We start from the raw sequence: 72,089 nt of genomic DNA, 5'->3' as shown, positions 1-72,089 counted from the left end.
ATGACTGGCTTGGGTCTGTGCCAAAGGTGACTGTGTTATAGACACGATCATCTTAAGCCTTATCCAGTGCAGTTAGAGTATGTAGCGAGGACGGTGTGTTCCAAAAAGAGGATCCATCCCCTTTCAGCACATGATAGAGGTATCTCCCACACACTTGAAGATGTGTTAACTGTATATAAAACCGTGGTCACAGTTGTTAATCGAATAGAAAAAGCTATTTTCTATGTCGAGAAACTTGGCGTAATGCGATCTCAAGTATTAAGCATAGACGCTTAGTCTAGCATGGGACCCGACACCTAATTCCATGCCCTAGACCAAGGCCAGGAGGTGATAGACGGAAGGACTATACCCGTATGGACTCGAGAGCCTAAATGTTCACACGGTAATTCACCTAATCTCTAATGCCATGGACCATTGCTAGACGGCCACTCATAGTGACGGGCTTTCTTGATTAAGGGATAATCAAGATTTATGAATTAAATAGGATTTAATTAATAATAGTCTTAGATACTAGCCCAAGTCTAGCTGAAAGGTGAATCTAAAGAGTCACACATAAATCACCGAAAAGGAACAAGAAATTAATTTGGAATTAATTCCACAAGTAATCGAATTACTTAAAAGAGAGAAAGATCCATTGGATCGAAAAGGGCCTAAGAATAAATTAATGACATTAATTTATATTTGGACTTGTCCTTATAATTTAATAAGTTGGATCTTATTAATATTAAGGATAATTTGGGCTTATGTATTTAATTAGATTAAATACAAATTGGGTTCAATCAAATTAAATTTTTATTAAACTGGGTTTAGATAAAAAATTCATTGGGCTTGTGATTTTTAAAGGTAAAAATCGGCCAACCCACTAATTTTGATCCTATGGAAAAATCCATGGAAGGAAATAAATTGATAGCAAATTGTATTTTTGGAAGGTGCAATTCTAGCCATTTTGGGGAACTTTTTATTTGGAAAAAGAAAAATATGTAGATAATAGAATGTATTTAGAAATATTTTTAATTATCAAACAAGGTATATATATATGTGTAACATAATTATTTATGAAATAATTATAACTACAATTACACAATACAAAAAAAAATCCCTCCTCTCTTCCTAGCCATCCGGTCACCCCTCTCTCTCAATGCACTTGGTGTATTTTTTTTCTCATTCTCTTCTAACAAAGAGAACGTAGAGATTCCAACTCCGGTATGCCGTGGACAAATTAGAGGGCTGCTACGTTGGAGCCTCAAGTGAAGGATATTTTAAGCGACCGTGAAAAACAAAAGGTATCTTTTTTTTTCACCCTTGTGTTTTTCGGTTTTGATACTTTTTACATCAGCCCCATGTATGTTTTTATTTTTGTACGTTGAATGCTCAGGTACTCCAAGGGTACAACCCTTAGATTCGTTTAATTCTCTCATATATTTTGCGTTATTGTGCGTTATGTTTTATCACTTCCGCTAGTGTGTTCCTGGGTTGTACCACGCGATCCTTCAGCACGCACGCAGGCAGGGAAGCTAGCGCGTAGCTTGGGCCGCGCAGCAGGCAGGCCGTGTGTGCAAGTACTACGAAAGCGCGTGCTGCAAAGCCGACGGTCGACGGTGGGCCATTTTTCACTGTTCTTCGAAAATTTAATTTTCTGGAAATTTTTTTTCATTATTAATTGTGCTGATTTGAATTTATTTTGGATAAAATTGTATTTTGTTAAAAATTGATTGCAGAATTAATTGGATTTATTATGTGCATTGGATGCACATATTTTTTATCATCCTTTAATTGCAAATTGTGAACTTGTATTTTCTTCATATAGTTTATTTTGTGATATTAGATATATTGGATTGTAATATTACGTGGGATGTATATTATGAAATGTATGGATGGATGATCACGTAGCCCACGACCTCTTGTATGTTTATATTTATGGTTGGAATGTTGTCTTCTCTCTTTGTCTCGTTTTTAGCCTTGGAATAATAAGGTTTGCTATCTCCCTCCTTTTGTACTCACCCCGAATTCTGATCAGGGTTTCTTTTTAAATATAATGAGAGTAGTATAGGAATTTTGGTGAGGTTTTTATTTTAAAGCAAGCCCATGGAGAAGAAGGTCCACGGAGGAGGAGGACCATGGAGAAGTTACAAAGCCCATCTACATATTGATGGGTAAATTACTTTTGTAATAGCATAGGGCCATCTTAGACTGACCACAGACTCATCGCGGGCTCAGTGGGTTGCATAGGTTGGGCTCGTGATTATCCCACAGGAGTATGCTTAATTATTTTGTATGCGATGCATTTAATACTTTCTTTTAAATGCATTTATATATTTGACATTTGTGCATACAAACAATAATGTGTTTAGGTCTCAATCAACACTCAAAATTAACTCTCACTTGGTTGGACCAAGTTAAAGATTTCCATCCACAATAATGTGGTGGGAAGCTGCCACTATCCAAGTGTGGTCTCACAAGTCGCGGCATATTTAGACTAGAGGCAAGCTGTACCATTATTGTGAACAAAGAACCACACTCACTGTTTCCCTATCTCACGAGTCGTGGAGGGCGATAGTTGAGGTGAGATTTGGTTGTTGCATTTAGCCCAATGCTAATCAAATATTAAGCCCACAATAGACTTAGATCGAAATGGCATTTTGATCTGTCCAGGCCTTCCATCCATAACAATATCATGAGGATGCTACCGCTATCCAAATATGGTCTTTAGAGTCGTGGCACATTTGGAATACAAGAAAAGCTATACTATTGTTATGAACAAAGAACACACTCATTGTTTTCCTGTCGCATAGGTCGTGGGGGGTGACAATTGAGGTGTGATTTGGTTGATGGGTTGGGCTTAACACCGAGTTGTATGATTCGGTTGGAGTCCTTGAGATTCTATGAAGAAGTGAGGCAAAATATCTAGGAAATCTCATGGAATGAGAATATCATCAGTTGCCCCCCACAAGGCGTTTTCCATGTGAATCGTAAAAGCAGGCATGATAAATTGTTCTTTTGGATTTCAAGCCCACTAAGAAAGGATTTCTCAAAACCCTATTTGATAGTAGTGGGATTTTGTAGAAATAGTGGGTGGGGTTAACGACTAAAAGACCAAGTCTTAACTCAAACTCAATATACCATGATCTATTTATTGTTTCTGCTCTATGTTTAGAGTGCACGTTTTAGATCCGTTTTCCAGTTTTATATTTTAGATTTATTTGATGGAACACAATCAATTAAATTGGCTTCGAAAATCAAAGGATTGCCCTCAATTTTCGAACCTAGCTTATGTTATAAAAAGCCACTTTCATTGGACTTGCGAAAGGAGTCCTTACTTAAAGAACGTTTGACGTTCGGGATTAATGAAAGAATCGGTATGGCCCGGGAACGCGGCGGAAGCGTGAAATAAAAAGTTATTTAAAACTATTCAAAGGGGCATTCACTTTGAAATTCCCTGGAGTTTGGTGTTTGTCAAAAGTATAATAATAAACAAATAACAATGCTAGACAAGTGGCTAGAGGATGAAACAAAAACATAGAAACAAAATTGAAACCTTACCTTTTGTTTCTATAGTTGAGCAGCAACGTGCATTGTTCCCTTTACGTTCTTCCGTTCACTTTAGGATCCAAATTAGAATCCCTCTAATTTGTCCACACCACACTAAGAAAGAGATATAGTTCTTTTTCTATTGCTAGATAGAACAAAGAACTAGAAGAAATAACAACTCCAAAAAAACACTATTGATTAGTGCATTTGGAATGTTTTATATTCTAAATTTAATCCAATTCAATATAGAACAAAAGGAGAACATTTTTGGAGAGAAAAAGGGAGCAAAATTTCGTGGCTAATGTTATTGGTTATGCATGATATGTGTGTAGTTTTTATATATTACGTACAATTGAATTCAAAATTGAATAACCACCAAGTTTGCCTCCAAGACAACCTATACACACACATGCACATAACCTTCAACCATGATGAAAATAACCACTCCATTATCTTCATCATGGTTAGGAGTTTCAATTCCTCCTTAACTTGCTCCAACCACCCTCAAATGGGCTTGGACTTCAAATATGCACCGGGCTCGATTTAATCAAATTAAATCACGTCCAACCAAAGTCCATTAGATAATAATTAATTAAATTAATTTTAGCCCAACTAATTCCAAAGATTTATTTAATCCAATTAAATAATTCTAAGCCCAAACTTTAATTAATTGATCCAATCAATTAATTAAGCCAAACCAATTAAATTAATCTAAATAATTTAAAGGTGTTAAACCCAAAATTAAATAATCTAATTAATTAATTCTTGAGCCATCCATCAAATGGATTATTACATAAATGATCCAATTATTTATATATATTCTCTTTGAATTAATTTAATCCAATTAAATTAATTTGTTTCTTCTCGAATTAATTCCACCAATTCCATAGTGATTTGTGTGTGGCTCTTTAGGTTCACCTTCAGCTAGACTTGAGCATTATGTCCAACACAAATAATTAATTAAATTATTTTTAATTAACCATTAATAGGAAACGCCTATCACCATTGGTGGCCGTCTAGCAACGACTACATACTAGGTGAATGCTGGCGTGAACAATTAGGCTCTCGAGTTCCATACAGGTACGGTCCTTCCGTCGACCATCTCCTGGCCTTAGTCTAAGGCATAGAATTGGGCGTCGGTTCCCATCCTGGACCAAGCAACTATACTAAATACTTGAGACGCATTAATCAATTGATCGACAAAGGAAACCATTTCCTATTCGACCAATCATTATGGCCATAGACTTAAAGAGTCTAAATCATCTTAAAGCGCATAGTAGATATATACATCATATACTGATAGAGGATGGATTCTATCTATAAATCCACCATCCTCAATACATAATCCGACTATACTGGAAAAGACTTTTAATGACCATATCGAAGATATAGTCATCTCTCGCCAGATCCAAGATATCGCCATCATATGCATGCGACTGCCATGATTCCTCAAGTCCAAGGACTAATCCTGTGCTATCGGAGCCGAGATTTCAAGTCATACCGATCAAGCCTCCAAGACTTCCATATGACGTTTCCCGCGAGTCAGTTCAATCAGCTAACAACCTTGTCAACTAATCTACTAAAATTGTATAGACATTCCATGTCTGTCGCCCATGAAACACGACACTCATCCAATGAATTCAATACTTAGTGCAAGTCTCTATAGGACTCTCGATGCCTAGTCTCGGGGTCCTCGACTTGGAACGTTTCAGACCAACCCTCAAAAGTTGGTTTCATAGCTGCTATCGAATGCGCAACCCAACTACATGGGTTATTCAATTGGTCTGTGGGCATTTGTTGTGACGTTAAAACACCTTTCAACATTAATAGTAAGCACAACAAATACACGATGCCACAAATGAATGCTCACTACATTCATCAACATTATATCACATTAATAAAGATTGTTAAATGGTTTTCAAAACCGCCAATTGGATTGGCGATTTTGGTAACCATTTAGCAATTTAGTGGGAGTTGTTGAAAAATCTAACCAGAATGGAATTCTCACTCGTTGGAGTTCTTCCTCACAGTGCAACAATTGAACGGTGTCTCTGATAAGGGAGGGATCGAACCTTGTTGGACTTGGTTCGATTGATCTTTCACTGACGTGAGGAGTAGCTCCTTGAGGAATCAAGTGAAGAGACACCTTAGTCAAATGTAGCAAACATCATTTATAATCGAATTCTTCCGCTAACTCACTATATTCCAGCCTCTTAAGGGATGACTAGAATACCTTAGTTACCTAATAGGTACAGGTTTCTTAGTTTGACTAATCAATTGGATTATGATTCAAAGGCATAAGGAGAAGCGATGTAGGACATCAGGTTGGATGAATGGCTTAGAGCCATGAGATTCGACATGGAGTACAAACTAAGTTTGAAACTTCCTATATCTAGAATATTCATGTAGACAAGGTCAGGCAGTATGGCTCAGGTCGAGAATGAGTTAGAAGGTCAGTGGGAGCTTAGTTGTGTTTCTAGTGTTTTAGGTGTGAATGTCTTACTCATTTGGAATGATGTGAAGATGTTGGTAAACACTGAAGCATAAACATTATTCAAGCAATTCTCCATGAAGGAATTGGATTTCATTCCTTATCATAGGGTTAAGCCATCCAAGAATCAGTCTTCGAGGACTGATGAGGAGCTTAGAAAGATGTTTGACATCCTTTATGTCTTTTGCTGTTGACAACATGGGTATGTGGTCTGATGCACTAGGCCGAATATTGTGTGTGCTTTGAGCACAACCATGGATATGGGGATTGTATCGATAAGGCATTGCGTAGGAGTCAAAATTACTCTTTAGTACCTGAATAAGGATTAAAGAAATGTTATTGATGCAAGTCAATAGAGAGTTGATTCTGGAAGGTATGGCGACACTAGTTTCCAGTTATATGTGACAGGTGGCTAGTCTCAATTTGAATGTACATTCAGACTTAATGGTGATGTGGTGGCTTGGAATGATTTCAAGCGGGCTGCCACAATGATTTTCACCATGGAAGTCAAATGTATAGTGACTTTAAAAGTTGCTCAAGAAGTTTTTTGAATGAAAATCCGCATCTAATGGTTCAATGTGGAGCCTAGCACGACCAAGCAAGTAGTTTCGTAAAGGATAACAACTAGGCAATGGAACAAGGAGAAGGGCCGAGATCTCATCACTAATTCAATGAATATTCTTAGACTCCACCATCAGGTTGGACCGATAGTAGGAAGAGGTGACGTGCTGTTGGACCGCGTCATTTCAGCAGAAAATATGGTAGACCCGTGAGACCAAGCAAGTAACGCATATTGCTCACTCACATAAGTCTGAGGGATATGGGCGATTGACTTTAGGTCAAGTGGGAGATTGTTATAAAGGGTGACCAGAAAGCCAATTGTTGGCGGTTTTGGGAACCATAAATGTGATATTATCTTGATGAATATAGTAAGCATTCATCTGCGGCACCATGTATTTGTTGTGCTTACTATTTACATTGAACGGTGTCAAAACGTCACAACATATACCCACGACCAATTGAACGGTGTCAAAACGGTGTCAAAACGTCACTTACTATTTACTATTTGTTGTGTAGTTGGGTTGCGCATTGAATGGCAGCTATGAAATGAACTTCTGAGGATTGGTCTAAAAAGTTCCAAGTCGAGGACTTCGAGACTAGGCATCGAGAGTCCTATAGAGACTTGCACTAAATATTGCATTCATTGGATGAGTGCCGTGTTTCATCGGCGACAAATATAGGATATCTATGCAATTTTAGTAAAATTAGTTGACAAGGTTGTTAATTGATTGAACTGGCTCGTGGGAATTATCATATGGAAATCTTGGAGGCTTAGTCGGTATGACATGAATTTCTGGCTCCGATAGTACAGGATTCTCGAGCAACCATGGCAGTCGCATGCATATGATGGTTGTATCTCGGATTTGATGAGGGATGATTGTGTATTCGATGTAGTCGTTATAAGCCTTTTCTAGTGTAGTCAGATTATCTATTCAGGACGGTGGTTTTCAAAATAGAATTTTTCCCTTATCAGTATATTATGGATATATCTCCTATGCGCTCTGAGATGGTTTAGACTCTCTAAGTTTATGGTCATAGCGATTGGTCAAATAGAAAATGGTCCTTTGTCGTTCAATTGAGTAAACAAATTTCAAGTACTCAGCATAGTTGTCTGGTCAAGGATGGGAACCGATGCCCAATTCTATGCCCTAAACTAAAGTCGGGAGATGGTCGACGAAAGGACCGTACCTGTATGGAACTCGAGAGCCTAAATGTTCACGCCAATATTCACCTACTCTCTAGTGTCATGGACCGTTGCTAGACGGTCACCCATAGTGACGGGTGTTTTTGATTAATGATTAATTGAAAATAATAAATTAAATTAAATTTAATTAATTATTTATGTTGGACACAATGTCCAAGTCTAGTTGAAGGTGAATATAAAGAGTCACACACAAATCACTATGTAATTGGTGGAATTAATATTGAATTAATTCGAGCATAAATGAATCAATTTAATTGAATTGAATTAATTCAAGGAGAATATATAAATATTTATATCCTTTATTTAATAATTCATTTCATGGATGACTCAAGAATTAATTAATTTTGGGCTTAAGACCTTTAAATTAATTGGGTTAATTTATTTCGTTTTCCTTAATTAATTGATTGGATCAATTAATTATTAATTGGATTAAATGAATCTTTGAACATAATTTGGCTAAAATTAATTTAATTGATTATTATAATGGACTTTGGTTGGGGTCGATTTGATTTGATTATATCAAACCCGGTGCATACTTGAAGTCCAGGCCCATGTGAGGGTAGTTGGAGCGAGCTAAGAAGAAGTTGGAACTCCTCACCATGATGAACACTATGGAGTGGTCATTTCATCATTGTTAAAAGTTATATGTATGTGTGTGTATAGTCACCTTGGAGGGCAAACTTGGTAGTAATTGAATTTTGAATTCAATTGTACGTAATATGTAACCCTACACACATCATGTAAGACCAGCGCCTAAGCCACAAAATTTGCTCTCTTTTTCTATCCAAAAATTCTCATCTTTGTTCTACATTGAATTGGATTCAAGTTAGCACATAAAATATTCCAAAAGCACTAAAAAATAATGTTAGTATGGAGTTATTTTTTTTCTTGTTCTTTGTTTTGTCTATCAATAGAAAAGAACTATATCTTTTCCTTAGTGTGCTGTGGACAAATTAGAGGAGTTCTAATTTGGATCCTAAAGTGAACGGAATGGGAGAACGTAAAGGAAACCAATGCACGTTGCTGCACAAGTATAGAAACAAAAAAAGGTAAAGTTCGATTTTGTTTCTATGCTTTTTGTTTCATCCTCTAGCCACTTGTCTAGAATGTTTATATATTGATTATTATGCTTTTGACAAATACCGAATGTTCGAAAATCTCAAAGGGAACACCCCTTTGAACCGTTTTAATTATTTTTTATTTCACGCTTCCAACGCGTTCCCTTGCCATACCGATTCTTTCAGGTATATATATGTGTATTAGTTATTTGGAATAACTAATAAATTAATACATACTACACAAAATAATTTTCTACATCCTAATTCACCTCTCGGCCGCCCCTCTTGAATACACAATTGGTGTGTATTTTTCTCCCTAATTTTCTTCTAGAAAAGAGAGTTGAGGGATTCCGATTCCGGTGTGGTGTGGGCGCAACATTAGAGAGTTACTACGTTGAAGCCTTGGCTGAACGGATGAAACGAAGGAGGTGCGAAATAAATCAAAGAGGTAATTTTGATTTACAATTTTTGAAACTCATTTTTATTCAACCAATAGGCCCGTTAATTTTATTATTGTTGTTTATTATTATTAACTACATCGAACGCCCGGGAACTCCAAGGTTACACTCCTTCGAACTATTGTTTTATTATGTTTCCATTTTAATTTACGCATTTTTATCACTGCTTTCGCTTGCGCGTTCCCAAGCCGATCCACTCGCACTTTGAGGTGCCTTTCAATTGTGTCACAAACATGATCATCATAAGTTTTTGTCCAGTACAGTTGGAGTATTTAGCAATGACGGTGAGTTCACGAAGAGGATCCGTCCCTTGTCAGTATGTGACAAAGGTATCTCCTATGCACTTGGAGATGCATTCATGCTTTTTGAATCCATAGCTATATTCATTCATCCAATAGGAAAAGGAGGTTCCTATGTCGAGAAACTTTGGCGTAACGCGATCTCAAGTATTAAGCATAGATGCCTAGTCCAGGATGGAAAGCCTAAGCTAACTGCATGTCGTAGACTAAGGCCGGGAGGCGGTAGACAGAAGGATCTCATCCGTATGGACTCGAAAGTCTAAATGTTAACATAGTAATTCACCTAGTCTCTAGTGACATGGACCGTTGCTAGACGGCCCCCATGGTTACGGGCTTTCTTGAATAAGGGTTAATCAAGAATTATTTTAAATTGGATGTAATTATTAAAAGTGTTAGACACTAGCCAGAGTCTAGTTGAAATGTGAATCTAAAGAGTCACACACAAATTATTAGAAAGAAACAAGGAATTAATTTGAAATTAATTCCATAAGTATTTGGATTACATACGAAGAGAGATCCATTGGATGAAAAAAGGCCCCAGAATGGTATTAATTTCTATTGGGCTTGTCCTTATAATTTAATAAGCTGGATCTTATTAAGTAATAAGGATAATTTGGGCTTATAAATTTAATAGATTAATTACATGTTGAGCTCAATTAAATTGATTTTTTATTAAATTGAATTTAAATAAAATTCACTGGGCTTGTATTTTTAAGAAAAAGAATTGGCCAAGCCTAATTGTTTTGAGCTCATAAAAAATTTCATGGAAGGAAATAAATGGCTAGCAAATTGTAATTTTGGAAAGTGCAATTCTAGTCATTTTGGAGTCTCTTTATTTGGAATAAAGAGAAATATGCCTTATAGATAATAGGATGTATTTAGAAACATTCTTAATTATAAAACAAGGTATATATATATAAAATATAAATATCGTGAAAATAATTATGATCATTGTTACACAACCAAAAAAATGAAATCCCTCTTCCACCAAGAGAATTCAGCCGCCACTCTCTTTGTGCACTATGTTGCAATTTTCTTCTCTTCTATCAAAGAGGACGTAGAGATCCCGACTTCGGTATGGTGTGAACGAATTAGAGGGCTGCAATGTTGGAGCCTCAAGTGAAGATCAAGCGATAGTGAAAAACTTAGGTATCGTTGTTCACCCTCTTTATATTCGGTTTTATAGTTTTGTATCAGCCCCACGTTCGTTTATTTTATATTACATCGAACGTTTGGGAACTTCAAGGGTACACCCCTTGGATTCGTTATTTCTATGCGCTTTAATTTTTGTTATTATGCTGTTTTATTTTACCGCTTCTACTAGCTAGTTTTTCGGCCATACCATGCGATCCTTCACATTGGACCCGTGCTATTTTCTCACACATTACTCCAAAATTAACTCTCTTCTTTTTTCTTTCTTCCCCCTGGCTACTCAGCGCCACCTGGGCCACCCTCCTTCCTCTTCACTTTTTCTTTTTCTTCTCCTCTTCTCTTTTTCTTTTTTCTTTCTCTTCTCCTCTTTTCAGTTTGTTTCTTCCGCAGTCGTTGACCCACCACTGCCGTCAACCATTCGTCGCCTCAGCCGGCTTCCTTCCTCTTCTCTTTTTCTTTGCTCTTTCTCTTCTCCTCTTCTTCTCTTCTCTCTTTCTTTCCGTTGCCACCGTCTCTCTGCCGCCCCAGGTATTTATTTTATAGTTTTTTGTAATTTTCTTTACTTTTACAGATTTTAAAATTTTTTTATGAGCTTTTAGAATTTTTACACATTTTAGGTTTTTATAGTTAATATGTACTGATTTAATTAACCTTTTACACATTTTATTTTTCATTACAATTTTTTTTTCTGACTCCATCATCGTCCATGTATTTATTTTATTTTTACTACTCTTTATAGATTATGAGTTGTTATGTATATTGAATTACTGGTATATTAAGTTGTTTGGTAAATTGATATGTTGGTACATTGATTTTTTTGGTATATTAAGTTGTTTGTATATTATGAGTTGTTTGTTATATTGATTTTTTGGTATATTGAGTTGTTTGATATTTTTGTTTTTTAAAAAACCACCCGAAGGTGAGGGGAGGTTTTTGGAGTCCCCTTCCCTTCTATATTAAATCAAATGACGCTCCAAATTTAAAATGGGGAGAACTAACTCCCTAGAGATGCCTAGAAAACCATAAATAAGGAGTACTAATTACAAATAAGAATTGTCAAAATGTGAACAAGGAGTACTACTTCCTTCCAATGGTAGATAAAGAAAGCGTAACTAAGAGTTCTACGCCTAAGCTCGAAGACAAAAGTTAGTGACCTAAGCTTGAAGATAAAGCTTCAAAGTGCCAAAAGAAATTAACCATGTCCTAAATGAGCATTAGTCAGGAGTCCCTTGCAACAAGAGATCAACCAAAGCAAGACAAAAAAGAGGGTACCTCTAACAAACAAGTTCTAATTACAACTAATCAAAAGAGGTGCAAATAAATGATACTATGGCAAGCAGTAGGAGGGAGAGCAACTCCTTTATGATTGTAAGCAAATGACCAAAAGCATGGACTACTGAGTATCATTTTGCAAGAGTGCATCACATGCTTCCACGAAACAGCAGAAGGATATGGTTTCATAGTACTTTTAGTTTCAGCTAGTAGGTAACTGAAACTAGAAGTACTACGAAAGCCAAAAACATGGGCAATTAAGATGATCAAGTTTAATAATCCTTGTAATCTTACTATGAAGTTGGTCCTTAGTGATGATGGAGTCCATATATTCCTAAAGATGGGAGTGATAATTCTATGATCTTTAATTTTCTCCCAGATCGATGGACTGTACAAAGTCATCTGCAAGTAGGTGAGTCGTCCCTTGAAACCTTGGTGCATAAGGGGCATTGTTCTTGCAATGTTTGTTTAGTGTGTCGAGGGCCCAAAGTGAGTTATTCAATCTGAGTCTCCACCAATGTTTGGCTAGAATGCCTCAACAACGTCTCTCAGGTTTCTGACACCAAGGCTTCCTTCAGCAATGGGGTACCAAGTATTGATCCATTTGGTCTAGTGAATTTTTTTTTGAGAAGCGGTAGTACCCTGAAGTATCTAGCGAAGAGTTTGACTCTCAATTTAAAACCTTTAAATAAACTAATTAAACATAGTTAACGCTCAATTTAAACTTTAAGTAAACTAATTTAACTTAGTTAAGTCTCAATTTAAAACTATAAGTAAATTAATTTAACTTAGTTAACTTTCAATTTAAAACCTTTATGTAAACTAATTTAACTAAGTTAATTTGCAATTTAAATTCTTCAAGTAAAACTTGAAGTTCATGTACATATGGTACCAGGAGGTAAACGTCATAGGGTTACATTATTATCCACCCCACCGCTTGTTCCACCATCACCTGTAGCTTGAGAGACGCCATCCTCATCTCCATTTGTAGCTCCATTGCCTCACCTACATATATTCTCATCATCACCACCACCACCACCACCATATGTATCAGTGCCTGAAGTTGCCTCCCATTGAATGTCATTACTCCGGAGGATATCATGTAAGATAATTTATATTATTAAATTGTTCATAAAATATTTTTATATGAATTTAACCCAATAAGTAAGTGAAATTTCTCCAATCTTGACATGAAAAACTCCATCTCCTAGTATTCATTGTCCTAAATCTCGCAAATAGTTCTCATACTTAATTTAAAATCGACTACCAAAAAAAATAATTAACAAAACTATATTACTTATCATAATTGAAAAGAAAGAACGGAAAAAATATAGTACAAAGCTATCTTAAGAAAGTATCGGTAATAATGAAGATTCTAACAAAGGTAAGATTAATAATCCTATACTGTCAGTTAAAAAGCAAAAGAAACCCCTTTAAGGTGCGCAATCTCAGGCTTGAATCGGCCCAGGCCGTGCCCTCACCCACCCGAATGTAAGTTCCTTGTGATAGCACAACCCATTTGAGGCGAATGGCAAGTGAAGCTTGCAGTTGATGCTCCTCATAATTTTTATTATTTTGGCATCTGATCCCGGTTGCTTAGTTACCTCGTGTTCTCGAAATGATTTTCGGACGTGAGAAAAGAGCAAATCATTAGGCTTGGGAGGTTTCCAACTAAAACACTTCGATGTTTAAGTCATTAAAAGGGTTTGAGATAGAATCTCAATGTATTTAATGTAGATTTTAGTGTAATAAATGTCCTATCATAAATGAATTGTACATGATGCATGTAAAATGTTTGAATAGATCACCTTGCCTATATGAAGGGTTCACTTGCATTGTGCCACGTATTGTGATCTTACTTTGTAGGATATCAGGCAAATCGTTGGCGCTCAGCAATGGATCCTTTGAGCCGAGTCGTAGGTCGGACTTGATCTCGATTGAGAGTGCGCGGATCTTCGGCCTGACCGTGTAGTAAATGCCCATTTTAAGGGCATATCTGTGATTTCATTGATAATTTCCTTAATCCCCATCGACATCCACAAGCTTGCAGCTTAGCATGTACTTTCTAGTCGATGTGGTGAAATTTAGCTCAAATTTGCGTACTCCTAACGTAACAGCCCAATGTATCCAGTAACAAACTAGGCATATATCACCGGCTACATCACCATACAGTTTAAATAATAGAAGAAAATTTTGTTAACCATGTGCGTATAGGGTATATTATTATAGGCATACGCGAATTGATTTACTCTTTAAATTTCCCTTTTTTTTTTTACTAGCTCAGAGAATTACAGTAATTTGTTACTGGATACATAGGGCTGTACTTTAAGAATAAGCAAAATTCTCCTATTGTAATTTTTAAATCAAAATAAAAATTATGGTCAAGACTAATATCATGGTAACATATAAATATGTGTACAAATAATTAAAAAAATGCATAAGAAACAAAATCAGGTCAATTGAAATTTAAATTTTACAACACCAGCTCCTAAAAATTGAGATATTGAATAATAACATTCGATCATAGATAATTAAGACTTCCTTATTCTTTTTTCTAAGAAAAAAAAATTACCATCAAAATCTTTACTTGCATAAAAAAATTTATAACAATAATTATACCATCAAGAAGAGAGATAGGCGTCTGATAATAACAATTAATTTATTTTGATTAATCAACATAGAATTGTCCTCCTTAATCCTTAAGATTAATCAAACAAAATTTATTTAGGGGTATGAAAAAATACCAAGAAAAATAAAAATAAAATCCAATTTTTTTTTAAAAGAATCAAATATTGCCATCATTTATGAAGCATTCAAATTTTGTCAACCATCAAGAAAAACTTCAAATAAAAAAGAGATAAAATGAATAATATTAATATAAAATAACAGAGCATGAAAGAAATGTAAGTGAGCAAGATGATGAAAAAGAGATCAAAGGAGAAATTGCACAAGAAAAAGTGAGGCAACGTTGGGGGTTTTATAGTAGAAATTTTGTTTGGTAGATGGTGTGTAAGAATTCAAAATGATAATTTCTCCAAGATTTTGATTATCTTTTAAGAAAACTACTCAATGAACATAAATGAAAATAACCATACGCTTCAATGTAGAAAATCTCAACGTAAAATCTAATGATTTGATTCAAAATACAGAAATATCAACATAGAATCTAATGATTCAATACGAAATACACTGCATAAAATATTAAATGCAAAAGCATATTCAGACCGAATACAAGTACTCATGACAATCTCTCTAAAATATTTAGACACATAAAATATAGGCATGTTCTAATTAAAATACCATTGTACTAATCAAAAGTTTTAACTTTTTCAATTGTACAATAAACATAATAATTTCTCAAGAATTGTACAATAAAGCTTTGATAAAAACATAAGAAGATTGATGTTTGGTAGGAATGTGTTTAAGTGCAAGGAATCCTTCTTTGTACTTATCTCGTACTAAATGGCAATCTATTTTAAGGTATTTTGTTCTCTCGTGGAAGACAAGACTAGCTATAATGTAAAGGGCCGCTTGATTGTCGCAAAAGAGTGAAATTGGAGTAAGTACTGTAATCTATAAGTCTGCAAGAAGGTTGTATATCCATATAAGCTCACAAGTAGTTGATCCCATACTTTGATATTCTGCTTCAGCACTAGAGCGAGCCACGGTGGCCTGTTCTTCGTCTTCCATGATATCAAACTTTCTCCAAGGAACACACAATAACCTCTCAAGGACCTTCTAGTGTCCTTGCATGTAGCCCATTCTGCATCACAAAATGCAGTGATATTGAATTATGCTTCTGAAGGAAAATACAATCCTTTGTTCATAATCCCTTTAACATATCTCACAAGAAAAAGTGTTGTGCTCCAATGTGCCTTGCAAGGGTGTTGCATGAACTGGCTAAGTTGTTGAGTGCTATACCAAATATCAGACCTAGTGAACCTTAAGTACAATAGTCTGCCAGAAGCCTTCTATAGGATTTAGGATTTGACATTTGTTCTTCTTCAAAAATTGTGACTTTAAAACCTATTGGCAGAGGGGTTGAAGTGGCTTTAGCCTGCATAAGTCTTACATTTGTCACAATTTCACCTATATATTTTGTTTAAGTGATTGTAATTCCTTGATTAGACCTTTCAATTTCCAGACCAAGGAAGAACCTTGCTAGTCTAAGGTCTTTAATAGTGAAAAGCCTGTCTAGGTATTGCTTAAAATCTTGAAGTACTTGATTTGATGGACCTGCAATTAAGACATCATTCACATATACAAGGAAATAAAAAAATCATGCAGGTGTTAGTTTAGTAAACAAACAATGATCATGTTTAGACTGAATGAAGCCAAAAATTTCCAATTTTTTTGTAAAATTCTAAGTTCCATTGTCTTGAGGCTTGTTTTAAGCCATAAAGAGATCTTTTCAGTTTGCAAACATGCCCTTCAGGGACATTATATCTTTCAAGTGGCTTCATATATAATTCTTCATCTAAGGTTCCATGCAAGAATGCGTTATTTATATCTAATTGGTGTAAATGCCATTTTAATTTAGCAGCAACAACGATAAGAACTCTCACTGTTACAACCATGGCCACAGGTGAGAAACTATCAATGTAATCTATAAATTCTATTTGGTTATAACCCTTAGCCACTAATCTAGTTTCATATCTTTCTATGGATCCATCTGGTTTGACATTGATCTTAAAAATTCGTTTGTTGCCTATTGTTCTTTTGTTGTGAGGAAGTTTAGTCATTTTCCCATGTTTGATTTCCTTCAAGTGCCTTAACTTCTACATCCATTGCTTCTCTCCATTCTCTTTTGTTAGCTGCTTGAGCATAAGTTCTAAGCTCTTGTGGAAGCTGGGAAGCTGTGAGTAAGCAAGTATGCATTGAGTGGTTGTGGATGATTGTAGGCAAGTCTGAAGAATTAATGCTGCTAGAACATATAAAGTCTTGGAACTTTATTGGTCTAACCTTTAATCTGGAAGATCTTCTTAGTGTTTCATTAGGTCTATTATTTACATCTTCATTTCCTTCTTTAAGTGAATTGTCAGCAGAATCCCTATTTTCATTGTTTTGATCAGTTTCTGAGGCATGCTCAGAGTTAATAGATTCCTTCTGGTCCAGATCGTCAAGCATTTGAGGTATGGGACAAGTGACAAGATTAGTCTGTTGTCCCATATAAGGAAAAACATCCTCTTTAAATGTTACATCTCTAGAGATTAAATTAATCCTTCTATTCAAGTCATATAGTTGGTTTGGAGCATATCCTAAGAATAAACACTTATGTGCTTTAGGATCAAATAGATTTATGGGGTAGTACATTTGTTGGAGAACACAAACACCCAAAAGTTTTGAAATGATTGTAATTAATTGGTTTATTATATAACACTTCATATGGTGTTTTCCATTCTAAAACATGTGAATGTATCCTATTAATTATATAGGTTGCTGCAAGAATTGCATCTGTCCAAAATATTTTAGGCACATTAGATTGGAACATCAATGCTCTAGCTATTTGTAAAAGGTGTTTGTGCTTTCTTTCTACAACACCATTTTATTAGGGAGTATAAATGCAATATGTTTGATGTATTATTTCTTCGCTTTTAAAGAAATTCTGACACTGTTCACCAAGAAACTCAGATCCATTATCACTTCTTATGACCTTAATTCTTTTATCAAATTGAGTGAGTATCATTTATAAAAGTTAATTAGCAAATTAATAGCTTGAGATTTAAATTGCATTAAAAAGGTCCAGCTAACTCTGCTGTAATCATCAACTAAGGTCAATAAGAGTGTACATTCTGAAATTGGATACTCTTTATATGGTCCCCATATATCTATGTGAACTAGATCAAAATAATTCTGGGAAGTAGTTGTACTAGTGGGAATAGGCTGCCTTGGCTGTTTAGCTTGAGGGCAGACTTCACAAAATATAGGTTGTGTTACATTGCCTTTTATTATTCCTGCATGAAGCATTACATTGTATGATGAATGCCCTAGCCTTTTATGCCAAGTTTCTGCAGAAATATAAGGTGGATTAAGTCGACATTCTCTGCTGGAAGATATAACAGCCTCTATATGATCTTTGTCAAAGGAGTGTTTCTTGAGGATATACAGTTTTCCTATTAAGCATGCTACTGCAACCACATCTTTAGTCTTGTGGTCCTGCATCACACAATAAGATTTGGAAAATTTGAATTTGATAGATGAGCCGTTGCATAATTTACTAATGGACAACAACTTAAAATTTCAAGTCAGGTAGCAACAGAACATTGTCCAAATTGATTTAATCAGATAAAGTTACTTGTGCATTTTATAGTGTGTTTGGTGTCATCTGCTAAGTGAATATAAGTATTAGGAATACTAGTTTTAACTTCATCAAGGAGTGAAGAATCATTGCATATGTGAGTGGTTGCTCTACTGTCTAAAATCCAGGCATCAACAAACAAATTATCTAAAACTATGTTTCTAGAATACTTACCTGAAAATTCTGTATTGTCCTCATTTGAAGAGGCTGGTATTTGTGATTCCATCCCTACAAAGTATCTATGAAGCTTAGACCTTATAATCTCTGTCATGGATCTTCCATCAACCACACTATGCACTATTTCCTCAAGTGTAGTGGTTGCTGCAAGTTTATTTGTTGCAGGCTTTGTTTTCTTTCTTTGCTCAATTTGTGTCTTTTACCAATTTGGATACCCATGAATTTCGAGGCAGACCTCCTTCAAATGTCCAAATTTGCCACATTCTTTGCATATTTAATTTCTCTTGTATGTAAAATTCCTCTTCCTCTGAAACTTTCTTTGAATTTCTGGTCTCTTAAAGTCTTGTATAACAATGCCCTGAGTTTATTTCCTTTTGTTTTTCAATCCTCAAAACCATAGAATAAGCCCTGCTAGTGTTAGGAAGTGGATCCATCATAAGTATTTGATTCCTTACATGATCATAGTCTTCATGTAAGCCCATTAAAAACTGCATCAATTGATCCCCCATTTTAGTATTTGCTGCTTCCTTAGATTCACCACAAGTACATTGAGTTGTGGGTGTAATACATGCCAATTCATCCCACAACCGTTTTAATTTCAAGTTCAATCCACAATTCTCTAGGTGTAGATGTGTATAGAAAACTTTCTACAATGTCCTTGGATATACATTAAGAATCCAAGAGGTTACCACATAGTCTCCTCTAATCCACTGCTCCAATTCTTTTTCGTTCTCTGTCGGTTTATTGCCTTCTCCATTGATGAAACTTAGTTTCATCTTGGCACCTAGTGCTATTTTAATTGATTTGTTCAAGGATAGGTAGTTGGACTCTGTCTAGTGGGTTTATCACAAGGCTCTGACCAGGATTATCACTAGGATGAAGCTTCAGAACTTCTGGATCTTCAGCTATTCCATTTTCTTGAAGTTTCTTGAAACAATATTGTGATTAAGTGCTGTAAAGATTGTTTAACACAGACCAGAGACCATCATTGATGGCTCTGATATCATGTGAAAATGGCGACAACGTGCACAAAGAAAGTCAAGACTTCCATTGATGAATTCACAATTACAGAGAGTGTTTGCAAGAGAGAATTGTTACAAAGTGATTCTTGTTTCCTTCACACGAAGAAGACAACTGTTTCGTCTATATGTACATATCAGTTAGCTGAATAACTACCATAACTAATTCTTTACAAGTGCAATATAAAAATAAGTAAAGGCACGTTCACGTTTCTATTTGAATGTTGCAGGTCACTTACAGAGTGGGGGACAAACTGAATTATGTGTATAGCCTAAATAAAGCTCAGCCTAAGAAGTATAAAAAGGATCAAGGATGACCAGTACCTGAACGCCAACGGCCCATAAGGCTTAATGGCCCATGAAGGAGGGTAGGAGTCCAAGGTGTCCCTGAATTCAGCCTAGAAGTATGGCCCAATAAGGATGATTGGCCCATGGTCCATACCCAGCCATCCCCACGTGGCATACACTTGGCTTTCCAGGTGTGCTTCCCCATCAGCTGGGAAGACACATATTTTCTACCATGATTCGATCTTTATACTTCAATCTCTTATTTTGTTTTATTTTCTCGATTATCTCTTCTTAAATCTAGTACAAAATTGGGCATCGAAGTGCTAACATGTTGTTTTGTAGGTCTCGTTTGTTAAGATTTTGCATGCATCAGCCCATGTTCGAAACAACAATCCAAGCTCATTGTGTTGGACTAGGTAACCAAAAAAATTAATTAGATTGGCGGTTATGAGAACCATTCAAGCTATTTTTATTTAATATTATCCCGAGGAATATTGTATATATTCATTTTCGGCCCACGTATCTGTTGTGCTTATCAAATTACGTCAAGCACTGCTTTGACGTCATAACAGATGCCCACAGACCACTTAATAACCCATGTAGTTGGGTTGCGCATTGAATGGCGGCAATGAAACCAATGTCAGAGGGTTGGTCTAAAATGTTCAAAGTCGAGAACCTCGAGATTGGGTGTCGAGAGTCCTATTGAGACTTGCACTGAGTATTGCATTCATTGATTGAGTGCTGCGATTCATCGGCGATAGACGTTGGATGAGTGGATTAGTTGACAAGGTGGTCAACTAACTAACTAACTCACGGGGCTCGTTGTATGGAAGCCTTAGAGGCTGGGTCGGTATGATTTGAGTCCCCAGCTCCGATAGTATGGGAGTAGTTATCAAATTTAAGGAATCATGACAGTCACATGCAAACGATGACTGGCTTGGGTTAGTGCGAGAGAGATGACTGTGTCACAGACATGATCATCTTAAGCCTTATCTAGTGGAGTCGGAGTCTGTAGCGAGGACGGTGAGTTTCAAGAAGAGGATCCATCTCCTACACACTTGAAGATGCATGAATGCTCTATAAAACTGTGGCCACAGTCGTTGATCGAATAGGAAAAGGAGGTTCGTATGTCAAGAAACTTGGCGATCTCAAGTATTAAGCATAAACACTAATCTAGGATGAGACCCGACACCTAATTCCATGCCCTAGACTAAGGTCAGGAGATGATAGACGCAATGACCATACCCGTATGGACTCGAGAGCCTAAATGTTCACACGGTAATTCACCTAATCTCTAATGCCATGAACCGTTGCTAGACGGCTACCCATTGTGACGGGCTTTCTTGATTAAGGGATAATCAAAATTTATGAATTAAATTGGATTTAATTAATAATAGTGTTAGATACTAGCCCAAGTCTAGCTGAGATGAACCTAAGGAGTCACACATAAATCAACGGAAAGGAACAAAGAATTAATTTGGAATTAATTCCACAAGTAATTGAATTACTTAAAAAGAGAGAGGGATCCATTAGATGGAAAGGGCCTAAAAATAAATTAATGGCATTAATCTATATTTGGACTTGTACTTATAATTTAATAAGTTGGATCTTATTAAATATTAATGATAATTTGGGCTTTTGTATTTAATCAGATTAAATACAAATTGGGTTCATAAACTTAAATTTTTATTAGACTGAATTTAGATAAAAATTCATTGGGCTTCTGATTTTTAAAGGTAAAAATCGGCTAAGCCCACTAATTTTGAGCCCATGGAAGGAAATAAATGGCTATCAAATTGTATTTTTGGAAGGTGCAATTCTTGCCATTCTGGGGAACTCTTTATTTGGAATAAAAAGAAATATACCTTGTAGATAATAAAATATATTTAGAGACATTCTTCATTATCAAAAAAGGTATATATTTGTGTAGTATAATTATTTATGAAATAATTATAATTACAATTACACAACACAAAAAAAATCTCTCCTCTCTTACTAGCCATTCGGTCGCCCCTCTCTCTCAATGCACTTGGTGCATTTTCTCTCTAATTCTCTTCTAACAAGCGAACATAGAGATTACGAATCTGGTATGGTGTGGACAAATTAAAGGGTTACTACGTTGGAGCCTCAAGTGAAGGATATTTCAAGCGACCGTGAAAAATGAAAGGTATCGTTTTTTTCGCCATTGTGTTTTTCAGTTTTGATGCTTTTTACATAAGCCCCATGTTTGTTTTTATTTTAGTACATTGAATGCTCGTGTACTCCAAGGGTAAACCCCTTGGATTCATTTAATTCTCGCGTACATTTTTCCTTATTGTGCGTTATGTTTCCGCTAGCGCGTTCCTGGGCTATACCACGCGATCCTTCAGCACGCACGGCCAGGCACGCGTGCATGCTGGGAAGCACGTGCAGCAGCCTGGCTACGATCGCAGGTACGACGGAAGCGCGTGCTGCAAGGCCGACGGTCGACGATTGGGCTGTTTTTCACTATTTTTTGAAAATTTAATTTTGTGGATTTTTTTTCATTATTAATTGTGTTGATTTTAATTTATTTTGGACAAAGTTGCATTTTGTTAAAAATTGATTGCATAATTAATTGGATTTATTATGTGCATTGGATGCACACATATTTTTATCATCCTTTATTTGCAAATTGCGAACTTGTATGTTCTTCGTATAGTTTATTTTGTGATACTAGATATCATGGTTGTAATATTACGTGGGATGTATATTATGGAATGTATGGTTGGAGGATCACGAAGCCCACAACCTCCAGTATGTTTATATTTATGGTTGGAATGTTATCTTCTCTCTCCCTCTAGTTTTTGGCCTTGGAATAATAAGGTTTGTTATCTCCCTCCTTTTGTACTCACCCTGACTTCTGATCAGGGTTTCTTTTTAAATATGAAGCGAGTAGTATAGGAATTTTGGTGAGGTGTTTTATTTTAAAGCAAGCTCATGGAGAAGAAGGCCCATGGAGAAGTTACAAAGCCCATATACATATTGATGGGTAAATTACTTTAGTAATAGCATAGAGCCACCTTAGACTAACCAAAGACTCATTGCGGGCTCAGTGGGTTGCATAGGTTTGGCTCGTGATCATCCGACAGGAGTATGCTTAATTATTTTGCATACGATAGATTCGAAGATAGAGCCCCCTGAATATTTGTGCATGCAAATAATAAAGTGTTAGGGCCCAAAATGGACTTCGATCAAAATGGTCTGATCTGTCCAAAGGTTTCATTCCCAAATAATGTGGTGAGGAAGCTGCCACTACCAAAGTGTGGTGTCACGAGTCGTGGCACATTTGGACTAGAGGCAAGCTGCACCATTATTGTGAATAAAGGAACACGCTCATTATTTCCCTATTTCAGGTATCATGGGGGGCAACAGTTGAGGTGAGATTTGGTCGATGGAATGAGCCCAACACTAAATAAATATTAAACTCGTAGTGGACTTGGATCCAAATGGCATTTTGATCTGTCCAGGCTTTCCATCCATAAAAATATCATGAGGATGCTATTGCTATCCAAATGTGGTTTCTAGAGTCATGGCACATTTGGAATAGAAAGAAAGCTATATTATTGTTATGAACAAAGGAACACACTCATTGTTTTCCTGTCATACGAGTCGTGGGAGGCGAAAAATGAGGTGTAATTTGGTTGATAGATTGGGCTTAACACCGAGTTACATGATTCGGTTGGAGTCCTCGAGATCATATGAAGAAGTGAGGCAAACTATGTTTGGAATCTCATGGAATGAGAATGACATCAGTTGCCTCCCACGAGGCCTTTTCCATGTGAATCGCAAAAGATGGGCATCTTAAATTATTCTTTTGGATTTCAAGACAACTAGGAAAGGATTTTATCAAAACCCCACTTGAGAGTGGTGGGATTTTGTAGAAGTAGTGGGAGGGGTTAACGACTAAAGTACTAAGTCTTAACTCAAACTCAATATCACTATGATCTACTTATTATTTCTGCTCTGTGTTTAGAATGTATGTTTTAGATCCGTTTTCCAGTTTTATTTTTGAGATTTATTTGATGGAACACAATCAATTAAATTGGCTGGGAAAATCGAAGGATTGTCCTCGATTTTCAAACCTAGCTTATGTCATGGAAAAGCGACTTCCATCGGACTTGCGAAAGGAGTTCTTACTTAAAGAATATTTGGCGTTCGGGATTAAGACATAGGGACAATCGCAAGGTCCGCAGCGTCATACATGCTTCTATCATCCATGAGCGGTATGACAGGCTGGACGTTATTGGCTCAATAATGCTCCACATAAATCAAATTTATGAGGCACCAAACCAGCATATTAGATATACCGCGACGGAAGCATTTTTTGAAGCCAAGATGACTGAAGGCCGTCTGTACACAAATATTGGGTTAAGATGCAATCCCTTATGGAGAAGCTCTAAGACCTTAATGTTGATCTTAAAAGGAGATGTACATTGACGTAATCCTTCAGATCTCTTCATCCCTTCCTTCAATCTATTTATCATTTACTCTAAATGGGCTTAAAGACCATTCATGAGATGATAAAAATGGTTGGACCAATACGAGGCAACAATTGAAAAATGTGCGCTGTCAGTATTGAATTTGAAGGTTTCCCATCAAGAGCGAAAGGCAAGCGTGCTGAATGAGAAAGAAGGATGAAGCAAAGTCAGCCGCTGCAAACGCTTCGATCGGTCCTATGTCCACGATGGGTCGATAGTCAAAATTCACGTATGATGTTTGCATAAATTGCCAAAGGGAATTAATTAAGAAAGAAAAAATGAATTAATTTAATTGGATTAAATTAATCTAAGGAGAATATATAAATGATTGGATCATTTATTTAATAACCCATTTGATGGATGGCTCAAGAATTAATTAATTGGATTAATTAATTTTGGGCTTAACATCTTTAAAATTAATTGAATTAATTTATTTGGTTTGACTAAATTAATTGATTGGATCAATTAATTTGAGTTTCGGTTTAGATTTATTTAATTGGACTAAATGAATCTTTAGACTTAGTTGGGCTAAAATTAATTTAATTAATTATTGTCCAATGAATTTTGATTGGGCTTAATTTAATTTGATTAAATCAACCTCGATTCATACTTGAAGTCCAAGCGCATTTGATGGAGGTTGGAGCAAGTTAAGGAGGAGTTGAAACTCCATACCATGATCAAGATAACTGAGTGGTTATTTCATCATGATTTAAGGTTATATGCATGTGTGTGTATAGATTGCCTTGGAGGTCAAACTTGGTAGTTATTGAATTTTGGATTCAATTGTATGTAATATACAAAATTACACACACATCATGTATGACCAGCACTTAAGCCACGCAATTTGCTCTCTTTTTTCTCCAAAAATGTTCTTTTGTTTGTTCTACATCGAATTCGATTCAAACCAGAACATAAAACATTCCGAAAGCAGTAAATAATAGTTTTAGTTTGGAGTTGTTTTTCTTCTTGTTCTTTGTTCTATCTAGCAATAGAAAAAGAACTATATCTCTTTCTTAGTGTGGCGTGGACAAATTAGAGGGGTCCTAATTTGGATCCTAAAGTGAACGGAACAGGAGGACATAGAACAGAAAAAGGTAAAGTTTCATTTTTGTTTCTATGCTTTGTGTTTCATCCTCTAGCCACTTGTCTAGCATGTTTATATGTTTTTGCTTTTGACAAACACCGAATGCTTGGGAATCTTAAAGGGAACACCCCTTTGAACCGTTTTAATTATTTTTATTTCACACTTTCACCACGTTCCTGGGCCATATCGATTCTTTCAGTGGTATCAGAGCCCGATTCGGTGTTGTGGCTTTAGGATTAACATGTAATTCGGTGTTGAGCATGCAGAACGTATTTAATTTGCTTTTGGAAAGCATATTTAATGCCTTTGAAGCATGGTTATGTGTTTAGAAAATTTGTATTAATTTTACTTTTAAATTATGGATATTGCAATATTTCTGAAAATTGGATTTTCTGTAAATGCATGGTTATATTTCAGTTTTTTTAATTGCATACATTCAAAAAGAAAAATTGAAAAATGGAGTTGTACGGCTGTTGTTGCCTTGTCGGCTGGTCACTGGCCAGCAGGGCGAGCGGCCGGGTGCGCGCAGGCCTGCTTGGCTCGTGCGCCGGCTGGCGTGCATGCCGGTAGGGGAGCGACCGGGCGCCCCGCGCGCACGCCCAGCACGCGGCCGACAGTAGCCGACCGTCTGTTGTTCCGAACTACTGGGCCGTTTTGTACTGTTTTTTTTCAGAATAGTACATTTTTCTTATTTCTGCAATTTTTCTGAAATTATTAAACTTGGCTAATTTTAAATTTATTTAAATTGAATTTTTTTAAAATTAAATCGTGAGATAAATTAATTTGAAAATGGTTTCAAAACAAATTAAAAAAAGCTTGTACATTGGATTTATGGTTGATATCCATTTTCAAATTACATTATTAGTGTGCTATTTTCTGCATTTAATTATATTTTTGGTACTAGATATTGGATATCTATTGTTAAATAAATGAATTGTATTTATTTGTATAACATGTTTATATTTGATATAAATGTGTTAATTATTATTTATTGGATAAATAATGGGGATGATCACAAAGCCCATTGGCCGAATGCATGGTTTAATATTATATTGGGTGAGGCATGCATGCCTTTGTTTTAATTCCTTCTTGCATTTTTAGCCTTGAAATAATAAAGCTTGCTTTCTCCCTCCTTTTGTACACCCCATAACTTTTGATTGGGGTTTCCCATTTCAGTTGTAATGAATGTAGTAAGTATTGTGAAGTTTATTATTTTGATAAATGTGAGCTTCCAAGGAGAGGAAGGCCTAGGCCTGTTGGACAGAGCTCACGACGGAAGAAAAACAAAGAGGAAGGCCCATTAGAATTATAATGGGTTACTATTTTGTAATAGGTAGGGCCACACCCTATATTGACCATAAACTCACTACGGGCTTAGTGGGTAACTTAGGATTGGGCTTGTGATCATCGAACAGGGGCGTGCTAGGTTTATTTTTGCATGTGGTGTATGTTTCAATATTTGGAGTATGATGTGTTTGTAATGCATCGGTTTATACTCAATGATTAAAACTGATTCATGCAAAATCTTATAATGATGATGTCTTGATTACAACAAACTTAACTCTCACTTGGATGGTCCAAGTTAAATATTAGACTCATAATGGATTAAAATTTAAATAGTTTGATTAAATCTAAACCTTCCATCCACAGTAATGTTGTGTGGATGCTACTTTCACCCATTCGTGGTCTCACGAGCCGTGGCACGTTTGAAATGGAACAAAGCTACACTCTGTTGGGAATGAATGGAATATACTCCTATTTCCGTATCACAAGTCGTGGAGTGCAGCAGTTGAGATATTCCTTTGGTTGATGGGTTGGGCCTAACGCTAAGTAGCATGATTCACTTGGAGTCCTCGGGATCACGTGAAGAGGCGAAGCAAAATAACTTGGGGATCTCATTGGATGGGAATGGTATAGGTTACCTCCCATAAAGCCTTTTTTCGTGTGAATCGTAAAAGCGGGGCATGGACAATTGCGTTTGTGGACTCCAAGCTCACTAGAAAATGATTTCCTAAAAATCCCACTTGAGAGTGGTGGGATTTTTGAAGAAATAGTGGGACAGGTTAGTGACTAAAGACCAAGTCTTAAACTTGATATATAATATTAGAATAATCTACTAAATTTCTGTTTACATTTTATGCAGATGTTTAAGAATCCACTCACTGCAATTCTTAAGAGTAATAAATTTAACGAACAAACTACAATTATTGGCTGCGAAATGTTAGAATTGTCCTAGATTTTGAGAACCAGACCGATGTTTTGGATAGGTTTCTTCCTCGGGCCTTGTCGGAAGGGTCCAAATACGAAGAACGTTTGATGTTCAAGAAATGGCATGAGGACAATCGGAAGGTTCGCAGTATCGTACTGGCGTCAATGACCAATGACATCAGAAACAGTATGATAGATATGATAATGTCCAATCGATAATGCTCTGCATAAGCCAGGTTTATGCGGTTTCGGATTGGCATATTAGATATGCTGTGACAAAAGCATTTTTGGATACCAAGATGATTGAAGGGTCTTCTATACAAGAGCAAGGGGTTAAGATGCTATCCCTTGTGGAGAAGCTCAAGGACTTGAAGCCTGATCTTGAAAAAGAGACATACATTGACGTGATCCTTCAGTCTCTTCCTCCCTCCTTTGATCCGTTTATCATGAACTATAATATGAATGGGCTTGACAAACACCTTCATGAGTTGATAAATATGTTAGTCCAGTATGAGGCAATGATTGAAAAGTCTGCATCTTCAGTATTGGTAGGGTAGGCTTCAACTTGATAAACGAAAGGCAAAGGAGCCGGACACTGGAGCAGAAAGAAGGGTTAGACAAAATCAGCTACTGCAAGCGCTCAGAGCGCTCTTGTTGCCTAGTTGGGTATGGGCAAAGGAAAAAAGAAGGCAGTTCAGCAGTCATGGATTGCAAAAGATGTTTGCATTAATTGCCATGAAAAGGGGCAATAAAAAAGGGAGTGTCCGAAAGTTTATAATCAATGTATAATTTATTATTGAGTCTAAACATGACTACTACTATACTTTTTGGGTATTGGATACCAGCTGTAAAGCTCGAATCTGCATTCATCTGCACCATGTGTTTGTTGTGATTACTATTTACATTGAACGGTGTCTCAACGTTACAACAAATACCTACAGACCAATTGAATAACCCATGTGTGTATAGGTTACCTTGGAGGGCAAACTTGGTAGTAATTAAATTTTGAATTCAATTATATGTAATATGCAAAACTACACACATCATGTATGACCAGCGCCTAAGCCCCGAAATTTGTTCGCTTTGCTCTCCAAAAATGTTCTCCTTTTTGTTCTACATTGAATTGGATTCAAGTTAGAACATAAAACATTCTAAAAGCACTAAAAAATAGTGTTAGTATGGAGTTATTTTTCTTCTTGTTCTTTGTTTTGTCTATCAATAGAAAAATAACTATATCTCTTCCTTAGTGTGCTGTGGACAAATTAGAGTGGTTTTAATTTTGATCCTAAAGTGAACGGAATGGGAGAGCGTAAAGGGAACCAATGCACGTTGCTGCTCAACTATAGAAACAAGAAAAAAGTAAAGTTTCATTTTTGTTTCTATGCTTTTTGTTTCATCTTCTAGCCACTTTTCTAGCATGTTTACATATTGATTATTATGCTTTTGACAAATACCAAATGTCCGAAAATTTCAAAGGAAACACCCCTTTGAACTGTTTTAATTATTTTTTATTTCACGCTTCCAATGCGTTCCCTTGCCATACCGATTCTTTTTGGTATATATATGTGTATTAGTTATTTAGAATAACTAATGAATGAATACAGAATACACAAAATGATTTCCTACATCTTAACTCCACCTCTCGGTCGCCCCTCTTGAATACACACTCCTCCCTAATTTTCTTCTAGTAAAGAGAGTTGAGGGATCCCGATTCCAGTATGGTGTGGGCGCAACTTGAGAGAGTTTCTATGTTGAAGCCTTGGGTGAACGAATCAAATGAAGTAGCTGCGAAATAGATCAAAGAGGTAATTTTGATTTACAATTTTTTAAACTCGTTTTTATTCAACCAATAGCCCCGCTAATTTTATTATTATTGTTTATTGTTATTTATGACATCAAACGCTCGGGAACTCCAAGGGTACACCCCTTGAAACTATTGTTTTATTATGTTTTTATTTTAATTTACGTATTTTTATCACCGCTTTTGGTTGCGCGTTCCCAATATTTTCTGAGAAGCGGCAATACCCCGAAGTATCTAGCAAAGAGTTTGAATCTCAATTTAAAACCTTTAAATAAACTAATTAAACTTAGTTAACACTCAATTTAAAATCTTTAAGTAAACCAATTTAATTTGGTTAACTGTTAACTTTAAACCTTCAAGTAAACTAATTTAACTTAGTTAAGTCTCAATTTAAAATTTTAATAAACTACTTTGACTTAGTTAACTTTCAATTTAAAACCTTTAAGTAAACTAATTTAACTAAGTTAACTTTCAATTTAAATTCTTCAAGTAAAACTTGAAGTTCATGTAGATATGGTATGAGGAGGTAAAGGTCATAGGGTTACATTGTCATCCACCCTGTCGCTTGTTCCACCTTCAGCTGTAGCTTGAGAGACGCCATCCTCATCTCCATTTGTAGTAGCCCCATTGCCATCACCTGCCTATATCCTCAACACCACCTCCACCACCATATGTATCAGCGCCAGAAGTTCCCTCTTTTTGTGACAACTCCATTGAATGTCATTACTCTGGAGGATATCATGTAAGATAATTTATATTACTGAATTGTTAATAAAATATTTTTAAATATTATATCATATTTGTTACTAATGATTTACTTGTTATTTTGTAGGGATTCAGAAGAAGATATTAGCGAATCAAAAGATACTTTCGGTGATAATAATTCGTCATCCCATTCCAACTAGTCACCTTCAGAAGATTGTGAAAATGAATTTGATCCCCTTTTGTAATTATGAATACTTTAAATTATATGACATTTATTTTGTGGATTGTATTGAATTATCTTTATTTTGTGGATCGTATTGAGTTATCTTTATTATATGTATTTTGGCTTAAATATTTTATTATATTTGAATGTATAGATTATTAGAGTCAAATGAAATATAATTTTATTAAATTTAAAAATTTTGAAAAAAATTACAATGATTAGGTTGAAAATGTTGCTGCAAAGAAAAAAGATTTGCAATGGATTGTCTTTATAAAAATGCATTGCGATTTTGCAATAACTTTAGTTGCAAAATATTTTGTTGCAAAATTTGTACGGAATGTCGATGCAAAAAATGTATTTCAATATTGCAACGACTTTCGTTCTAATGTTATTGTAAATAAAAATTATTTTGCAACGGCTCATATTAAAATATTTGCAATGGACTATTGATGGGAAAATGCATTGCAATATTACAATGATTTTTCTATCTCAAATATCATTGCAAATAAAAATTAATTTTCAACGAAATGATCATCAACATTACCACTAATATACCATTGCAAAATATGAAAAGTCAAACTTTAAAACAACGTTTTGCAATGAAAATTTACAACGAACGGATGATAATGTTGATGATCATTTCAACGGCTGTTTAAAGCAGTGTACCTTTTGCCAACGTACGATATTTCGTTGCAAAAGTCCATGACAAATCTATTTTGCCATGATTTTTTTATGAAATTCGTTTGCTGTAGGTCCATTTTTTGGTATTGTACATATATATATATTTATTGTTTTTTTTTGTTATGTATATTGTTAAAATTTATTTATTTTAGTAAGTACTATGAACTCTACTTAAGGCTTTGGATTAATAATTCTCGATTAGTTATTGTAATTTTTCTGTGTAAAATGTGTTTGTGAGGAGGAAACTAATTTATATCAGTTTAAAAAACTTTTTGGTAAATTTATTATGTCAGACTAGATATAAAAAACAAAGAATGGTGCATATTCTTTTTTTTTCCTACTTTAATAATGTTAAAATTTATAAATAACTACTTGCCATTTCCAGCGAGGGCGGTTGTGTCGCCCAGATGGGCGGTGAGGGGTGGGGAGTGGGGGTGGGGACAAAGTGGGCAGCGGTGGGGGTTATAATTATAACTTTGAATTTTTTTTATAAATTATAATTATATATATTATTAATATATTTTAATAGGTATAAATTATATATATTATAAATTAAAATAATTATATGCTAATAGGCCTAGTTTGATCGGTTGATTAGAAGAGTATTTTTAGTCATTGTTTCTAAAAAATAGGCTCAAATTGACCAGGGGCGCTGTGATTATTTATTAAAAATATAGGGGTAATTTTTTACATTAAAAATTTTATAGGAGAATCTTTGATATTTTGATATATAAGGGGGTCAAAATGAATTTAACCAAATAAGTAAGTGAAATTTCTCCAATCTTGACATGAAAAACTCCATCTCCTAGTATTCATTGTCCTAAATCTCGCAAATAGTCCTCATATATTTAATTTAAATTTGACTCCCCGAAAAAAAAAAGAATTAACAAAACTATATTACTTATCATAACTAAAAAAGGAAGAACAGAAAAAATATAGTACAAAGTTATCTTAAGAAAGTATCGGTGACAATGAAGATTCTAACAAAGGCAAGACTAATAATCTTATATTGTCAATTAAAATGCAAAAGAAACCCATTTGAGGCGTAATCTCAAGGTTGAATCGCCACGGGTCGTGCCCTCACCCTCTCGAACGTGAGTTCCTTGTGATAGCGCAACCCATTTGAGGCGAATGGCAAGTGAAGCTTGCAGTTGATGTTCCACATAATTTTTATAGTTTTGGCATCTGATCCCGGTCGCTCAGCTACCTTGCGTTTTCAAAATGGTTTTGGGACCTAAGAAAAGAGAAAACAATTAGGCTTGGGAGGTTTTCAAATAAAACCCTTCGATATTTAAGTCAGTAAAAGGGTTAGAGATAGAATCTCAATGTATTGAATATAGATTTTTAGTGTAATAAATGTCTTACCATAAATGAACTGTACATGATGCATGTCTAATATTTGAATAGATCCCTTTGCCTATCTGAAGGGGTTCACTTGAATTGTGTCACATATTGTGATCTTACTTTGTAGGATATCAGGCAAATTAATGGCCCTCAGCAAAGGGTCCTTTGAGCTGAGTCGCAGGTCGGACCTGATCTCGATTGAGAGTGCGCGGATCTTCGGCCTGACCGTTGTAAATGCCCATTTTAAGGGCATTTGTGTGATTCCATTTATAATTTCCTTAATCCCCATCGACATCCACAAGCTTGCAGCTTAGCATGTACTTTCTAGTCAATGTGGTGAAATCTAGCTCAAATTTGCGTACTCCTAACGTAACAGCCTAATGTATCCAGTAACAAACTAGGCATATATCACCGGCTACATCACTATACAATTAAAAATAATAGAAGAAAATTTTGTTAACCATGTCCGCATAGGGTATATTATTATAGGGATACGCGGATTGATTTACTCTTTAAATTTCCCTTTTCTTCTTTTGACTAGCTTAGAGAATTACAGTAATTTGTTACTGGATACATAGGGCTGTACTTTAGGAATAAGCAAAATTCTCCGATTGTAATTTTTAAATCAAAATAAAAATTATGGTCAAGACTAATATCATGGTAACATATAAATATGTGTATAAATAATTAAAAAAATGCTTAAGAAACAAAATCAGGTCAATTGACATTTAAAATTTACAGCACCAGCCCCTAAAAATTGAGATATAGAATAATAACATTCGACATAGATAATTAAGACTTCCTTATTCTTTTTTCATAGAAAAAAAATTACCATCAGAATCTTTACTTGCATAAAAAAATTTATAACAATAATTTAACCATCAAGAAGAGAGATATGCGTCTGATTTAGTGCAATTCCACTCCTTCTTGGACATTGAGTCACCCATAATAATAACAATTAATTTATTTTGATTAATCAACATAGAATTATCCTCCTTAATCCTTAAGATTAATCAAAGAAATTATTCAAGGTTATGGAAAAATACCAAGAAAAATAAAAATAAAATCCAAAATTTTTTTAAAAAAATCAAATATTGTCATCATTTATGAAGCACTCAAATTTTGTCGACCATCAAGAAAAACTTCAAATAAAAAAGAGATAATTTGAACAATATTAATATAAAATAACAGAGCAAGAATATAAGTGAGCAAGATGATGAAAAAGAGATCAAAGGAGAAATTGCACGAGACAAGAGTGAGGCAACGTTGGGGGTTTTATAGTAGAAATTTTATTTGGTAGATGGTATGTAAGATTTCAAAATGATAATTTCTCCAAGATTTCGATTATCTTTGAAGGAAACTACACAATGAATATAAATGAAAAATATCGACACGTTTCAATATAGAAAATCTCAACGTAAAATCTAATGATTCGATGCAAAATACAGAAATATCAATACATTTTAATGTAAAAAATCTCAACGTAAAATCTAATGATTTATTACGAAATACACTGCATAAAATATTAAATACAAAAGCATATCCAAACCGAATACAAGTACTCATGAAAATCTCTCTAAAATATTTAGATACATAAAATATAGACATGTTCTAATTAAAATACCATTATACTAGTCATAAGTTTTAACTTTTTCAGTTGTACAATAAACATAATAATTTTTCAAGAATTATACAATAAAGCTTTGGTAAAAACATAACAAGGTTGATGTCTGGTTGGAATGTGTTTTAAGTGCAAGCAATCCTTCTTTGTACTTCATACAAAATGACAATCTATTCCACGGCATTTTGTTCTCTCATGGAAAACAAGACTAGCTACAATGTAAATGGCTGCTTGGTTGGCACAAAAGAATGGAATTGGAGTAAGTACTGTAATCTGTAAGTCTGCAAGAAGGTTGTATATTCATATAAGCTCACAAGTAGTTGATCCCATACTTTGATATTCTGCTTCAGACTAGAGCGAGCCACGGTGGTCTGTTTCTTCGTCTTCCATGATATCAAACTTTCTCCAAGGAACACACAATAACCTCTCAAGGTCCTTCTAGTGTCCTTGCATGTAGCCCATTCTGCATGACAAAATGCAATGATATTGAAATATGCCTATGAAGGAAACTACAATCCTCTGTCCATAGTCCTTTTAAGATATCTCACAAGAAAAAGTGTTGTGTTCCAATGTGCATTGCAGGGGTGTTGCATGAACTGGCTAAGTTGTTGAGTGCTATAGCAAGTATCAGGCCTAGTGAACTCTAAGTACAATAGTCTGCCAGAAGCGTTCTATAGGATTCAGGATTTGACATTTGTTCTTCTTCAAAAACTGTGAATTTAAAACCTATTGGCAGAGGGGTTGAAGTGGATTTAGCCTGCATAAATCCTACATTTGTCACAATTTCTCTTATATATTTTGTTTGAGTAATTGTAATTTCTTGATTAGACCTTGCAATTTCCAGACCAAGGAAGAACCTTGCTGGTCCAAGGTCCTTAATAGTGAAAAGCCTATCTAGGTATTGCTTAATTTCTGTAAGTACTTGCTTTGATGGACTTGCAATTAAGACATCATCCACATATATAAGCAAACAAAAAAATCCTGCAGGTGTTAGTTTAGTAAATAAACAATGATCATGTTTTGACTAAATGACGCAATTTGTTTTTCCAATTTTGCTGTAAATTCTAAGTTCCATTGCCTTGAGGCTTGTTTTAAGCCATAAAGAGATCTGCTTAGTTTGCAAACATGCCCTTCAGGGACATTATATCCTTCAGGTGGCTTCATATATAATTCTTCATCTAAGGTTCCATGCTAGAATGCATTATTTATATATAATTGGTGTAAATGCCATTTTAATTTAGCAACAACAACGATAAGAACTCTCACTGTTGCAGCCTTGGCCACAGGTCAGAAACTATCAATGTAATATATACATCTATTTGGTTATAACCCTTAGCCACTAATCTAGTTTTATATCTTTCTATGGATCCATGTGGTTTGACCTTGATCTTAAAAATCCATTTGCTGCCTATAGTTCTTTTGTTGTGAGGAAGTTTAGTTATTTCCCATGTTTGATTTCCTTCAAATGCCCAAAGTTCTACAACTATTGCTTCTCTTCGTTCTCTTTTGTTGGCTGCTTGAGAATACATTCTAGGCTCTTGTGGAAGCTGGGAAGCTGAGTAAGCAAGTATACATTGAGTGGCTGTGGATGATTGTAGGTAAGTCTGAAGAATCAAGGCTGCTAGAACATATAAAGTCTTGGAACTTTATTGGTCTAACCTTTAATCTGGAAGATCTTCTTAGTGTTTCATTAGGTCTATGATTTACATCTTCATTTCCTTCTTCAAGTGAATTTTCTGCAGAATCCCTATTTTCATTGTTCTGATCAGTTTCTGAGGCATGCTAGGAGTTACCAGTTTCCTTCTGGTCCAGATCGTCAAGCATTTGAGGTATGGGACAAGTGATAGGGTCAAACTATTGTCCCATATAAGGAAAAACATCCTCTTTAAATGTTACATCTCTAGAGATTAAATTAATCCTTCTATTCAAGTAATATAGCTAGTTTGGAGCATATCCTAAGAATATACACTTATGTGCTCTAAGATCAAATGGATTTATAGGGTAGTACATTTGTTGCAAAACACAAACACCTAAAAGTTTTAAAATGATTGTAATTCAATGGTTTATTATATAACACTTCATATGGTGTTTTCCATTCTAAAATATGTGAAGGTATCCTATTAATTATATAGGTTGCTGAAAGAATTGCATCTGTCCAAAACATTTTAGGCACATTAGATTGAAACATCAATGCTCTAGCTATTTGTAAAAGGTTTTTGTGCTCTTTCTACAACACCATTTTATTGGGGAGTATAAATGCACGATGTTTGATGTATTATTCCTTCTCTTCTAAAGAAATTTTGACACTGTTCACCAAGAAACTCAGATCCATTATCACTTCTTATGACCTTAATTCTTTTATCAAATTGAGTGCGTATCATTTTATGAAAGTCAATTAGCAAATTAATAGCTTGAGATTCGAATTGCATTAAAAAGGCCAAGCTTGCTCTGCTGTAATCATCAACTAAGGTCAGTAGGAATATACATTCTGAAATTGGATACTCTTTATACGGTCCCCATATATCTATGTAAACTAGATCAAAATAATTCTGGGATGTAGTTGTACTAGCGGGAATAGGTTGCCTTTGCTATTTAGCTTGAGGACAGACTTAACAAAGTATAGGTTATGTTACATTGCCTTGTATCATTTCTGCTTGAAGTATTACATTGTGTGATGAATGCCTTAGTTTCTATGCCAAGTTTCTGTAGAAATATAAGGTGAATTAAGTCGACATTCACTGCTGGAAGATATAACAGCCTCTATATGACCTTTGTCAAAGGAGTGTTTCTTGAGGATATACAGTTTTCCTATTAATCAGGCTATTGCAACCACATCCTTAGTCTTGTGGTCCTGCATCACACAATAAGATTTGGAAAATTTGAATCTGATAGATGAGCCATTGTATAATTTACTATTGGACAACAAGTTAAATTTCAAGTCAGGTACCAACAGAACATTGTCCAAACTGATTTTATCAGATAAAGTTACTTGTGCATTTTATAGAGTGTTTGGTGCCATCTGCTAAGTCAATATAAGTATTAGGAATACTAGTTTTAACTTCGTCAAGGAGTGAAGAATCATTGCATATGTGAGTGCTTGCTCCACCGTCTAAAATCCAGGCATCAACAAACAAATTATCTAAAATTGTGTTTCTGGAATACTTACTTGAAAATTCTGTATTGTCCTCGTTTGAAGAGGCTGGTATTTGTGATCCCATCCCTCCAAAGTATCTATGAAGCTTAGACCTTATAATCTCTGTCATGGATCTTCCATCAACCACACTATGCACTATTTCCTCAAGTGTAGTGGCTGCTGCAACTTTATGTGCTACAAGCCCTGTTTTCTTTCTTTGCTCAATTAGTGTCTTTTACTGATTCGGATACCCAAGAATTTCGAAGCAGACCTCCTTCAGATGTCCAGATTTACCACATTCTTTGCATATTTGATTTCTCTTGTATGTAAAATTCCTCTTCCTCTGAAAATTTCTTTGAATTTCTCGTCTCTTAGAGACTTGTATAACAATGCCCTGAGTTGATTTCCTTTTGTTTTTCAATCCTCAAAACCATAGAATAGGCCCTGCTAGTTGTGACGTCCGTAGGATTTTTTATTTAATTGGGAGACTAATTGGTAATTATTAGAAATTTAGATGTAATTAGTAAATAAAATTATAGATTGAATTTGGGATATAATAAAACTTGAACGGATTAAATTGGAGTTCGTTATAATATTTAGGGCAAATTATATTAATTAGAAAATTAGAAAGGACGTAATGGGTATTTTGAGAAAAGTTTAATTAAATATATAAAATAATAATATTATATATATAAATAATATATAGTAGAATTGAGGGGAGAGAGAGAGTGTGTAGAATGAATGAGGCGGTGGGCCTCTCTTCCATATTAATATGCACACACACACATAATACAAACTCACACACACACATTCATACACACACAGCGACGCACACACACATTTCGGAAAAACAGAGGTACGGAAATTGTAATTTAATTTTTATTAATTTATATAATTATATTATTTAATTAGTCCGTTTATTAAATGTTGATTATATTAAGCGGTGAACTGTTTAATCGGAGTATTTTATGATTTTGGCTATTTATATTAGTGTCAAATTAAATATCACAATTGCTATAAAAATGATATAGTTGGGTAATTAAAATATTAGATTTGTTAGATTTAATTATTACTATAGCTAATTTACACAATTCCATCGGAATGATTAACCAAATATGTAATTCTATGTATTATTGCTTAATTAAATTGTATAGCAACGGTAAATTGACAGAAAATTCGTAAAAATACTTCGAAAGTTATATTTTAGAAATATTATGTTATTAATTAGGGAAAGGAGGCTTCAGTGGTAATATAATTTACGAATGTTATTAAAAATGATAGTTATAAATACGTAAGGGGTTTAATTAAGTGAATTCTTATGAATTATTTGGTAAATTAAATATATTGATTATACGTATTATAATTTATTATAGGACGTGACGACAAGATAGAGAGTTGAGCAGTCCCTCGTGAATCGAAGTATTTTGGGGATTTACGGTAAGTATAGCTAATTGGATTTATATATATATCTATATGTGTAGTATTGTATATATATTTTATATATTGGTTTCTTGGATGCGATCGTTGACTTGGCTTTATATTATTATACGTGGCTTTCGTATATTGATTGTTTATATAATTAGTTGTGAATTATTTGTTAGATTACCATCTTATTGGTGAAATTGTTACTATGTGATATGTAATGGTAATGTAGAGATATGCGGGATATGATTATGTGATAATCATATAATTGATTGTTGATGAAATCAAATTGAGAGTTGTTGTTGAGGAAGTGATTATTATAAAGAAAAGAATGATGATCGTGAGTTGAAATAAAAGATGATGCTTACCTAGTTGGAAACACAGTCAATGGTTTATGAAAATGTGATTGATATTGAGATATGAGAAATATGTGAATTAAGCTAGGTACCATGGCGCGTAGGGTACCGGGGTATTCCGAGGCAGCAGGGAATATCCTGTGCTTGTTAGCTACACACTGGGGTGGTGTGGGGGTACCATGTTTGTTGTGATGTCCTGTGCTATATTGCTACACAGCTGAAGTAAAAGAGTGTGGGGATATCACACAACGGGTATCCTGTGCTGTATATGATATGATGATGGCCGGCGAAACCATTGACTGATGTATACCAATTAGAGTAAGTGGGGCCCTTAGCTAATAAACGATAATGTTGAATATTGTGTCATAGATTGATTTATAATTGTGATTAGGTATTACTGCTTATATTTGATGTTGCTATTGATAATGACTTTTAGTCAATGTGACTGCATGTAAGTGAAATTGTTGCCTGTGTATATATATAAACTGATCAGCTATACTTATTGAGTAGGCAGCTCATTCCTTGCCACGTACTTTTCAGGAGATAGGTCACACTGATTAGCCACATTGGACTTTGAGTGGTGCCGTCGTCTTTATTAGGTGGGTCAGCCGTGACTTCTGAGGCCAAAGTTTTTATTTTTGGGTTGTAAATACTCTTGTCTTTTGTCGGGATTTGTGTTTAAAAGTTGTGGTATGATTTTTCTTGAGGTTATGTACACGAGAACATGTAGTGAGGGTAAATATTACTTTTGGTGATATCTAATACCTTTTGATATATATATATATTACTGATAAATTAGAATTTATTTTACTGATCGAACTAGAATTACTTATAGAATGAATTTTGATTAAAGAAAGGATGAAATAGAAATGATTAGATGTAGCGAGTAGGGGGTGCTACATTGGGTGGTATCAGAGCAGGTCTACGTTTCTAGGGTAATGATTGTGAGATGTCCCTAATGATTGAATTGTTTAATGTAGGATGGCTTCTCAAGGTACACGTGCTGACCCAGTAGCTAGTAGAGAAGAGTCAGCGGAGTCCGTAGAGGGCTCAGTGGCACCTGCAAGTGCAGGTGGGGTGGAAGTAGGTCGAGAGGGTGCTGGTGTTGATGCTCCTATTCCTCCCGGTGGTGTTCCAGTGGTTGGATTACCACCAGAGTATGCACAGATATTTCAAATGGCTTTTCAGGCCCAAGCACAAGCACAAGCGCAGTTACTTGCACAGGCGCGCGCATCCACTCCAGTGCCAGCACCAGTAGTTCCTACCATTGATCGTAATTATGAAAGAATCAGAAAGATGGGGGCTACAGAATTTGAGGGTACACTAGACCCAGAGGTTGCTGAGAGATGGTGGGAAAAAGTCGAAGATGTGATGAACTTAATAAATTGCACTCCAGAGGATCGACTTAAGTACGTTGTTTCTTTGTTCGTGGGTAATGCCTTGATTTGGTGGAGGTCTGTAAAGAGGGGATATGAGCCAAGAGAAATAACTTGGGCTGAGTTCCAGAAAGAATTTGATGATAAATACAGACCCAAGATGTACCGAGACAAGAAGAGGATGGAGTTTCTGAATTTAGTGCAAGGGGATGATCAGACAGTGGCAGAATATGAACTCCGTTTTGCAGCATTAGCCAAGTATGCACCGGAAGCAATAGAGATGCAGGAGGATCGTTGCTACCGTTTTGAGCAAGGGCTACGACCGGAGATCAGAAGAGGTCTCGCAGTCAGAATTACAAATTTTAAAACTCTTGTTGAATCGGCGGTTCGGATGGAAGAAGCAGTAATGGAGGACAAGAAGAAGGGGGAAGAGAACAGGAAGTCAACATATGCAATAGGGGAATCGAGTAGGTTGACCAAGAGGGGAACCGGTCGCTCATTCTCAGCGGGAAGTGGGAGTTTTACACGTGGTGGTCCCATTTTTCGAGGAAGTAGTGGACAGAGGTTTGGGGGATCCACGGGCTATAACAGAGGTTCATTCGAACGCAGTTCAATTGCTACGCCTTCTACTGGATCAGGAAGGGGATTTGGACCGAGTTATGGTCGAGGACCAGTTTTTCTCCGAGTTGTTCTACTTGTGGAAGACAACATCAAGGGCCATGTTGGCGACGGGAGGATATACCGAAGATTTGTTATCGCTGTGGAGGTAGAGGACACATTGCCAGGAATTGTTCCAGTCAGACTATAGGCGGGGTTGAAAGTGTTACTAGCGGGACTCAGAGCCAAAGCAGTGTTGGGAGTAGTGACAGGGGAACTGGGAGAGGTAGAGGCAGAGGTAGAGGCGCGGGTAGCAGAGATAGTGGCCACGCCATTAGTAGCGGTATGAGGGGGGTTGGAGCACAAGTTACTCAGGGACAGACCCAGGCAAGGATATATAACATTACTAGAGAGGAAGCCCCAACATCGAATGACGTGATATCAGGTACGATATTGTTATATGACATTGCGGCTTATGTTTTGATTGATCCTGGCTCTACACATTCATATATTTCATCCGAATTTGCATCTAAAATACCGGGAGAGAATAGTCCGTTGGGATGTAATTTGATGGTTTATTTGCCCGTGGGAGGGGGTGTGATAGTGAACAGTGTTAGAAAAGGGAGTTTAGTGAGAATCGGAGATGTAAATTTACCTGTAGACCTTATAGTGCTGGATTTGAAGGAGTTTGATGTGATTTTGGGGATGGATTGGTTAGCGCAATATAAAGCAATAGTTGACTGCTATAAAAAGGAAGTGATGATCGAATATTCTGGCGAATCAAAAGTAATATTTGTGGGGGATCGTCAGGTGGTACCAGTTTGTGTAATATCAGTCATGGAGGCAAGACGATTGATGTTAGAGGGTTGTGAAGCATATCTAGCCCATGTGGTAGATACCGAAAAGGTTAATCCCACGTTGGAAGAAATCCCGGTAGTGAGAGACTTCCCTGAAGTATTTCCTGATGACTTACCAGGATTGCCACCGCATAGGGAAGTGGATTTTGCCATAGAAACTCTTCCAGGAGTTGCCCCAATTTCTATTGCGCCGTACAGAATGGCCCCAGTGGAATTACATGAGCTCAAAAAGCAAATTGAAGAATTATTGGGGAAAGGGTTTATCAGGCCAAGTACTTCGCCGTGGGGAGCACCAGTGCTGTTTGTGAAGAAGAAAGATGGAAGCATGAGGTTATGCGTCGACTACCGACAATTAAACAGAGTAACAGTGAAGAATAAATATCCATTGCCGAGGATTGATGACCTGCTAGACCAGCTAAAGGGAGCTACAATATTTTCAAAGATCGATTTGAGGTCTGGGTATTGGCAGTTGAGGATTGCAGAGAATGACATACCGAAGACAGCTTTCCGTACTCGTTTTGGTCATTATGAGTTTCTGGTGATGCCTTTTGGGTTAACAAATGCACCAGCGGCATTCATGGCATTGATGAACCGTACATTTCAGGAATATCTGGATCACTTCATTATTGTATTTATAGATGACATTTTGGTATACTCGAAGGATAGAGACGAGCATGAGCAACATTTGAGGATAATCTTACAGATTTTGAAAGAGAAGGAGTTATATGCTAAGTTAAGCAAATGTGAATTTTGGGTAAATCAGGTGGTTTTCCTTGGGCATGTAGTATCTGGTGATGGGGTTATGCCTGACCCTTCAAAAGTAAAAGCTATTATGGAGTGGAGAGTGCCAAAGAATGCCACTGAAGTCCGAAGCTTCTTAGGGTTGGCTGGATATTACAGGAGATTTGTTGAGGGTTTCTCTATAATTGCCGGTCCTCTAACCAAGTTGCTAAGAAAGGGGGTAGAATTTCAGTGGACGGAACAGTGTCAACAAAGTTTTGATGAGTTGAAGAAGAGAATGACCTCCAATCCAATTTTGGTTTTGCCATCTGGTAGCGGTGGATATATAGTGTATACAGATGCTTCCAAACAGGGTTTGGGATGTGTGTTGATGCAAAACGGAAAGGTAATTGCTTATGCATCCCGTCAATTGAAGAACCATGAATTAAATTATCCTACACATGACTTGGAGTTAGCCGCGATTGTGCATGCACTGAAGATCTGGAGACATTACTTGTACGGAGAAAAATTTCAGATCCTTACTGACCATAAAAGTTTGAAATATATCTTGACACAAAAGGAATTGAATTTGAGACAGAGAAGATGGATAGAATTGCTGAAGGATTATGATTGCACTATTGACTTCCATCCAGGGAAAGCGAACGTGGTAGCAGATGCCTTGAGTAGAAAGAGTTCAAGTACATTAGCCAATCTGGGGAGTTACAATCAGACATTGCTACTGGAGATGAGGTCTATGAATACGAAACTAGAGGTTGATCAGGTAGCGGGTTTATTGGCAGCCTTGCAAATTAAGCCAGACTTTGTGGATCAGATCAAAGAAGCACAGACTCGAGATGCTTTCTTATTACGAATGTTGGAAAGAATAAGACTTGGTAAGAAAACAAATTTTTCAATAAGAGGTGATGGAGTACTAGTGAATGGGGGACGAGTTTGTGTGCCTGATACAGATGGGTTACGCGAAGCAATTTTGCAGGAGGCTCATAATGCACCATATGCAATGCACCCTGGTACTACAAAAATGTATCGAAATTTAAGACCTTATTACTGGTGGCAAACTATGAAGAAGGATGTGGCTGAATTTGTGGCTAAATGTATGATATGTCAGCAAGTAAAGGCAGAACATCAGGCACCAGCAGGTAAACTGCGACCTCTATCAATACCAGAATGGAAGTGGGAGAAGATCACTATGGATTTTGTCGTGGGGTTGCCACGGACATTCAGAAAGCACGATGCTATTTGGGTAATTGTGGATAGATTGACAAAATCTGCTCAATTCTTGCCGGTACGAGTAACTGATTCTCTGGATAAGTTAGCTGGATTATACATTTCTGAGATAGTGAGATTACATGGAGTGCCTGTATCGATTGTGTCCGACAGAGATCCCCGATTTACTTCACGCTTTTGGGAAAGTCTACAAAGGGCATTGGGCACAAAATTGCATTTTAGTACCGCATTTCATCCTCAAACAGATGGGCAGTCAGAAAGAACGATCCAAACCCTAGAGGATATGATGAGAGCTTGTACAATGGAGTTTAAGGGCAACTGGGATGATCATCTACCTCTAATGGAGTTTGCATATAATAACAGTTTCCACTCTAGTATCGGTATGGCTCCATATGAAGCTTTATATGGAAGAAGGTGTCGCAGTCCGATTTCTTGGGATATAGAAGGACTAAGACAACTAGAAGGTCCTGAACTGGTGCAGGAAACAGTGGAAAAGGTACAAGTGGTTAAGAAGTGTTTGAAGGCAGCACAAGATCGACAAAAAAGTTATGTTGATCAACACCGAAGAGAGATGGAGTACGAAGTAGGTGATAAGGTTTTCCTGAAAATATCGCCTTGGAGGGGAATTCTGAGGTTTGGCAAGCAAGGAAAGCTGAGTCCGAGATACATTGGGCCGTATGAAATTATTGAAAGAATTGGACCACTGGCGTATCGACTGGCATTACCGGCGGAGTTATCACAAATACATGATGTTTTCCATGTTTCGATGCTGCGACGATATCGGTCTGATCCTAGTCACATTATTCGTGAGCCGGAGATAGAGATTTCCGAGGAGTTAACATATGTGGAGGAGCCTGCAGAGATTTTGGATAGGAATGTAAGGAAATTGAGAAATAAAGATATACCGATGGTAAAGGTAAGATGGAGTCATCATTCCCCGAGGGAGGCGACTTGGGAGGTTGAGGAGCATATGAGAGAGAAATATCCGTATTTATTCCATTGAGCGGGTAAGTTGCTTAAATTTCGGGGACGAAATTTTTATTAGGAGGGGAGAATTGTGACGTCCGTAGGATTTTTTATTTAATTGGGAGACTAATTGGTAATTATTAGAAATTTAGATGTAATTAGTAAATAAAATTATAGATTGAATTTGGGATATAATAAAACTTGAACGGATTAAATTGGAGTTCGTTATAATATTTAGGGCAAATTATATTAATTAGAAAATTAGAAAGGACGTAATGGGTATTTTGAGAAAAGTTTAATTAAATATATAAAATAATAATATTATATATATAAATAATATATAGTAGAATTGAAGGGAGAGAGAGAGAGTGTAGAATGAATGAGGCGGTGGGCCTCTCTTCCATATTAATATGCACACACACACATAATACAAACTCACACACACACATTCATACACACACAGCGACGCACACACACATTTCGGAAAAACAGAGGTACGGAAATTGTAATTTAATTTTTATTAATTTATATAATTATATTATTTAATTAGTCCGTTTATTAAATGTTGATTATATTAAGCGGTGAACTATTTAATCGGAGTATTTTATGATTTTGGCTATTTATATTAGTGTCAAATTAAATATCACAATTGCTATAAAAATGATATAGTTGGGTAATTAAAATATTAGATTTGTTAGATTTAATTATTACTATAGCTAATTTACACAATTCCATCGGAATGATTAACCAAATATGTAATTCTATGTATTATTGCTTAATTAAATTGTATAGCAACGGTAAATTGACAGAAAATTCGTAAAAATACTTCGAAAGTTATATTTTAGAAATATTATGTTATTAATTAGGGAAAGGAGGCTTCAGTGGTAATATAATTTACGAATGTTATTAAAAATGATAGTTATAAATACGTAAGGGGTTTAATTAAGTGAATTCTTATGAATTATTTGGTAAATTAAATATATTGATTATACGTATTATAATTTATTATAGGACGTGACGACAAGATAGAGAGTTGAGCAGTCCCTCGTGAATCGAAGTATTTTGGGGATTTACGGTAAGTATAGCTAATTGGATACATATATATATCTATATGTGTAGTATTGTATATATATTTTATATATTGGTTTCTTGGATGCGATCGTGGACTTGGCTTTATATTATTATACGTGGCTTTCGTATATTGATTGTTTATATAATTAGTTGTGAATTATTTGTTAGATTACCATCTTATTGGTGAAATTGTTACTATGTGATATGTAATGGTAATGTAGAGATATGCGGGATATGATTATGTGATAATCATATAATTGATTGTTGATGAAATCAAATTGGGAGTTGTTGTTGAGGAAGTGATTATTATAAAGAAAAGAATGATGATCGTGAGTTGAAATAAAAGATGATGCTTACCTAGTTGGAAACACAGTCAATGGTTTATGAAAATGTGATTGATATTGAGATATGAGAAATATGTGAATTAAGCTAGGTACCATGGCGCGTAGGGTACCGGGGTATTCCGAGGCAGCAGGGAATATCCTGTGCTTGTTAGCTACACACTGGGGTGGTGTGGGGGTACCATGTTTGTTGCGATGTCCTGTGCTATATTGCTACACAGCTGAAGTAAAAGAGTGTGGGGATATCACACAAGGGTATCCTGTGCTGTATATGATATGATGATGGCCGGCGAAACCATTGACTGATGTATACCAATTAGAGTAAGTGGGGCCCTTAGCTAATAAACGATAATGTTGAATATTGTGTCATAGATTGATTTATAATTGTGATTAGGTATTACTGCTTATATTTGATGTTGCTATTGATAATGACTTTTAGTCAATGTGACTGCATGTAAGTGAAATTGTTGCCTGTGTATATATATAAACTGATCAGCTATACTTATTGAGTAGGCAGCTCATTCCTTGCCACGTACTTTTCAGGAGATAGGTCACACTGATTAGCCACATTGGACTTTGAGTGGTGCCGTCGTCTTTATTAGGTGGGTCAGCCGTGACTTCTGAGGCCAAAGTTTTTATTTTTGGGTTGTAAATACTCTTGTCTTTTGTCGGGATTTGTGTTTAAAAGTTGTGGTATGATTTTTCTTGAGGTTATGTACACGAGAACATGTAGTGAGGGTAAATATTACTTTTGGTGATATCTAATACCTTTTGATATATATATATTACTGATAAATTAGAATTTATTTTACTAATCGAACTAGAATTACTTATAGAATGAATTTTGATTAAAGAAAGGATGAAATAGAAATGATTAGATGTAGCGAGTAGGGGGTGCTACACTAGTGTTAGGAAGTGGATCCATCATAAGTATTTGATTCCTTACATGATCATAGTCATCATGTAAGCCCATAAAAACTACATCAATTGATCCCCCATTTTATTATTTGTTGCTTCCTTAGATTCACCACAAGTTCATTGAGTTGTGGGTGTAATACATGCCAATTCATCCCACAACCGTTTTAATTACAAGTTGAATCCACAATTCTGTTGCTGTAGATGTGTATAGAAAACTTTCTACAATGTCCTTGGATATAGACTAAGAATCCAAGAGGTTACCATATAGTCTCCTCTAATCCACTGCTCCAATTCTTTTCTGTTCTCTGTCGGTTTAATGCCTTCTCCATTGATGAAACTTAGTTTCATCTTGGTACCTAGTGCTATTTTAACTGATCTTCTCTAGGACAGGTAGTTGGACCTGTCTAGTGGGTTTGTCACAAGGCTTTGACCAGGATTATCACTAGGATGAAGCTTTAGAACTTCTTGATCTTCAGCTATTCCATTTTCTTGAAGTCTCTTGAAATAATATTGTGATTAACTGCTGTAAAGATTGTTTAACACAGACTAGAGACCATCATTGATGGCTTTGATATCAGGGAAAAATGGCGACAGCGTGCACAAAGAAAGTCAAGATTCCATTGATAAATTCACAATTACAGAGAGAGTGTTTGCAAGAGAGAATTGCTACAAAGTGATTCTTGCTTCCTTCATAGAGAATAAGAAAATTGTTCTTGTCTATATGTACATATCACTTAGCTAAATAACTACCATAATTAATTTTTTACAAGTGCGATGTAAAAATAAGTAAAGGCACGTTCACGTTTCTATTTATATATTGGAGGTCGCCTATAGAGTGGGGGGGGGGGACTGAATTATGTGTATAGCCTAAATAAAGCTCAGCCCAAGAAATATAAAAAGGATCAAGGATGACCAGTACCTGAACGCAAACGGCCCAAAAGGCTTAATGGCCCATGAAGGAGGGTAGGAGTCTAAGGTGTCCCTGAATTCAGCTTAGAAGTATGGCCCAATAAGGATGATTGGCCCATGGTCCACACCCAGCAATCCCCACGTTGCATACACTTGGCTTTCTAGGTGCACTTCCCCATCCGCTGGGAAGACACATTTCAGGGAAAGTCTCCCTAGAGCCTTGCACTATGTTCGGTTTTGATTTTGGCCCAAATTTGAGATGGTCCAAAATATAAACCATGTTTGGCTTGTTTTATTTTGTAAATTTTAGGTATATTTTGCATTATTTTAAAACAGTATTTTGATTATTTTTTTATCCAAAAAATACAACTATTTATATACATTTTCATACATATATATATAAATATATATAAAAGAGATATGATTTGACAATGAACAGTACTTTTTGTCTCCCCACTACCCAACATCAAACATACAGTACTTATTTTATATTATCCCCAAAATAAATTCAAACATACACACTATCTCTAACTTATACTTATTTATCTTTGTTTTTTCTCTCTATCTCCATAAAACACCCCAAAACAAATTAAAAACATTATGATAGAGTTTTGACCCAACTCGGCTTAAGCTCAGCTTGTTTGCACCGTTAATTGTTACTGGTTGGAATTTGTTTATATATAGACAACGTAGAAAAAGGGTCATTTGTTTCTTTTCTTATACTAAATTGTTTCCGTTCAGATAGCACAAAAGGTACTCCTATGAGGTTAATTTTATAATTGTTTTTAATACATCATTCTTTCGAATTTTAAAAATTACACATAAATTGTATTCAAAATTATTTTGGTTTCTGAACCCATCCTTATTGTTATGATTGCACGAAAAATACTGACTCACGTAAAAAATCCAACTAAGTACAACATAACTCCTGAATTTTAAAAAATTATGCAACGTGACCCCCTAACATAGGAGATAATGAGCTTCTTTCTAAAAGTTTTAGGATAGCATTGCCTATAGAAGGTTTATGCGTATTAGTGCTTTCACACGAAGATAAAATACAATTAACTCCAAAAGATCAAATGGAAATCTTACCTTATGTTTGGCTTCGGTTTTCGGCCAGCTCAGAGATGGCCCAAAACCGACGCAATGTTTGGCATTGCTTATTTTGCTATATTTTTGTCTTGTTTCTAAGTATTTTGTCTTATTTCTAAGTATTTGATTTTTAAATAAAAATATATTTTATTTTAACCACTTAATATTTTATACGTAATATTTTCTACATCATTGAAATAATTAAAAAATTTAAAAAATATAAAATAATATAACTATTCTACGCGGTTAATTCATATATTACATTATTTGAATAATGTATTTAAATTTATCACCTCGAATAGAACAACTACCAAAAAATATTGTTAATCCATTATTAGAGTGCATTTAATTATTTTTAGAAGTGTATTTACATAATTTATTTTTTCTCATTTTCATACATATATAATTAGGAAATAATATTTATTTTAATCCACTCACAACTAAATAAATTATATATATTTTTATACATACATATATATATATAAAAGAGACATGATTTGACAATGAACAGTATTTTTTGTCTCCCCACTACCCAATATCAAACATAACATACTTATTTTATATTATCTCCAAAAATAAATCCAAACATACACACTATCTCTAACTTATTTTTATTTATCTTTATTTTTCTCTCTCTATCTCCACAAAATACCCAAAAACAAGTTAAAAATAAAATCAAACATAATGTTGGACTCCTTGGCAGTTAAGAGTCCTCACTAATGGAGGGTCTCCCCCAACCTAAAGATAAGAGGTGAAAAATGACCCTAATAGTAGATTAAGGCATGATTGGTTTAGCTAAACCTCCCTTATCCTCTTCCTCCGAAAATCAAAGGAAGATCTACAGACCGGCATTGTATGGGGGCATCCCTCTATAATTACAAGTTTGGTCCCCATGTACGGAAAACCTTCCAGACGTTCAAGCTTTCTTATTAACACTCACTTGAGCATTCTTTTGCAAGATAAACATATTTTCTAGCATGATTCGATCTTTATATTTCAATCTCTTATCTTGTTTTATTTTCTCAATTATCTCTTCTTAAATCTAATACAAACTTGGGCATCAGAGTGCTAACGTGTTGTTTTGCAGGTCTCGTATCTTTAGATTTAGTGTTTTTAATTTTTTTTGGATAAAATTGGATTTTGTTAAAAAGAAATTGCAAAATTAATTGGATTTATTATGTGCATAGGACGCACATATTTTTTATCATCCTTTAATTGCAAATTGTTAACTGGTATTTTCTTCGTATAGTTTATTTTGTGATATTGGATTATCATGGATTGTAATATTACGTGGGATGTATATTATGAAATGTATGGATGGAGGATCACGAAGCACACGACCTCTTGTATGTTTATGTTTATGGTTGGAATGCTATCTTCTCTCTCCCTCTCATTTTTAGCATTGGAACAATAAGGTTTGCTATCTCCCTCCTTTTGTACTGACCCCGACTTCTAAGCAGGGTTTATTTTTAAATATAATGAAAGTAGTTTAGGAATTTTGGTGAGGTTTTTTATTTTAAAGAAGGTCCATGGAGAAGAAGGTCTACGGAGGAGGAGGCCCTTGCAGATGTTACAAAGCCCAAGTTCGAAACAACAATCCAAGCTCATTGTGTTGGAATAGGTAACCAAAAAAATCAATTATATTGGCGGTTTTGAGAACCATTCAAGAAATTTTTATTTATGCAATATTATCCCGAGGAATATGGTAGGTGTTTGTTTTCGGCGCATGTAATTGTTGTACTTATCAAATTAAATCAAGCACTGGTTTGACGTCACAACAGATGCCCACAGACCACTTAATAACCTATGTAGTTGGGTTCCGCATTGAATGGCGGCAATTAAACAAACGTCTGAGGGTTGGTCTGAATGTTCAAAGTCGAGGACCTCGAGACTAGGTATCGAGAGTCCTATTATGACTTGTACTGAGTATTGCATTCATTGAATGAGTGCTGCGATTCATCAGCGACAGACATTGGATGAGTGGATTAGTTGACAAGGTGGTCAACTGACTGAACTGACTCGCGGGGGTCATTGTATGGAAGCTTAGAGGCTTGGTAAGTATGATTTGAGTCCCCAGCTCCGATAGTACGGGAGTAGTTCTCAAATTTAAGCAATCCCGACAGTCACATGCATACAATGATTGGCTTGGGTCTGTGCGAGAGGTGACTATGTCATAGACATGATCATCTTAAGTCTTACCAATTGGAGTCGGAGTATGTAGCGAGGACGGTAAGTTCCAAAAAGAGGATCCATCCCCTTTCAATACACGACAGAGGTATCTCCTACACACTTGAAGATGCGTTAACGCGCTATAAAACTGTGGCCACAGTCGTTGATCGAATAGGAAAAGCAGGTTCCTATGTCGAGAAGCTTGTCGTAACGCGATCTAAGTATTAAGCATAGACGCTTAGTCTAGGATGGGACCTGACACCTAATTTCATGGCTTAGACTAAGGCCAGGAGACGATAGAAGGAAGGGTATTCCCGTATGTACTCGACAGCCTAAATGTTCACACGGTAATTCACCTAATCTCTAATGCCATGGACCGTTGCTAGACGGCTACCCATGGTGACGAGCTTTCTTGATTAAAGGATAATCAAGATTTATGAATTAAATAGGATTTAATTAATAATAGTGTTAGATACTAGCCCAAGTATAACAGAAAGATGTACCAAAAAAAGTCACACATAAATTATCGAAAAGGAACAAGAAATTTATTTGGAATTAATTCCACAAGTAATTGAATTACTTAAAAAGAGAGAGAGATCCATTGGATGGAAAAGGACTTAAGAATAAATTAATGACATTAATCTATATATGGGCTTGTCCTTATAATTTAATAAGTTGGATCTTATTAAATATTAAGGATAATTTGGGCTTTTGTATTTAATTAGATTAAATACAAATGGGCTCAATAAAATTATATTAAATTGAATTTAGATAAGAATTCATTGGGCTTGTGATTTTTAATGATAAAAACCGACCAAGACCACTAATTTTGAGCCCATGAAAAAATCCATGGGAGGAAATAAATGGCTAGCAAATTGTATTTTTGGAAGGTGCAATTCTAGCGATTTTAGGAAACTTTTTATTTGGAATAAAAAGAAATATACCTTGTAGATAATAGAATACATTTAGAAACATTCTTAATTATCAAACAAGGTATATATATGTGTAACATAATTATTTATGAAATAATTATAATTACATTTACACAACCCAAAAAAATTCCTCTCTTCCTATCCATTCGGTCGCCCCTCTCTCTCAATGCACTTGGTGCATTTTTTCTCTGATTCTCTTCTAACAAAGAGAATTTAAAGACTCCGAATCTGGTATGGTGTGGATAAATTAGAGGATTGCTACATTGGAGCCTCAAGTAAAGGATATTTCAAGCGACCGTGAAAAATGAAAGGTATCGTTTTTTTCACCCTTGTGTTTTTCCATTTTGATGCTTTTTACATCAGCCCCATGTATGTTTTTATTTTAGTACATTGAATGCTTGTGTACTCCAAGGGTACACCCCTTGGATTCGTTTAATTCTCGAGTATATTTTTCGTTATTGTGCGATCGCTTCCGCCAGCGTGTTCCCGGGCCGTACCACGCGATCCTTCAGCACGCACCAGGCCTGCGCGTAGGAAGGGAAGCTAGCGCGTAGCTTAGGCCACGCAGCAGGTAGGCTGTGATTGTAGGTACGACGGAAGCGCGCGCTGCAAGCCAACGGTCGACGGTTGGGCCATTTTTCACTATTTTTCGAAAGTTTAATTTTCTGGAATTTTTTTCATTATTAATTGTGTTGATTTTAATGTTTTTTTTTTGCATAAAATTGGATTTTTTTTAAAAATTGATTGCATAATTAATTGGATTTATTATGTGCATTGGATGCACATATTTTTTATCATCCTTTAATTGCAAATTGCGAACTTGTATTTTCTTCGTATAGTTTATTTTGTGATATTGGATATCATGGATTGTAATATTACATGACCTCTTGTATGTTTATGTTTATCGTTGGAATGCTATCTTCTCTCTCCCTCTCGTTTTTAGCCTTGAAATAATAAGGTTTGCTATCTCCCTCCTTTTTTATTGACCCCGACTTCTTATTAGGGTTTCTTTTTAAATATAATGAGAGTAGTTTAGGAATTTTGGTGAGGTTTTTTATTTTAAAGCAAGCACATGGAGAAGAAAGTCCATAGAGGAGGAGGACCTTGGAGAAGTTACAAAGCCCATCTACATATTGATGGGTAAATTACTTTTGTAATAGCATAAGGCCACCTTAGACTGACCACAGGCTAATTACGGGCTCAGTGGGTTGCATAGGTTCGGCTCGTGATCCTCCCACAGAAGTATTCTTAATTATTTTACATACGATGCATTTAATACTTTTTTTTAAATATATTTAAATATTTGATATTTTTGCATGCAAGCAATAAAGTGTTAGGGCCCAAAATGGACTTGGATCAAAACAGTTTGATCTGTCCAAAGGTTTCCATCCACAATAATGTGGTGAGGAAGCTACCACTACCCAAGTGTGGTCTCACAAGTCGTGGCACATTTGGACTAGAGGCAAGCTGCACCATTATTGTGAACAAAGGAACACGCTCACTGTTTATTTATCTCAGGAGTCGTGGGGGCCGACAATTGAGGTGAGATTTGGTTTATGGAATGAGCCCAACACTAATTAAATATTAAGCCCGTAATGGACTTGGATCGAAGTGGCATTTCGATCTGTCCAGGCCTTCCATCCATAAAAATATCATGAGGATGCTATCGCTATCCAAATGTGGTCTCTAGAGTCGTGGCACATTTGGAATAGAAGGAAAGCTATATTATTGTTATGAACAAAGGAACACACTTATTCTTTTCCTATCGCACGAGTCGTTGGGGGCGACAATTGAGGTGTGATTTGATTGATGGGTTCGTCTTAACACCGAGTTACACGATTCGGTTGGAGTCCTCAAGATCATATGCAGAAGTGAGGCAAAATATCTTGAGAATCTCATGGAATGAGAATGGCATCAGTTGCCTTCCACGAGATCTTTTCCATGTGAATCGTAAAAGTGGGGAATGGTAAATTGTTCTTTTGGATTTCAAGCCCAGTAGGAAAGGATTTATCAAAACCCCACTTGAGAGTGGTGGGATTTTGTGAAATAGTGGGAGGGGTTAACGACTAAAAGACCAAGTTTTAACTCAAACTCAATATTACTATGATCTACTTATTGTTTATGCTCTGTGTTTAGAATGCATGTTTTAGATCTGTTTTTCAGTTTTATTTTTGACATTTATTTGATGGAACACAATTAATTAAATTGGCTGGAAAAATCGAAGGATTGCCCTCGATTTTCGAACCTAGCTTAGTCATGGAAAAGCCACTTCCATCGGACTTGCGAAAGGAGTCCTTACTTAAAGAACGTTTGGCATTCAGGATTAAGACATAAGGACTAGCGCAAGGTCCGCAACGTCATACATGCTTCTATCATCCATGATTGGTATGGTAGGCTGGACGTTATTGGCTCAATAATGCGCCACATAAATCAAATTTATGAGGCACTGAACCAACATATTGGATATGCCCCAACGGAAGGGTTTCTTGATGCCAAGATGACTGAAGGTCATCTATACACAAATATGCAATCCCTTATAGAGAAGCTCTAAGCCCTCAATGTTAATCTTGAAAGGAGATGTACATTAACGTAATCCTTCAGATCTATTCATCCCTTCCTTCAATCTATTTATCATGAACTCTAAATGGGCTTAACAAGACTATTCATGAGATGATAAAAATGGTTGGACCAATACGAGGCAACGATTGAAAAATGTGCGCTGTCAGTATTGAATTTGGAGGCTTCGAACTCAAGAGAGAAAAGGCAAGCGTGCCGAACGCCAAATGAGAAAGAAGGATGAAGTAAAGTCACCTGCTGCAAGCACTTTGAGCGGTCCTGTGCCCACGATGGGCGAGGATAAAAGGAAAAATGGAATAATGGTTCAACAATCAAAATTCATGTATGATGCTTGCATAAATTGCAAAGGGAATTAATTTAGATATAATTCGAGAAAAAGTAAATTAATTTAATTGGATTAAATTAATTTAAGGAGAATATATAAATGATTAGATCATTTATTTAATAATCCATTTGATGGATGGCTCAAGAATTAATTAATTTTGGGCTTAACACCTTTAAAATTAATTGGATTAATTTATTTGGTTTGACTAAATTAATTGATTGGATCAATTAATTAGAGTTTAGGCTTAATTGGACTAAATGAATCTTTAGACTTAGTTGGGCTAAAATTGATCCAATTAATTATTGTCCAATGGATTTTGCTTGGGCTTAATTTAATTTGATTAAATCAAGCCCGATCCATACTTGAAGTCCAAGCACATTTGAGCGAGGTTGGAGCATGTTAAGAAGGAGTTGAAACTCCACACCATGGTGAAGATAATGTAGTGGTTGTTTCATCATGGTTTAAGGTTATATACATGTGTGTGTATAGGTTGCCAAAGAGGACAAACTTGATAGTTAATGAATTTTGAATTCAATTATAAGTAATATACAAAACTACACACATATCATGTATGACCAGCACCTAATCCACGCAATTTGCTCTCTTTTCTCTCCAAAAATATTTTCCTATTTGTTCTACATTAAATTGGATTCAAGCCAGAACAAAAAATATTCTAAAAGCAGTAGATAATACTTTTAGTTTGGAGTTGTTTTCTTCTTGTTCTTTGTTCTATCTAGCAATAGAAAAAGAACTATATCTCTTCCTTAGTGTGGCGTGGACAAATTAGAGTGGTCCTAATTTCGATCCTAAAGTGAAAGGAATGGGAGGACATAAAGGGAACTAATGCACGTTACTGCTCAACTATAGAAAAAAAAAGGTAAGGTTTAATTTCTGTTTCATCCTCTAGCCACTTGTCAAGCATGTTATATGTTGATTATTATGCTTTTGACAAATACCGAATGCCCGAGAATCTCAAAGGGAACACCCCTTTGAACCTTTTTAATTATTTTTTTATTTCACACTTCTGCCGCGTTCTCAGGCCATACCGATTCTTTCAGTGGTATCAGAGCCTGATTCGGTGTTGTGGCTTTAGATTAACATTTTATTACGTGTTGAGCAAGAAGAATGTATTTAATTTGCTTTTGGAAAGCATGTTTAATGCCTTTGAAGCATGGTTATGTTTAGAAAATATATATTAATTTTGCTTTTAAATTATGGATATCGCTATATTTTTAAAAATTGAATTTTCTACAAATGCATGGTTATAATTCAGTTTTTTAATTGGAGACAATCAATAAAAAAAATTGAAAAACGGAGTTGTACGGTCGTTGTTGCCTTGCCGGCTGGTCATTGGCCAGTAGGGCGTGCGGCACCCGTGCGCACGCCCAGCACGCGGCCGGCAGCAGCCGACCGAACTGCTAGGCCGTTTTGTACCTTTTTTTTCAGAAAATTAGATTTTTGTTATTTCTACAATTTTTCTGAAATTATTAATCTTGGCTAATCTTAAATTTATTTAAATCGAATTTTTCTAAAATTAAATTATGCGTTTAATTAATTTGGAAATGGTTTCCAAACAAACAAAAAAAAATTGTACGTTGGATGAATGATTGATATCCATTTTTAAATTGCATTATTAGTATGTTTTTTCTGCATTTAATTATATTTTTGGTTTTAGATATTGGATATCTATTGTTAAATACATGGATTGCATTTATTTGTATAACATGTTTATATTGATATAAATGTGTTAATTATTATCTAATGGATAATGTAAATGTGGATGATCACAAAGTCCATTGGCCGAATGCATGGTTTAATATTATGTTGCGTGAGGCATGCATGCCTCTTTTAATTGCTTCTTGCGTTTTTAGCCTTGAAATAATAAGGCTTGATTTCTCCATCCTTTTGTACACCCACAACTTTTGATTGGGGTTTCCAATTTTAGTTGTAATTAGTGTAGTAAGTATGGTTCATTTATTGTAAACAAATGTAAGCTTCCAAGGAGAGGAAGGCCGCCCATTGGACGAAGCTCACAACGGAAGAAAAACAAAGAGGAAGGCCCATTAGAATGATAATAGGTTACTATTTTGTAATAGTTAGGGCCACACCTTAGATTGATCATAAACTCACTATGGGCTTAGTGGGTCACTTAGGATTGGGCATTTGATCATCCAACAGGGGCGTGCTAGGCTTATTTTTTCATGTGGTTTATGTTTTAATATTAGGAGTATAATGTGTTTGTAATGCATCTATTTATACTCAATGATTAGAACTGATGCATGCCAAATGTAATAATGATGAGGTCTCGATTACAACAAACTTAACTCTCACTTGGATGGTCCAAGTTAAATATTAGGCCCATAATTGATTAAAATTCAAATAGTTTGATTAAATCTAAACCTTCCATCCACACTAATGTGGTGTGGATGCAACTTTCACCCATTCATCGTCTCACGAGTCGTGTCATGTTTGGAATGGAAGAAATCTACACTATGTTGTGAACGAATGGAATATACTCCCATTTCCCTGTCTTACGAGTCATGTGGGGCGGCAGTTGAGATATTTGTTTGGTTGATGGGTCGGGCCTAACGCTAAGTAGCGTGATTCGCTTGGAGTCCTCGGGATCACGTGAAGAGGCGAAGCAAAAAAACTTGGGGATTTCATTAGATGTGAATGGTATAAGTTACCTCCCATAAAGCCTTTTTCTGTGTGAATCGTAAAAGTGGGACATGGACAATTGCGTTTGTGGACCCCAAACCCACTAGAAAATGATTTCCCAAAAATCCCACTTGAGAGTGGTGGGCTTTTTGAAGAAATAGTGGGAGAGGTTATCAACTAAAGACCAAGTCTTAAACTTGATATATAATATTAGAATAATCTACTAAATTCCTGTGGACATTTGATGCAAATGTCTAAGAATCCACTCACTGCAATTCTTGAGACTAATAAATTTAACGAACATACTACAATGATTGGCTATGAAATGTTAGGATTGTCCTAGATTTTGAGAACCAGACGTATGTTTTGGATAGGTCTCTTTCTCGGGCCTTGCCGGAAGGGTCCAAATACTAAGGACGTTTGATGTTCGAGAAGTGGCATGAGGACAATCGGAAGGTTCATAGTATTGTACTGGTGTGAATGACCAATGACATCAAAAACAATATGATAGGCATGATAATGTCCAGTTGATAATGCTCAGCGTTAGCCATGTTTATGCGGTTTCGGACCGGCATATTAGATATGCTGTCACAAAAGCGTTTTTCGATATCAAGATGATTGAAGGGTCTTTTGTACAGGAGCATGGGGTTAAGATGCTATCCCTTGTGTAGAAGTTCAAGGACTTCAAGGTTGATCTTGAAAAAGAGACGTACATTGACGTGATCCTTCAATCTCTTCTTCCCTCCTTTGACCCGTTTATCATGAACTATAACATGAATGGGCTTGACAAAGACCTTCATGAGTTGATAAATATGTTGGTCCAGTATGAGGCAATGATTGAAAAGTTTGCATCATCAGTATTGGTAGGGTAGGCTTCGACCTGAGAAACGAAAGGCAAAGGGGCCGGACACTGGAGTAGAAAGAAGGGTTAGACAAAATCAGCTGTTGCAAGCGCTCAGAGTGCTCCTGTTGCCTAGTTGGGCATGGGCAAAGCGAAACGGGAGGTGGTTCAGTAGTCATGGATTGCAAAAGATGTTTGCATTAATTGCCGTGAAAAGGGTCAATAAAAGAGGGAGTGTCCCAAAGTCTATAATCACGGTATAATTTGTTATTGAACCTAAACATGACTACTACTATACTTTTTGGGTACTGGATACTAGCTGTAAAGCTAAAATCTGCAAATGGTTTGCAGGTGGTAAAAAGGAGTAGAAGGCTGAGACAAACGGTCCTGAAACTTAGCAATGGCAAGGCTGTGGCTATGTGGTTAAATGGCTAGATAGTCTTAGCTATTGGTGATCATGCTATGATAATGTTGATAGGATATAATTATGTAACTTAGTATGATCAAATTATATTATTCCATTGTTGGACAATTTGAATAACATGATTTGATCGATGATGGTTATTTCATTTGACAAAGAATGGTTATTCTTCTATGATAGGTTGTTTACGTAATTATTTCAAGACTATCTCACAATTGGATTATGAGTGTTTATAATAAATGGTGAAATGAATAATCAAGATAAACTCATAGATCTGGCATGCGAAGTTAGGTCACATTTCTCTAGTTAGGATAAGGAAGTTGGTGAATTCAACGAGTCTAGAAATAGACAAGTTGAGCCTACAAGCTTGCAAGTCCTTCCTAAACAAGATGAGGACTGAGAAGCACTTCGTAGGACAAAGTGTGCTTGCCAATGGTCTATTTGATTGGATCCAATTAGATATTTATAAGTCATTGAATACACAGAGCCAAAAAGGGGTTCACAAGTCTAAAAACCTTGGAAAATTAGGAGAATTAGACTTGAAGTGGAGAGCAAAATTGGTTGAAAAATTAAATGCTTCAGTTAGATCGAGGCAGTGTGTATTTAGTGGGAGTTCTTGAAAAATCTGACCAGAATGGAATTCTCACTTAGTGGAGTTCTTACTTATAGTGCAACAATTGAACCGTGTCTCTGATGAGGGAGATCGAATCTTGTTGGACTTGGCTCGATTGATCTTTCACTGACGTGAGGAGTAGCTCCTTGAGGAATCAAGTGAAGAGACACCTCAGTCAAATGTAGCAAACATCATTTATAATCGAATTCTTCCACTAACTCACTATATTTCAGCCTCCTGAGGGTTGACTAGAATACCTTAGTTACCTAATAGGTACAGGTTTCTGAGTTTGACTAGTCAATTGGATTATGATCCGAAGACATAAGGAGAAACGATGTAGGACATCGGGTTGGATGAATGGCTTGGAGCCATGAGATTCGATATGGAGTACAAACTAAGTTTGAAACTTTCGATATCTAGAATATTCGTTTAAACAAGGTCAGGCAGGGTATGACTCAGGTCGAGAACGAGTTAGAAAGTCAGTGGGAGCTTAGTTGTGTTCCTAGTGTTTTAGGTGTCAACGTCTTATTCACTTGGAATGATGTGAAGATTTTGGGAAACACTGAAGCACAAACATTATTCAAGCAATTTTCCATGAAGGAATTGGATTCCTTTCCTTATCATAGGGTTGCCATCCAAAACTCAGTCTTGGAGGACTGATGAGGAGCTTAGAAAGATGTTTGACATCCTTTATGTCTTTTGCCGTTCGCAACATGGGTATGTGGTCTGATGCACTAGGCAGAATATTGTGTGAGTTTTAAGCACAACCATGGATATCGGGAGTGTATCGATAAGGCACTGCATAGGAGTCAAGATTACTCTTTAGTACCTAAATAAGGATTAAAGAAATGTTCTTCATGCAAGTCAATAGAGAGTTGATTCTGGAAGGTATGGCGACACAAGTATCCATTTATATGTGACTGGTGGCTAGTCTCAATTTGAATGTACATTCAGACTTAATGGTGATGTGGTGGCTTGGAATGGTTTCAAGTAGGATGCCACAATGGTTTTTACCATGAAAGTGAAATATATAGTGACTTTAAAAGTTGCTCAAGAAATTTTTTGAATGAAAATCCACATCTAATGGTTGAATGTGGAGCCTAGCACGGCCAAACCAGTAGTTACCTGGAGGATAACAACTAGGCAATGGCACAAGGAAAAGGATCGAGATCTCATCACAGATTCAAGGAATATTCTTAGACGCCACCATCAGTTTGGAATAATGGTAGGAAGAGGTGACGTGCGGTTGGACCGCGTCATATCAACAGAAAATATGGTAGGCCCGTGAGACCGAGAAAGTATCGCAGATTGCTCACTCAGATAGGTTTGAGGGATATAGGCGATTGGCTTTAGGTCAAATGGTTGATTGTTATAAATGGTGACCATAAAGCCAATTGTTGGCAGTTTTGGGAACCATAAATGTGATATTATCTTGATGAATGTAGTAAGCATTCATCTGTGGCACAATGTGTCTGTTGTGCTAACTATTTACATTGAACGATGTCTTAACATTAGAAAAAATACCCACAGACCAATTGAATAACCCATGTGGTTGGGTTGCGCATTGTATGGCAGCTATGAATCCTTCTGAGGGTTGGTATGAAAATTAAGTTCCAAGTCGAGGACTTTGAGATTGGGCATCGAGAGTCCTATAGAGACTTGCACTAAGTATTGCATTCATTGGACGAGTGTTGTGTTTAATCGACGACAGATATGGGATGTCTATGCAATTTTAGTAAATTAGTTGACAAGGTTGTTAATTGATTGAACTAGCTCGTGGGAATCATCATATGGAAGTTTTGGAGGCTTAGTCGGTATGACTTGAATTCCCGGCTCCGATAGTACAGGATTAGTCCTTGGACTTGAGGAATCATGGCAGTCGCATGCATATGATGGTTGTATCTTGGATTTGGCGAGAGATGGTTGTATCTTGGATTTGGCGAGAGATGATTGTATCTTCGATGTGGTCGTTATAAGCCTTTTCCAGTGTAGTCGTATTATGTATTGAGGACGGTGGTTTTCAACATATATCCTCAACACCACCACCACCCCCACCACCACCACCACCATATGTATCAGTGCCTGAAGTTGCCTCTAATAATGACCTTTCTATAGTCATTGTTACCAATGATTATTGTTTTCTTCCATTGACTATTTTATGAGCTTATTTCAGTAAGTCATCTTATTTAATTTAATTCTATTGTAACTGCCTGTTTATTGCCAGCCTAACCGAGAGGATGAGTATGCTAGGATCGAGGCATCTGGTGGCAAGGTCATACAATGGAATGGGCACCGTGTTTTTGGTGTTCTCGCGATGTCAAGGGCTATTGGTAGGTCATGCATTGCCATATGTGTAACAGTTGGTCATCAATTTACTCTTTCCATGCATGTGCGTACAGAAGTTGCATGTTTTTGTTGTTGCTTCTGACTTGCGGTACATTGTCTTTTGTGTTGCGAAGTTTATGGAACTCTTTTCTCTCATTTAATTCATGTACACTAATTTCTGGCTGTCAAACCAGATAAAACTTATCTGATTTGCTTTTGATTATCTCAGCAAATCCAGCATTGGTAGGAGAATTTCAGTACGAGTTTTTGTTGTGAAATTGCACAACAAAAAGATACATTCTTCTTTTTTATTTTCTTTCAAAGCTCGGATGCAAGAAGGGACAGGTCTCACATTTCTTACCTCTCTGCTCTGTTGTAATGATCCTCAAGTATTTTTTGATTGCTGGTGACCGGATAAAGCTTTATGTTTGTGCATTTTATATGTCATCACCTATTCTATTAGCATTGGGAAAGAAGGAACTCGATATGGTACTTGGAAGAACTTAAATGTTTAGACTGTGTGTGATCGCTATACGGATTTCTAATATGCTTATCTATATTTTGCTTCTCGATACGCATTTTTATTTTAGTTTTTTTGCCTTCATTTTTATGATTGTAGATATTTAGCGACAATGCTTTTTCATGGTTATTCCTGAACAATATTGATGAAGTTTATGCTATGAACTGAAACTTCCGCTGCTCTCCCTCATACTTCTCAAGTGATAGATACTTAAAGCTGTGGATCATAACAGAACCTGAGGTCATGTTTGTGCCTCATGCTAGAGAAGACGAGTGTCTTGTTCTGGCCAGTGATGGCTTATGAGACATAATGACAAACGAAAAAGTTTGTGAGGTGGCTAGAAAAAGAATCTTACTGTGGCACAAAAGGAATGCGTCGAACCCATTGGCAGATAGAGGGCAAGGAGTTGACCCTGTTGCACAAGCAGCAGCCGATTACCTCTCAAACCTCGCCCTTGGGAAGGGAGCGAGGATAATGTTTCTATAATTGTAGTCGACCTGAAAGCCCAAAGGAAGTTCAAGGTCAAATCTTAATGACCCCGTCGACCGGTTCTGATATAGTTTTGTACTCTTATTTTTACATAACCAGTCCATTCATTTTTCATATGGGCTTCAAGTGTGTAAGAGAATAGTTACCGGTATGTGACATAGAAACAAGTGGGATAATGACCTGTGTAAGAATTCTTGCCAAGAACCGTGGCAACTGTATTCTATGTAATTTCGATATATGTTGCGTTATCAGTACATTTGGATGAATAAATACTCAGACTACATAGCTCTTGTTTGCTTAAGCTACTGTGTCTATGTGGGTGGTTATGTCTATGACCATGTTGTTTGGATCGTCTCCCGTCATGGGTTTGTTGTATTCGGTCTATACCATATATTAAGATTATAAGACAAGCCCAGCACTGTGAAAATGTTGAACCTTGGACCATTGGAGTATCTTCTAAGAGCCGACTTACTTAGGATTGAATTGCTAACATAGACGCAACCCATCAGACTATTCTTTTGCTCTAATCATATGGAAGGAAGGCCCGCATAATTTTATAAAACATTAAAGTATATTTATATACATACTAGCGTAGACTTCGTGCTATACACACGATTATATAACTATATATGTATAGGATTAAATACAATTAAATTTCCCTTGAAAATACAAAATTATATTGTTTTCTAAAAAAGGTTTTAAAAAAAATTCATTGTTTATAGTTGTCCTCCGTTTGTTAGAATTTGAATGAAAAATATTGACGTTAATAAAAGAAATTATATAAATTTTTAATTTTATCATCATTTAATATTTTTATGTAATAGTTTTGAAAAAAAATATATGATGTTAGCATCACTCCATGTATATATATATATATTAGTTTTATCCCTTTACAAATACAAATATATATATATATAATTGTTAGATAAGAAGCAAAAAAAAGACTTATATAATTTTTCTTTTTTGTTAATGTTGGTATTTTTTATCCAAAATTATAATGGAAGAGGGTCGAGTATAAACGAAATTTTTTTAAAAAAAATATAAGTATAGTTTCAAAACTTTTTCAAAGAAAAAATTCACGAGCAAAGAACAGAGGATGCATCTCACCAGTAATTGTACCCTTAAATTAGGGGTGGTCAAAAAGTCCTAAAATCACTCGAATCAAATCCAATTCAACTGTTTTATATGATTTATTTTTCAAATTATAATTTTAAATTTAGAGTAAAATCTCACTGCATTATTGGTTGAGTTTCAATTTAGAACTTAAAAAGGTTACAAAAAAAACGGATCACACCGCTAAATATGTATTTATTTTTTAATTATATATAAAATAATTAATTTTTTTAGAAGAATTTCAGATTCGAATTGTATAATCTCAAAAATTCATATGTTATCAATGATGCACATTACAAAGCTCATTTTTTTTAAAATTATATTTAGACTTATCGTTTAATTTTTTAAACCAATTCAAATTTTAAGCCCATCTAAAGATTGTCACAATTTGGATTCATTTTTTTTCCTGTTTTTTTTTTCTCCGCCTTTTCCTCTTCTCTCTTTTCTCTCTCACTACTTTCTTTGTTCTGTCTTTCTATCTTTTTTATCTCTATTCCCTCTAAAATCGATCATTGGCTTTTGTCGGATTAATATATATGATCTTATATTTTAATCTACTTAAAATTGTAGAGAGAATTTGTGGTTTGTGGTGCATAATGTTGGTTTACTACATACAAGCACTTATTTCATTTATTGAACTTTGTTAGTCTCAACGTTTTATTATTGTTATAAATATTAAAACCGTCAAATTGTCCGCAACAGCACAAAATTGCACCTTTGATTTTGGTTTTAATAGTAACAATTAAAAGAATATTTTATAAAATTAGCAATAACAATTTAATTTAAAAATAAATTAAAAAAAGAAATAAAAACCGCACCGTGAGAATCCCTACCTAAATGGTGTAAAGTGCCATTTTTATAATTTATTATCTGTATTGTGCAAAAACACAATAATACCGGGGTGCAAAATGAAAATTATCCTTTATTTGGATATCTTCTCTAGATTCTCTCTCTCTCTCTTGTGGGATTGTGGACATGTTTGCACAAACTTCTACTTTTGAAAAAATAATTATTGTCAAAAAAAGTTAAAAATTATAAGAGAATAAAAAGTGAGTAGTTTTTTGGGGAAAAAAAAATAAAAACTAAATTGAACAGTGTTTGAAGAAAAAATATTTCTAAAATAAACTTAATTGATTTAAAACTATTTTATTTCTATATATTAAAAAAGATACTATTTTTTGTTTATTATTTAATTTATTATTTGTCAATAATAATTATTATTTTTCACAAAAAATAATAAATTTTATTTTGATTGATGTATTTTATATTTAGTTTTAAAAAGAATATGTTTAATTTTATAATACTCGTCCTAAGTAATATAATTGTTGATTTATACACAATAACTAGACTTGCATACTTGCAAAAAAAATATTTTATTAATTAATCAAATAATAATATGTGAGCGAAATAATACAATTAAATGATATAGCAAATAAAGTACAAAAAATTAAAAATATTAAATATGTGAAAGTGTAAATTTGATTATTATTAAATTATTTGAATTCTTTAAAAATTCCAATATCAGTTTTAAACATACAACTTTAAAAATAAATAACAAACGATAAAGTTGAATTAAGATTATTATAATAGAAGTAACATATTCAAAAGTAAAGTTGGATTTATTTATAAAAAAGGCAAAGCAGCTAGAAGTACCCCAAAAATATTATTTTAGTCATTTTAGAAGTAGAAATTGACATTCCAAATATTGCAAAAATACCCTTTTTTTTTTTTTTTCTTAAATCAAAAGCTAAAAGACATTTTTTTGAAACGGTCGCAAAAATAACTGTTTTGCTATCCTTGTTACAACACCAATTTGGCTTCGAAGTAGCTGCTGACCGAGAACGAGTGGAGGACGCTGTTTGCATGTACAACAAATTAAGAAAATAAGAGTAAACTAAGTAAAATAAAATATACTAATTTTATTTATTTATTTTGTTGAAAATTAATTCAGAAAGAGTCTTGAAAACGTAAAATCAGCTAAAACACAAGCACAAATTTTTAAAAAAAAAAAAAGAAATACTTCTTGAATGCAAATTGAAAAAATAATTTTACCCATGAGATGATTATGTGTATACATATATACAATTACATATTGCTTTATAACTATAAAATATTGATAAGACGAGTACATAGTCTTCAACTCCTCCGGGTCCGGGGTCAGGGTCAGCATCTGCAGTAGAGTTCCGCAATAGACAAACTCTGTTTTCAGTTATTTTTTCACCTGTTAATTTCTTGAACACGCGTACAGAGTCTTCAACTCCTCCTCGGTCAGGGTCAGCGTCTGCAGTGGAGTATTTTTTCACTTGTTAATTTGTTGAACTCGTGTACAGAGTCTTCAACTCCTCCTGGGTCAGGGTCAGCGTCTGCTGTAGAGTTCCGCAATAGACAAACTCTGTTTTCAGTTGTTTTTTCACCATTTAAAAACGAATCTACGCCCTTCACATTCTCACACAAACTCTTCTTCTTGTTTCAGTAGTTCTCTCTCTGTCTCATTGGCAAAAACAAAGCAACGCAGTTTTCTCTTTTCGCTGGTGAAGGCAAGCATGGCATTGCAGCGGCGGCGTCGTCATACAGGGAATCTAGAGAGGTTTGTTTTTTCTATTTTCTGGCTTCTTTTCCACGAGTCTTGGTATAGGAGTTATGATTTTGTCCTTTTTTGCATCTGTGTACGAGTTTTTGCCAAGAACAGTCGCAACTGTACTCTGTGTAAATTCGATTTATTTATATGTTGTGTTATCAGTAGATTTGGATGAATATATAATTAGACTTGTATAGCCTGTTTGCTTTGTTGGAAAAATAAAAGCTGTGCCGTGGTGGTGGTGGGGTTATGTCTTGAAAATATTAAGACTATTGGCAATGAACCATCACAACTTAGATGCTGTAATTTGATTGAATGTTTCAGTAGTTTTAGGTGTAAAAAGTACAAGTCGGAGCAGTGAAATAGGTCTGCCCTTAAGTTAAGACCATTGATTCTTTACGTTCAGTAGCATGCCATTGGGATCGGTTCCTTGGCCTCTATCTGCTAATGGATTTGTTGTCTTCTTTTTGTGCCGGAATCATAGGTATGAAGTTCTAAACATTTCATGGTCTACCACTACCAGTATCATTCAACTTTCTTCTTTCTCATGCAACTTTGGAGCAGAGATAATGTGTTAAAATGTACTAAGTTGAAGGAGTATTTGTAGAAGCCACGTTTGAGTTGTATACAATGTACACGCGGTCGAGTTTCTACAATTACGTCTATATTCTGTTGCTATCTGTTGTATTTTTAATAGAATTTGTTATTCTCTGCAATAAAAGAATATACGTTGACGTAAAGTTTTATACATACATTTATCAAAATCCTGTTCCATGAAAATCCTATAAATAAAAGTTAATCTTATATTTGAGGTAGTTTTTAGATTACATGTTATAATTTTTTTTGAGTATTTTATACTTTTACTCTAATTCACCTATTAGCTTAAGCATTATAGTGATGATATTTTGTTTTGCATTTTTTTTTAATTTTCTTTTGGTGGGGTGGGGGAATGTTATTGAATCCCATTTGTGTGGATGCAAGGAAATTATTTTAGCATACTCATTATTATTTTATAGTAACTTTTTTTTACAATATTTTGCAACTTTATTTTAATTCATTTGTTAATTTAAAGATTGGAGTGCTAACTTTTATTTTGCAAATGATGATTGTTTTGTTGAAATTTTGTAAAACTCCATTTATTTGTACATCTCAATAGAAAATTTTTGCACTCAACATTACGAAAGGCCCTCATAATTTTATAAAACATTATGGCATATTTACACACATATATTTTTACATATAATCTTACAAGAATTATTCATGAAGTTATGCTTTGAACTCAAGTTTTCCCTGCTCTTGCTCTTGCGCATGTTTCTCAAGTGATAGATACTTAAAGTTGTGGATCATATTAGAACCCAAAGTCGTGTTTTTGCCTCGTGTTTTAGAAGACGAGTGCCTTGTTCTGGTTAGTGATGACTTATGGGGTGTAATGACAAGTGAAGACGTTTGTAAGATAGCTAAAAAATGAATATTAATATGGCACAAAAAGAATGCAACGAATCCATTTGTAGCTCTGAGACATAAACATGATTCAACATGAAAATCCTATTTGTAGAAGTCGAAGATTTTGAGGTATGTTTTACATCACACATTCATCATACTCATCTCTTTTTTTTTTTTTTTGATGAATTCAACATACTCATTATCATTTTATAGTAATGTTTTACAATCTTTACCTTAATCTCCTTATATTTTAAGCATTGAATGTCATTACTCTGGAGGATATCATGTAAGATAATTTATATTATTGAATTGTTAATAAAATATTTTTAAATATTATATCATATTGGTTACTAGTTATTTCCTTGTTAGAAGAAGATACTAGCGAATGAAAAGATAGTTTCGGTGATAATAATTTGTCATCCCATTCCAACCAGTCACCTTCAGAAGATTGTGAAAATGAATTTGATCCCCTTTTGTAATTATGTGGATTGTGGATTGTATTGAATTATCTTTATTTTGTGGATTGTATTGAGTTATCTTTATTATATGTATTTTTGCTTAAATATTTTATTATATTTGAATTTATAGATTATTAGAGTCAAATAAAATATAATTTTATTATTAAATATTAAATTTAAAAATTTTGAAAAAAATTACAATGATTACCTTGCAAATGTCGCTGCAAAGAAAAAAGATTTGCAACGGATTGTAACTTCCATTGCAAATGAAAATGATTTTGCAACGCATTTTAGAAAAATATTTTGTTGCAAAATTTGTATGGAATGTTGATGCAAAAAATGTATTTCAATATTGCAACGACTTCCATTCTAATGTCATTGTAAACAAAGATTATTTTGCAATGGCTCATATTAAAATATTTGCAATGGACTATTGGTGCGAAAATGTTTTGCAATATTACAACGACTTTTCTGTTGCAAATAAAAATTAATTTTGCAACGAAATGATCATCAACATTACCACTGATATACCATTGCAAAATATGAAAAGTCAAACTTTAAAATAATGTTTTGCAATAGAAATTTACAACGAATAAAAAATCGTTGGAAAAATTTTCAACGGCTGAAAAATTAGTTGCTATATAGCAGTGTACCTATAGCAACGGACAATATTCCGTTGCAAAAGTTCGGAACAAATCTATTTTGCCACGAATTTTTCATGAAATTCTTTTGTTGTAGGTCTATTTTTTTCTATTGTACATATATATATATGTATATATTTATTTTTTTTTTGTTTTCGTATATTGTTAAAATTTATTTATTTTGGTAAGTACTATGAACTCTACTTAAGGCTTTGGTTTAATAATTATCGATTAGTTATTATAATTTTTTTGTGTAAATGTGTTTGCGAGGATGAAACTAATTATATGTTTAAAATGCTTTTTGGTAAATTTATTATGTCAGACTAGATATAAAAAAATAAATAATGGTGCATATCCTTTTGTTTTTCTACTTTAATAATGTTAAAATTTATAAATAACTATGATATTTAGCTAATAGCTTATAAATAATTTAGTAATAACTATTTTTGTATATCTCTTATAATCTTATAACAATATGCTAATATATTTAGTGAATGATAAAAATATTCAAACAATTTTTTATCGTTCCGTATGTTTATAATAGTCAAATTATTCATTTTTTTTTTAAAAAAAAAGAATTAATAGTTACATTCCAATAAAAACTCTCTCAATGGGTGAGAACGTCTTGAGAAACTCGCAATCTCATATGGAATAAGACTACTTTTTGGTGGAATAAGTAAGGGAAAAAATTCAGAGACCTCCTTAAATAATAAGAATGTTTAAAATTTTTCTATGAAAATTAAAGTATCAAATACCTCTGTGTGATATAAAATATAGTTAAAAAGCTCCTTCCCTATAGAAATTGGGACTGCAAAATTGCTATGAAAGTGCTTGTTTCTTGATATTTTTGTCCTTCTCCACATCTAATATATAATATTATATATATTTATTAATAATAAAATATTATTTTATATAATAATTCTTTATATAATAAAATATTATTTTAATTAAATTTAATTATAGATTAATTTATATGTTAAAAAGAAAAAGTAGCGGCGTCGGCGGCGATCGTCGCCCATCTCCATCGAGGGCGATTACGTCGCCTAGACGGGCAGTGAGTGGTGGGGAGTGGGGGTGGGGGTTATAATTATTATTTTAAATTTTTTTATAAATTATAATTATATATATTATTAATATATTTTAATAGTTATAAATTATATATATTATAAATTAAAAAAATTATATATTAATAGGCCTAGTTTGATCGGTTGATTAGAAGGAGTATTTTAGTCATTGTTTCTAAAAAATAGACTCAAATTGACCAGGGGGCAGTGTGATTATTTATTAAAAATATAGGGGTGATTTTTTATACTAAAAATTTTATAATGATATATCAAAGGGGTCAAAATGAATTTAACCCAATAAATAAGTGAAATTTCTCCAATCTTGACATTAAAAACTCCATCTCCTAGTAATCATTGTCCTAAATCTCACAAATAGTCCTCATATATTTAACTTAAATCCAACTCCCAAAAAAAAAAAAGAATTAACAAAACTATATTACTTATCATAACTGAAACGAAAGAATGGAAAAAATTTAGTACAAAATTATCTTAAGAAAGTATCGTTAACAATGAAGATTCTAACAAAGGCAAGACTAATAATCTTATACTGTCAGTTAAAAAGCAAAAGAAACCCCTTTGAGGTGCGCAATCTCAGGCTTGAATCGCCACAGGTCGTGCCCTCACCCACTCGAACGTGAGTTCCTTGCGCAACCCATTTGAGGCGAATGACAAGTGAAGCTTATAGTTGATGCTCCTCATAATTTTTATAGTTTTGGCATCTGATCCCAATTGCTCAGCTACCTCGCGTTCTCGAAAAGGTTTTCGGACCTAAGAAAAGAGCAAATCATTAGGCTTGAGAGGTTTACAACTAAAACCCTCCGATATTTAAGTTAATAAAAGGGTTTGAGATAGAATCTCAATGTATTTATTATAGATTTTAGTGTAATAAATATCTTACCATAAATGAACTATACAGTTGCATTTATAATATTTGAATAGATCCCCTTGCCTATCTGAAGGGGTTCCCTTGCATTGTGTCATGTATTGTGATCTTACTTTGTATGATATCAGGCAAATCAACGGCCCTCGGCAATGGATCCTTTAGGCCGAGTCGCAGGTCGGACCCGATCTCGATTGAGAGTGCGCGGATCTTCGGCCTGAACGTGTAGTAAATGTTTTAAGGGCATTTGTGTGATTTCATTGATAATTTCCTTAATCCCCATCGACATCCACAAGCTTGCAGCTTAGCATGTACTTTCTAGTCGATGTGGTGAAATTTAGCCCAAATTTGCGTACTCCTAACGTAACAGCCCAATGTATCCAGTAACAAACTAGGCATATATCACCGAGTACATCATACAATTAAAATAATAGAAGAAAATTTTGTTAACCATGTGCTTGTAACCATGTGCGTATATTGTATATTATTATAGGCGTATGCGGATTAATTTACTCTTTAAATTTCTCTTTTTTTTTTTTTTTTGGACTAGCTCAGAGAATTACAGTAATTTGTTACTGGATACATAGGGCTGTACTTTAGGAATAAGCAAAATTCTCCTATTGTAATTTTTAAATTAAAATAAAAATTATGGTCAAGACTAATATCATGGTAACATATAAATATGTGTACAAATAATTAAAAAGATGTTTAAGAAACAAAATCAGGTCAATTTGACATTTAAAATTTACAACACCAGCCCCTAAAAATTGAGATATAGAATAATAACATTCGATCATAGATAATTAAGACTTCCTTATTCTTTTTTCAAAGAAAAAAACATTACCATCAGAATCTTCACTTGCATGAAAAAATTTATAACAATAATTTTACCATCAAGAAGAGATATAGGCGTCTGATTTAGTGCAATTCCACTCCTTCTTGGACCTTGATTCATCCATAATAATAACAATTAATTTATTTTGATTAATCAACATAGAATTGTCTTCCTTTATCCTTAAGATCAATCAAAGAAATTATTCAGGGGTATGAAAAAATACCAAGAAAAAT

At 35.0% G+C, this 72,089-nt stretch overlaps 3 long non-coding RNA genes across 3 annotated transcripts; all 3 read left to right on the top strand.

Moving 5' to 3' along the window:
• The first annotated feature begins 27,220 nt into the window (after window positions 1-27,220).
• Window positions 27,221-30,399, top strand: LOC148788270 (uncharacterized). The gene is made up of 2 exons (XR_016065295.1): window positions 27,221-30,139; window positions 30,230-30,399. It is a non-coding gene; the product is annotated as an uncharacterized LOC148788270 (long non-coding RNA).
• Window positions 30,400-37,868: 7,469 nt separating this feature from the next.
• On the top strand, window positions 37,869-39,660 carry LOC148788269 (uncharacterized). The gene is made up of 3 exons (XR_016065104.1): window positions 37,869-37,960; window positions 38,478-38,541; window positions 39,423-39,660. It is a non-coding gene; the product is annotated as an uncharacterized LOC148788269 (long non-coding RNA).
• Window positions 39,661-66,297: 26,637 nt separating this feature from the next.
• LOC110011856 (uncharacterized) lies at window positions 66,298-67,275 on the top strand. Its single transcript, XR_002286916.2, has 2 exons — window positions 66,298-66,544; window positions 67,020-67,275. It is a non-coding gene; the product is annotated as an uncharacterized LOC110011856 (long non-coding RNA).
• Window positions 67,276-72,089: the final 4,814 nt, after the last annotated feature.

The sequence above is a fragment of the Sesamum indicum genome, linkage group LG4 (assembly GCF_026168435.1).
Source record: "Sesamum indicum cultivar Baizhima isolate 11 linkage group LG4, ASM2616843v1, whole genome shotgun sequence".
Lineage (NCBI taxonomy): Eukaryota > Viridiplantae > Streptophyta > Magnoliopsida > Lamiales > Pedaliaceae > Sesamum > Sesamum indicum.
This window is presented reverse-complemented; position numbering and strand designations above follow the sequence as displayed.